Below are 72,089 nucleotides of genomic sequence, written 5' to 3' on the forward strand. Positions count from 1 at the left end.
TTGAGAAACTCCTGAAAAGAGAAGTTAATGAACATCGATCGACGCGCACAGACACACAAACACACACACCAGGCTGCACTGATCCAACAGCTGCTGAAGTTAAGTTTCAGGGATCAATTTTATAGCTTCGGTTTCTGGCGATGGCTGCAATCTCCTATTATATATATAGTTAATTATTCACCGTATATAGACGAACATTAAGTGAAGGCTTGAATGGACAAGAAACCCCTCAGTGATCACTCTGTGGCTTATAGATTTTATATTTCTGGTCTATATTTTTATACACAAACACGAAATATAGTTATTGTTTTTTTTTTTTAATGCAATTCTTTGTTAGAGTTCGTAAAAGAAAATTGTGCATTTTTCAAATTTGAAGAGGCCATGATCTCTCGCTGGCGTGTTGTTTAGATCCATTATGAACTGTGCATGTTCCGGCCCATGGATTATATCAGTCCAATATGTTGCTTGAGTGACTGTCCGTTGGCAGCAGATTGGCCTTTTCTTTGCTGTTTTCGCAGCAGCTGACACGTGTCTGCCCCGGATTCACATTAGACCCACGGTTAAACACAGACACTGGCAACAACCAACCGGCACCGTTGCCCGGTGGGTGCCCGGTGTCTGAGAGGTGAAGGCTGGAGCACCCACATCTAGAGAGAGGGTGGAGTAGTGTCTCTCCCCACACCCCGGGGGGGGCAATAACAATCACATCCATGAGAATTAAAGCAAACATCTGAATCTGGAGGAGAAGTGGGTTTTTTTACTAATTGACCCGAAATTGTGCGTAATTCTGGATTAGGCGACATTTTCTCCCTGACTGTTCATTTCACAGCGACCACCTGTTTCCTGCCCTCTCGTCTCTCCTCACCTCACGCACTACATGGGGAGAAATTAATTTGCTGCGGATCTTGGAGGCTTAAACAAGGCAGCGACGCCCTCATCCCACCCCCCACCCCCTCCTCCGCAAACCGACAAGTAAATCCCCACAATTAGCAGATCCATATTAGCATATTAACCTGTGCTTCCTGCCGAGGCGCATCCTTTATGTAGGTCAGACACCATTTTTTTGTTCTTAATTGCTTTTTTTTTTTTTTTTTTTTTTGTGTTGCTGCTCTGATGGAGGACAAACATCTTCATGGGCGGTTTGTTTTAGTTGCGCCTTCATTATGCCAGTCGTTATTTTTGGCTGGAAAAAGGTGCATGGGCCTACACACACACACACACACTAACAGAGACAGACAGACACACACACACACTGTGGCTAGAGGACCAAGCTAACGGACGCTCATGGCCATATGAGGTCAGTGTCTGACCGGAGCAGACTCACAAACAAGACCAACACATGCGCACACACACACACCAGCAGACACTATTGTGGATTTTTATTCGTGTTTTTCTTTTTCTTTAACTGCCAAGACTGCATATGATTTATCCCTGACTTATACTATTACGACGTGCACATATAATCTATAGCTAACCCTGTTTTTTGCAAAGTTTGCAAAACGTGCACAGGAAACAAACAGCAGCCTGTCTGTTGCCTCATAGGCCCATTAAAACCCAGCATGGGTCCCTGCAGCCACTAAACGCATCATCACTTGCTCTGAGTGTCTGACACAATGTACTCATAGCATCTTTAAAGCCTATAAGGGGATTATACTGCTAACACTGGTAGCAATAGGCTAAATGTCTGCAGGCTATGTAGTGATCCAATATAAATAAGTTGTGGCCCACTTAATAAACCATTTAGACCAATCAGGTTTGATAGTAAATACAAGGGGGAGTAAATAGAAGGGGGTGGAGGTCCCATCCCTTCTGGTAACACATTATTTTTGTATAGTGACACTGATGTTTTTTGGACACAATACTGGTATATTTATTAAAGAGCATTTACATCTAAACATTGGTCTGCAGTAAAATCTCTCCATTTAGTGTTTTTGCACCAACGAAATTAACCCAAAAGTGATGATCAGGCCATTTTTTACCTCTAAAAATCATCACTTTCTAGGACTAAATGTTGTTTGGACACTATTTGGTCAACAGATTAGTTGAGAAGTATTGCTAAATATAACTTTAGGGGGAATTTAAGTCCTAAATGCTCCCTGTTGTGTTTATTTAGACATTTACTGCAGGATTTTTCTTTCATGTTCTCATCTTCTGAGTCATATAAGTCTATGTTCTCAAATCCTCATCCTCCCTTCCTCCATATAGATCACAACATGGGCCCCCGTGCTCTCTGCAGGAGCAGCGGTCCATCCAGGCACCTCGAGGCTGATCTAAATTCTCGCCTCTGGGCTGAGCTGTGCGGGGTTTCGGGCCTTTCCCTGCCTCGTCAGGCGGCAGATGGACTGGCTCCTGTCCGGAGATCAGTGCGCATCTGGTGCGGCGCTCCCAGCCCTCTCGGTAAAAAAAAAAAAAAAAACTGGGGCCACTCGTCGGCATTAAGCCCCATTATGACAGTCTACCGTGCAACTGGTGCCTCGGGTTAGCAGCGATCTGCAACACAGATCCATTTATGTCTCAGGCAACATGTATTCACCTGCAAATCCCATTTTACGCATGCGCTTTGGACACTGCTGATTGGAGCGTGTAGACTTTAACGGGTTTCCACCGCTTCTGGTTGCAGGAAACTCATCTCGCATGACTTTAAAGGGCTTTAAAAATAAATTAGGAAGCCAGCTCTCACATCTTCATGCTCGACCTCCAGGTGAGAGTGTGGCTATAAGCTCTCCAACCCTCAGAACTATATTCCCAGGTAGAGTTCAGTCGTTTGATCTGGATGATGATGTGAGAGGAAACAAGTTAAGCTGCTCCTGCACTGAAGGCCCGTGTGTCAGCACGATTCCCTGCACACAGGTTGATCAAGCTCACCCCCACAACACCTGACCTGCACCCCCACCCTCCTGATGGGATCCACGTTAAAGTGTTTTAATGTTGTCTGTGAAACATTAAGACAAAAATGAGCTAAATCCTAATGCATGTAGATATTTTGAATATTTTTTTTATTGACACCAGATCTCTCTCTTGCTCTCCTCCTCTCTCTCCATCCCTCCCCCCCTTCCTTCCTCACCCTCTTTATCTCTCTCTTTCTTTCTTTTTCCAATACCTGGCGTGCGACAACCGGCCTTCAATGGTTTCGTCGTGCAGAGGTTGCACGTCGAGCCTCGGGGCAAAATAAGAAAAAAACAATGGGTAGCAGTTAATTAAAATACAAAGAGGCCTTGAGAACTTTTTAAAGGAGACTGTTCGGCACCGCCTGGACCGTTTGTGCTGCTTATAAGGACTTTTATTCTCCCCAGATATGACTGGAAAACTAAAATAGTGTTGATCAAGTAGAAAGGGAAGATTTATGCTTGTTTTTTTTTCAGTTGTGTGACATATGATGTGTGGAAAGTGTATAAATCCAGTTAGAGAGGCAACATGAAGAAAAATCAATAAAACAAGGAGTTAAACAGCAAAACGTTACACACACACACACACACACATATATATATATATATATATATATATATATATTAAAACATACATTATTATTATCAATATTATTATTGTTATTATGATTATTGTTGTTGTAACCGATGAGTAGCCTGCACACAGAGAAAGAGAGAGAGAGAGAGACAGACAGAGAGACAGAGACGCATGCAGGAACAGATGGGAGGGGAAATAGTGTCTTAATTAAAGTGCAGAGTCAATCCCAGCGTCCCGGCGTCAGCACGGTCACAGTCTGCACTTTAATAATATCATGGAGTCGCTTTGGTTTTACAGTTACAGCTGAGCAGGAGGAAAAAAAACATCCCAAACAAGAGTGATTAGGGCTCATCTCTGTTTGAGCTGCAGTCTCTCTCCCCTCTCCCTCTCTCCCTCTCTCTGTTGGCTGGTTTGTTTTGAATGGCAGGAAATCTGACAGAACAACTCTCCTCTCCTCCTCCAGCTTCCTCTCCTCCCCTCTTTCTTTCTCTTTTCAGGCTGTGACCACCAGCTTCTCTTTTTTATTAGTATTACTATTTCTGTTGCTTCTTTGTTGGCCTAAGGGCAAGGCAGCATTTATATATATACATACATATGTATGTGTATATATATGTATGTATATATATCTTATCAAATAAAGGCCTTGTATATTTTACTCAAGCAGCACCTGTTACTGTTTGAACACTTGGTTATTAATAAACGTGTTAAATACCAGGACAGAGACTGAACCTGACCGTGTGATGGAGGACATTTCTCCTGCTTGTATTGTTTATTTTCAGGCTACAAACAAACAATCAAACAAACAAAAAAACCTCCTCTTCCATCTTCCTGCCAGGACCACCCCGAGGGCGCGTGCATGCTCAGGTGAGTTACAGCACGAGGAGAAAGGCAGAAAGAGAGAGAGAGAGACAGGGATGAAGAGAGAAAGGGGGGGGGGGGGGGGGGTTGTCAAAAGGATGACCGACTGACCGAAAAATAAAAAGTCTCAGCTCCATAATAAGCCAATGATAATAATTATAATAATAACAGCCTGATCAAATCAATGATAGGCCTAAAATAATAATAATAGTAATAATAATAGCAACAAATAATACAGCATCAATTCTTCCATGCACACACATACACACGATGCTGATTCAAAAATAGAAAAGCTCTCGTGCTTCTGTGGTTTTTTCTTCCACAAAGACAACACTCATAATAAACCCCCTCCTCCCTGCAACCCCCTCCCCCATCAAAAGAAAGAGAAATATGAAATAACATTCATCAAACGCTGTTTTCCATGCACCACATGAAAACAACAAGAAAACGAACAAAAATGAAAATACACGAGCAAAATTGTCCATTAAATTCTGCACATTTGTGCATTTAAAAAAATCCAAAGCCATGATAGTTAGAATTATAGAGAAAAATATTCTAAATAAAAAGGTTTTAATTCTAGAGGGTCGAATTCCATCGACCCCGTTTTGACTGCATCGAATGAATGTGTGGTGAAAATGAACAAAATATGCGTTTACCAGAAAAAAACTGCGATTTAAAAAACAGCCCCTGCTAAAAATAAAAAAATAAAAACAATCAAAATGAAAAATTCATCTGCATCGAAATCACCTCGTTTCCGCGTGAAAATCCTCGTCGCGGCTGAACGAAACGATCACAAGCGTCTTCATATGGAAACAAAGGAAAAATCAATGTGTTATTCCGTTGATAATAATCGAAATTAGCTGCAGAGAATCACAAAGCAAACTCGCGTTTCCGTTGAAAATCCGTTTATTTCGAGTCAAAGAAAACCAACTGAGCCGGCGTGGATAAAGGGAACAAAACTCATAATAATAAGAGATATAAGACGCGAGCAGAGAAGGAGAATGTGGCCAAAATACAAACGGGTCGAAAAAGTCCAGAAAAAGCGCAGAAAATGTTGAAAGAAGCACTTGGTTCCTTATTAAGGCGAAGATACAATATTTATTCCTTGTCTCCTGGGATGCTCCGCTCCGTCTATTGTCCTCCCATTCCTCAGTGCTGATGCTTAATTTTCAAAACTTCTATATTACCAAGGGACCTACGACATCAGCCGAGAAATACCCTGCAAGTACAAAATCCGTGCGCCAGCCCCGTCCGTGCAGAGGGGAGACGCTCGCGTTCCGCCAGCTTTCTGCCGTCGTACCCACACCGAGCGAGGGGGGACTTTTCCATTTCTCTCGCCCTTTTTTACTGGGATTTTAACGCATTTTCATTATTATTGCTGCTGTTATTCGATCGAGCGCACGAGAGGAGAGAGGGGAAAAAAACACTTTTGGAGAAAGCACAATGTCAGCGACCTTCCCCGGACTTGTCCACGACGCAGAGGTAGGCTCATTTATTTATCCTTTAATTCACGGGATTATTTTATGTGCAGGAGAAATATTATTTACTTTTTGGGGTATTTGGACACTTGCGCCTTTTATAAAGGCTCTGCTCGCATTGATTTTAATAATATTAATAATAATACAGATGATGATAATAATGTGCATGGAGGGAGACATGAAAATGGGATTTTCCTCTTTTTTTTTTATTATGGGTAACAGTGTGATTAGACCACGTCAGGGCGGAACACTCCGCTGCGTCTTACCTCCACATCCAGTGTGTGCGCACAGAGCTGGGACAGAGACTCCTCCAGCAGCTCGGTAATAATAATAATACAGAACAGCCTTTTTTTAAAGACGAGCAGAGTGACAGACGCGCCAAAGGGAGGGAGGAGGATAAAAAATACCGATGGCTCCTGTTGCCGTGCGCTCGTTCCCCTCCCGGGCGCGTGGAAGTGACATCTCCTTCAGGTGGTTTAAAGTGGGAGAAAAGCGCTTTGAGTGTGTGAGCTGTGTTTTCTCAGTGTGTTTGGGAGGCAGACACCGGCTCCTGCTAAATGACACCGTGCGCACATCTCACCGGCTCCTTTATTATCCTGCAGATACGTCACGACGGATCAAACAGCTACCGGCTCATGCAGCTCGGGTGCCTGGAGTCCGTGGCCAACTCCTCGGTCGCCTACTCCTCCTCCTCCCCGCTCACCTACCCGGCGCCGGCGGGGACGGAGTTCGCCTCGCCCTACTTCTCCGCCAACCACCAGTACACGCCCCTGCACCACCAGTCCTTCCACTACGAGTTCCAGCACTCGCACCCGGCCGTGGCCCCGGAGGCCTACGGGCTGAACTCGCTGCACTCGGGCCAGTACTACCAGCAGCTCCACCACGGGGAGCCCGCGGACTTCATCAACTTGCACAGCGCGCGCTCGGCCCTCAAGTCCTCGTGCCTGGACGAGCAGCAGCGGCGCGAGCTGGGCTGCCTCGACGCCTACCGCCGCCATGACCTATCGCTGATGACGTCACACGGCTCCCAGGCCTACGGCATGCACCACCCGGACCAGAGGCTTCTGCCTGCCGCCGGCCTGGGGCTGCCTCCGGCCGCGGGAGACGACCTGCAGGTACCGGCGGCCTCCTCCTTCTCCTCCTCCTCCCCCCCTCCATCTATCCATCCTCCATCCCTCTCTCACCTCCTCTCCTCGCCTGCACTGGGCCACTTCCTCCCTGCTCCTGGTCTATTAAACACCCACATAAAGTATGACAGCCACCGGGCCCAGTGTAGCCCCCTGCCCCACTTGGCTCCAACTGAACCCCCCTCTCCCCTTCTTTCAGTACAGCAGCTATTCCAAAACACTGAGGAGAAACCCGGCACCAGATGTCTGCGTGTCTGTTACATCTCCAGCACACGACCCTCCCTCATACTTGGGAGTAAAATAATATTGGCTTTATTCTTTTTATTTGGGAGGATTTCTTTCAGCAGCCAGAGCAGCCGTGTCTGTGGAGCAGGCTGAGTAAATGTCAGCTGTGAAAGGCAGCTCTGCTTCTAAAGGTTAATTGACTGGCAGTCCATACAATCCCATTGTGAAACCCGCCCTTTATTTCTCCATCAACACACGTGACCCACATTTTACATAATTCCATTCGATGTAAAGAAATGGTCCGAGATGAAAACGGATTCGCACGGTGCTCCAGTGTGTGTGTGTGTGTGTGTGTGTGTGTGTGTGTGTGTGTCTGAGTGTGTGTGAGAGTGTGTGTGTGTGCTGAGGCAAAGAAAAGCCGCTGGTTGCTCTATTCTCCGGTAAAGGGCGGATTAACGGATCGGGGTTCAGGGCACAATGCCCGGCTCGGGCGCCATAAAGCACCGTAGTTTATCCAATTACCGACTTAACGTCAATCAACTTTGTTACTTATGCAGCGACATCTGAGCTGGTTAAACCTCGTCTCTGGTTAAAACACAGTTCAACACCGCCACGTTAACTGCATTTACCAACTCAAGACAGTTTTTTATTTCATTACACTGCATTTCAAAGGATTTTCAAAAAGTAAACTTTGTCTAATTTTGACATTTGGTTTTAAAAATGATGACGAATCCAATTTATAATCAGGCGTTTTAAAATTATTCTATAGTGATAATTAGTTTTATTGTGATTAATTTATTTGACTTAATTTAAAGGGTGTGGCAATAAGGATGATGATATATATTAAAATAAAAAATATAGATATTAAATGTATACTCATTAAATATATGGCGTACTTATTATGAATTATACTACGTACCTTTTTTTATTATTGTTATTGATCTGTATGGCCACACGTAAAATATTCTATATTATGTTATTTGACACTGAATAATTTGGTTAATTGAATTCAGTGATAACAACAATGCACAAATATTCTACCTATGTAAAATTAAAAGCTTTCATAGGTTTGTTTGGTACAATTGTACTTCATATAATTCAATTGTACTTCATTTAATTCAATTGTACTTCATTAAATTCATTTTAACTTCATTTAATTCAATTAAACTTCATTTAATTCAATTTAACTTCATTGAATTCAATTTAAAATCATATAATTCAATTATACTTAAGGTTATTCAATTTGACTTCATTTAATTCAATTTAACATATTATTCAATTATACTTCATGTTATTCAATTTAACTTAATCTCATTCAAGTTTACTTTATAATATTCAATGTTGCTTCACATTATTAAATTTTTCAGTATTTATTTTATATTGTTTGTATATATGAGATTATTTTTTCTTTGATTCTCCTTCATTTAAATGTATTCTCTGTGAGTTCCTGTGAGTTTCTTTGAGTGTCTAGTTTATCTAACTCTAGTTTGCTGTAGTGTATTCCACCCCTCCGGGCTGTGGGCCGGTGCTTGTTGTGTCACACAGGTCTTGTGTATGTTTCTAAGCTGTCGGCAGCTCTGACCCTTTTCATTGAGGGAAGAAGAAAGAAACGGCTCGTGAACCTGAGCTCGCACGAGGCGGACGCATGAGCGGAACAGATGCGGCCACATGGTCTCGTGGAGCCTCGGTCGCATCTTTGAGCGCGTTAAAGAGATTTTCATGCGGAACAAAAGCAGCTGCCACACCTTTCCCCCGTCACTAAGCTAATTCATGCAGGACCTCTGCGTTTTGTATATTGATTTTATAATCACTTTAGCTCCGCAGCAGAAAGAAAAGGAACAGAGCAGGAGCTGGTTAAGAAAGAGCTACAACACGCTCCTTTTTTACTCTTAGTTTTAATCTGGGGCTTCTGCACGGTGCAGGCCTCCAGGCTCGCACGAGGGATTAAGTGTTTTCTGAATAAAAAGCGTGTTCTCCTTTCTAGATGACATCGTTGATAGCACGAGAGGCTGATGTGGACCAAAATGGCGGCTGTAACAGGTTCCCATATATACAGATATATATTCTGCACCCCTACATGTTGCAGTGTGCTTGTTGTGCTGAGCAGATACCCCAACAGGTTGGTGGAGTCCTGGACGCTGGTGCTCATTTCTGAGTCTGGCTGCTGCCGGGTCGTGCTGTCCTCGCCTTATCGCCCCGAGCCTTTCAAATTAAGCTCGTTTCTGGCTGAGCCGTGAGCTGCATCCTTGATTCTGCTGCGCCCTCAGCTCCACTCAGACTCTGCTAAGTGATGAACACTTTCTAACAAAAAGGCTTCCACCACTAGGAAACTGTGCGGATGGCGGTGTGCCACAGGGCAGCCAGGGACGCACCGGTTTCTATATTGATATTTGGGTGTCATGGATGCGCGTCTTTACGCTTTTAGTGCGTAATTTCCAGGAGTTGATTCTCTTGTGCAGAGACCCCAACCCTTACCCCTCCATATCATAATCATCATCATTGTCTATTCGTCTCACTTGAATGTTTCTGACGCGTAAAGAGACCTGATATGAATACTCCATCTCTGCAGGTTTGTTTACACTCCCACCACCAAACTGACACAGTGCTGCACTGAAACCTGAAGGATCCATGTGGCAATGGTTTCCAACCTATTAGGGGTCAAGACCCTCCACAAGATAAATCTAAGTGGTCATGCAATGATTGGTGGGAGAAGTTGTACAACAAAAGCATATAGAGATTTATCCCCTATGGTTTCTAAAGTAAAACACTAATATTATTCTAAATAGGTAATACATTTGGATATAGCTATATGCATTCAATCATATTTTATCTGTAAATCCCATATTTACAAATTACAAGCAAGGAGCAACATCCTCTGTCCTAAACCTTACAAAAAATGTCAAAGAAAAATTTGAACAGGGGAAAAAATAGATGACACATTTGGCCTTGAGGCCTAATGGAAAATGTAGACAGGTCTCTATGTTTCAGATCAATAACTTGTGTTTACCCCTAAATGTCATTATGAATGCACAGTTTACTTTAACCTCTTCAGTGTGGGTTTGAGTGTCATTATAGCTGAGACTTGTACCACGGTGGGTTTAACTGCAGGTGCACCAACACCTCCACTCACTGATCACAAACAGTGACAGCTCCCACATAAAGACGAAGGGGGGGGGGAGAAAAAACGCGATTATTATCTGCTGCATGTGAAAACCTGACAGCTGCGTAAACTGTGCGTCTCCAGCGGTGCAAAAACATCTGGGTGAAGCGGTTTCACCTCCCGGCTCGTGCTAATGAGTGCGTGTCTCCGCAGGGCTCCGTGGAGGCGCAGTGTGGGCTCGTGCTGAACGGCCAAGGGGGCGTCATCCGGAGAGGTAAGGCCCCGTTACTGCTATTATTTTTTATTCTTACCGGAGGCTCGACACGACGAGACAGCGGCGGCAGACAGACAAACAGGCGGGAGCATCCCTCTCTTGTCTCCTGTCAACCGCTTCCCCGCCTGTTTAAACACTAACACACTGTGGTACACGCGCACAGACGCACTGACTGTCACTCAACACACACCAGCTTGTTTTCATCAGTCACTCGAAGTGGCTTTGAATCTTATCGAGAAAATTAAACCTATAATTTGACATGTATGAAATATAAACGCACTATATACAGAGAAATGTGTATTTGACTTATACACACACACACACACACCACATTGTCACACACTATTGTTAAAGCGTTGCCTCCAGGTTTGTGTGTTGTAATGCAGACTGACTGACAGCTTCCCTTTGTTTCCATAAAACAAACTACTTTAATGTAATATTAATCAGATCATACAATTATTATTAAGATAAGATCAAACTTAGCCGGAGAAATTCAGTTGTTACTAAACTCAAACATTGTTGAAGATCTTGTTTTTATTCTGTAATTGATTCAAATAGGAAAAACACGGGAACTATTACGTATTAATATTTTGCCTAATGAGACTATTTATGCTATAATCTTATACTTCTATAGTAACCAAACAAATGTCATATATAATGATGAAAAAGGAGAGTTATAGTCTATCTTATCTTTATTCTGTAATGAAATTAAATAGGAAAAAACAGCCATTATTAATGTATAGCCCAATTAGCCTATTTATATGATCTTATATTTTTAGTAACCTATAGAGAAAAAAAAAGAAAAACAAATACCAGACTGATAAGTAATTTATAATTGTGGAAAAAAAGACTATGCCATAATTAAATTATAGGTCTATAAGGTTTATTGTCAAAATAAATGTAATTCTATAAATAAAATATAAATAAACATTAACACGGTGGCCTATGGTTAATATAGATGAGGACTGCCTGAAACCAAAACTGCAATTTTAATCCAGCTGTCCTCTGAATTTATCAGGTATTTGATTCCTCCTGCAAAATGCATTTCATTTTTCCTTGTTTCATGTGAGGCCTTGTGTTTTTATCTGTGGTCTGTGGTGCAAGTGACATCACGGGGCTGATGATCAGGGCCTGTGTTGTTGTGCCGGTGGACGTGTGGCAGCAGTGTGAGGTGTGAGCATGAAGCTGTGGACGTGTGACTCTCTGCAACCTGCGCATTACGCACCTGCCAATTTCCCCTCGCGTGGCTGTGGATGTGTGGATTCCTGCTCCATCAAAGCCAGCGCCTGTTCCTCTGTCTCTGTTCAGCCGACGCTCTGTGTGTGCAGCTCTCCACGCAGAGAGCAGGGGCTGAGTCTCGGGTTTAATTTTTCATCAGCTCTGCCTAGGTGTTGGGGCTTTTCTCTCGGATTGACGCGGGAATCCCTGCGCTATCACTTTCGGTTAATGGTGCGCCATATTTGGCCCTGAGCTCAGCCGCTGCAACCATCACAACCAATAATCTTTGCTTTACCTCCCGCTCCCGTATCGATAGCTTCTCTCGCCTCGGGCGCACGCTTTGATATGTTAATGCGGAGCGGGGCCCCGGATTCAGCCGAGATCATATTAATGTTGTTCTTTCTGACTGCGGCTTTGGCGGCATGAATATTCACATAACCTTTTTCAAAAGAAAATCACTCCGCTACTTAGGAGGAGTCGTCTGTGTTTTTAATCACCCCCCCATCTCTCTCTCTCTCTCCCTCCATCCACTGCAGCAGCACATCCAGCTGATCTGTGGGATGCGCGCCCCCGCCACTACACAGCGTGCACGCGCCTCCCTCTTTTCTGCCAAGACACTTCCTCCTCCTCCTCCTCTTCTTCTTCTTCTTCTTCATCTTCTTTTCGCAGCTGTAAACAATGTTGTTAAAAATTGGAGGAAAATGACATTTGGCCCGCGTCTCCTTTTTCTTTAATTTTCGCGGGAAACTCGCGTAAAAAAAAGGCGCTTGATTCCGCGTGTGATCCCGCCCGCCGCTCGCGCCGCAGCCCGAGGCTACTCTCCGCTGCTTAAATACCGTTATCGCCTCTGGGCCCGCGCGCTCCACCGACTGCACTACCGGCAATAGCTCTTTTCGATCGCCCTTGGCAACGTGAAATACAAACTACTTTGAATCAAAACATTTTTAGGCGAATTAATATGATGTGAACCCGCGGCTTTCACAGGCGCGCGCCCCTGTCAGAGCGCGTGAGGCTGACAGACAGGCCGGGCCCCGGTTTGTGTCACACGCAGACAGAGACGGACTTCACGCACACGCACACGCACACACTATGCAAAAACAGAGAGAAACACCCTGTTCTTCATTTAGCGGTGATCGTTCTACTCTGCGTCCGTTTCTATGAACACGTGGAGGAAATCTGAAGTGGAGGCTACAGTTCCTTTAATTATAATGTGAGTGATATTGTAGTATGACTATTACTCAGGCTTTATACATTTCACATTGTTTCCATGACAATTAGTCCAGAAAGGATGGATTAACTTTATCACTAACCCTAACCTCAACCTAAAACTGTCACACTGAGTCTTCACCCTGAGGAAAAAGTGAGGATCGGCCAAAATGGCCTCACTAGGGTCTATCCTTAAAACAGTACAGGAACACACACACATACATGGGCTTTAAGGATAGTATCAGCAGATTCTCTCCCCTTGAAACTGTCCAGTTTTGACAGCCACGACTACAACTCCCATACTGCCTTGCACAAAGTGTTGCCCTCTGGCCTACCAGCAGCCTTTTGTTTTTTCCGCACGGTTATGATGTCACAGGTGCTGGCCGCTGTCCACGGTGCTGAACCCTGGACGTTTTAGACACTTCCTGCTTCCACAAAAATCTATCTACCAGATTATTCTGATTTCAACACCAGATTATCAGCCGGGATACGATACAGATTACACGAGGACACACATGAGGTTTAGCTGTTGGCCAAATTGTCCACAATGCCCCGGGAAGATAAACCAATCCTCGCCTGCAGCGGTGTTCCACTCGGCCTAAATGGCGTCCTTTTCTTCATTCCACCGTATCAGCGCGGCCTAACAACAAAGCGACACACCCTGCTGTTAGATTTGATAATGAGGCAGATGAATAATAGAATATAGCCTACAGTACATCAGACAGAGAACCTTGCGTTTCAGCTGCTTGAGACGTTGGTTCAAGTGAAAGTTTAATAATAATAGGCCTACTCAGAGCAGTCGATATATTCCACGAGGATCCAGCGAGACTGATTCAGATGCAATTAATAATGTGAAAGAGCCTTCACTATCACAGCCACGATCATTTATTCACACATCCAGGAGCCTCAAGTACACAATGAACTCAACGTGGTGGTGGTTGGAAGGTGATTAGAGGGAGGTTTTGTTTTTGCCTCCTGGGATTCGAACAGACAGTTCGTACATACAGACAAATGTTGAGCTGAAACAGAATTACCAATATATGTACATAGTAAAAAAAGAGAAGTAATATTTAAGTAGTGAAAAGGAGGCTGATGAAGTGCTGAGAGGGGAAACATCGATCATGCCAGTGAGGATTAAGGATCGGCTGCTTGGTCATATGTATTTTTATGGGCTGGGTGCAGCACTACACAATAATAACTGTCTTGACTTGAAATTAAAATAATATTTAAACATATATTTTGTTTACAGCTCTACACTGAGGTGAGGATGGATTTTTAAAAAATGATTTTAAAAAAAGCTGTGAACCAGAAAGAGATCACCGCTCAATAAAAAATTATTAATTTACATTGTATTTTGAGTGTAAACTGAATTTTGGATTAAAATACTGTGTGTAATATTAAAGAGGTAAATTGCACATGTGGAAATACTGAAATCAACTCTTCATCTACTAATAGATAAAACTGCACTCTCTTCAAAAGTTGCTCAGGCTGCAACTTTTGAACTTTTCCACGTGAGAACAAATGTTTCAGTCTTTTTTTTTTGGGTGAAGTCAAAACTCCACATTTGAGGTTGGGAAGGAAATGGTTTTATTTTGTGTGTCCTCTGTGACTCAAGGCTTTTCAAGGTCGGCATGGATTTTTATTAACATTCACTTCAGACTTTAAAGTCGACCACCTACACTAACAGGGAAGTGCTGTTGTGATAAAACACAGCAGCATCTCATCACATGTGGAATTCATTGCGACACAAGGTATCCCACAAAAGAAATGGAATTTTGTTTTCACACGGACTTCTTTTACGAGTTTGACTTTTTTACACAGCAAGTCTGTTTCTTGATAGAGTAAAATGTATTATAAGACGCAGTAGTAGTAGTAGTAGTATGTAATATTAGTATGTTGAGAGATACTGCACCTGGTATCTTTACAGAACTTGAGATAATCCTTGTTGGGTTGATGAAACATACGACTTCCTTCAGAAAGTTTCGTGGAAATCTGTCCAGTAGTTTTTGCGTAATCCTGCTAACTAACAAATGCACATGAAAACTTGTACTACAAATCTATATATGATAATATTTAATATACATGTGAAGGCGAGAGTCATTTCAAAGCAGAGGGTTTGTGTTAATGTCCTCAATGTGTTTTATGTTTAAACGTGAACGGTGGAATCAAAACCAGGATCTTTTTTTAAATATATATATAAATACTTTTAAATCTATGTTACTAAATTAGTAAATATTTTCTTGGTTTTCCTGAATTCGCCCAAAGTTTGCTCAAAAGTCTTTGCAAGACAAATATCAACACAGTAAAATGCACCGAGGGCCAACGGGTCAGCGTTCCTATGAAATGACATCTTGACCCATCATTAAGCCCTGCAGCTTTACACAGAGAGAGAAACCTGATATACGTAAATCATTTCCCCATTAATTCACAAAAAGTAACACGAGTTTGAAAACTGTCCACGGTTCTTTTGTTTAAAATGTTGCAGCAGTGATAATTTAGTTTCTTTGTCATGAGCCATCAAATCAGCTTCATGTTGGTTTATCCCACTGAAAAACATCTGGAGTAGTTATTTAAATTCCTCTAAGACACTTGTAGACTTCACTGACACTTCGATTATTCAGCTCAAGCCATTTGCACTTATGCTTTTTAAGTTAAAAGATCCATTTGTGTCACGATTTGCCACTAAATCCTGTAAACTACATTTCTATCGATCCTGCTGTTCCGGAGCTGTGTGTAACAGGTGTGGCTGTTGTTGTTTGTGTGCAGGGGGGACGTGTGTGGTGAATCCCACCGATCTGTTCTGCTCGGTACCGGGTCGACTGTCACTGCTCAGCTCCACCTCCAAGTACAAAGTCACCATCGCTGAGGTGAAAAGAAGACTGTCCCCGCCAGAGTGCCTCAACGCCTCCTTACTGGGCGGCATATTGCGCAGGTCAGTACAAAGACACACACATAGAGGAGAGATCTGACTACAACCAGCTTCCTTAATGGATCTAAACTACAAAGACTCAAGAAACTTAACTTATTTCTTCGAGACAAGTGAAACTGAGAGCATGGTTTTTAAAGCTCTTTCATTTCTACTGGCTTTTCCTTTTCTTAATTTCCACTTATCGAAGCCTAATAGCTCCACATTAAAACCATTTGATCTTTTCCTATTTCTGAAATCTTTGCAGTCTTTAAAGAATAATTCTACCGAGCCTACAAATACAAAAGTGAACTTTCCCCTATACTGTGAACAACTGACCACCGCACCGTGATTATTGAGGGAAAAATGGTTGAATCAAGGATGTCACTCGATATCAGCAGAAAGAAAGAGGAGTCCGTTGAGTAGCAGCAGCATTATATATATATATATATATATGTATATAGTAGGAATAGAAGAGTGGAGTAGTGATAGTAAAGGGGTCAATTTGCCAGAGAAGCTGGTGGTGTATAATAATTCAAAATACAAACACAAGCTATTAGCACCAACTTGCAGAAAAAGTCACAACAAAAAAATGATATTAAACTTTAAAATACTGGGTAGTGGTGAGAAGTCATTACACGAGCATATCAAACTGTAAAAAAATATATTTTGTCCACCTCATCAAAATAGAACTACATGATAAGAATGTGACAGATGGTTATTTTTAAGCCTGAATCTGGCCGGTGGGTTTTTGTAGCCCAGAGATGAAACAGGGGATTGAACAGTATCGCGCCTACAAAGACTATTGTAGGCGAACGAGGGGCCCCGGGTCTGCACGTGCCGCCGTGGCCCAGGGAGCCAGAGGGAGGCGAGACCAGGCCAGAGCACGTCAGGATCAGAGGAACCAGAGGAAAGCAAGAGTTGCCAGCGCTGTATTATTGATGAGGTGTGAGAGAAAGGGAAGGGGGGAAGAAGAGATAGATAGAAAGAGGGAGAGAGAGGGCATAAAGGGAATGGGGAGGGGAGAGAGAGAGAGAGAGAAAGAGAGAGAGAGGATGGCTGGTCCTACAAGATGAGAAATAAACAAAGAATAAAACAACGCGTTGATCCTCGTCTGGAGCTAAATAAATCACATGTCGCAGAAATGCTCGAGAAGTCACAGTTGAGTTTTTTATATTTTATTTTGCCATATATATATAAATATATATATAATGTCTGTTGTTATCCTGCAGCCTTGTAGTGTTTTAATCATTTTACGTGTGTGTGTGCTTTTATTGTTGTAGAATAGATTTGGGTACACACACTATTTTTGAGTTCGACAACTTTTGTTTTTAGGAACATGTCACATAAAGATATGATTGATTACGACTATTGGATTCTTGAAAACCCACACAGCACCTGAACAGTTCTGTTTAAAGTTTTGACTCAAAGTTGGCACGTATGTTTTCAGGGAAAAAAGAAACTGCAGGGACCATTGTTCCTCCGTTTTCCAAAATAGATCTCCTCACTGAGGGTATAGAAAAATGCTCAAACTTTAAACGAAGACACTCGTGGGAACTAGTGACCATATATGTATAAAGGAAGCTTATTTCAAACGTAATGAGTTGACATGTTCTGATTTTATGCTCTTTGATTTCCTGGTTAATTTCACAGCTTTGTCAAAGCAAAGAAAAATCTACATTCTTCCCTCGTTACTTGCAAGACTTTAATTAAACACACGTTTCTTTGTAGAATAAGGAGGCCACAGGATTTGATGATGTGGGATATGTGATGTAAAGTTCTTTCCTCTCCCACAGAGCAAAGTCTAAGAACGGAGGCAGGTGTCTTCGCGAGAAATTAGACCGTCTAGGCCTCAACCTGCCGGCAGGACGGAGGAAAGCTGCCAACGTCACACTGCTAACCTCCCTGGTGGAAGGTGAGGTACAAACACATCCCCCCCCCAAAAATCTGGAGAACTTCTAGTCCCTCTCGCCACTTTTCTTTTATATTTAATCCATTTCAGCATTTGCCTCATCAGTCTTTTTATTTTTATTAATGTGTTCAGGTGAGGCGCTCCACCTGGCGAGGGACTTTGGCTACACCTGCGAGACAGAGTTTCCCAGCAAGGCGGTCGGGGAGCATTTGGCGAGGCAGCACAGTGAGCCGAAAGAAACCAGCGCGCGCAAGAAAATGGTTCTGGCTACGAAGTAAGAACACGCACACGCTCAAACACGCATTGACATTCACGCACAGACGCACCATACACATGAATTAAAAATCGAGTCATCCTGAAACTGTCTGTTGTTTAAACTGTTATCAGCAAGATACAGTTTATTTTATTCCTCAACTGTCCTGTTGTCAGCGTTTTCCTAACACGGAGATGATGGATGCTTCAGTTTAACCTCTCGAAGCTAATTGTCCTCGGATTTTGCTTGTAACTAACTAACGGATTTGGCCCGGACACTCGTTTTATAGCTGCAAATGATTCATCTTATCGCTAACCAGTGATCTTGAGGGAATTCTTGGATGGAAAGAGTTTGGACAAATATGTTTTAAAAGGAAATCAGTGGTTGTATTGCTTCTGCAAGAGTTGAGCAAATGAGAAACTGTAATGAAGGTCAAGAAGCATTCAATGGAAATTTAACTAAATCATATTTTTGTGAATAAGAACGTCTTTTCCCTTGTCATGCATTAAACATGTTAATTTTGGGATATTCTGCGAGGCCTACTCTCATTAGCATGACTGCACATTGAGTCCTGAACATGCTGAGGGGAAACAGCTCCCACTCTTTTCTAACTGGGCTGAACAGCAACGATTTCAAAAGTCAGAGAACCAACGTTGAAATATTGTTTGTGTGGGTTGATCCAAATCAACGAGGATGGGTACAAGGAAAAAAAAAAAGAGAAATTGCGACAGTTGTGCCGGAGACAGATGGTAAACCCTCCATCCCTCCCTCCGTCTGTCTGACAGGCAAATCTGTAAGGAGTTCCAGGACTTATTGAGCCAAGACCGCTCTCCTCTGGGCTCGTCCAGACCGACCCCCATCTTGGACCTGGACATCCAGAGACACCTCACACACTTCAGGTAACAATTTATCTAATAATGCACCACAATAATAATCTGGACTCACTCTCTGCATTTTAAACTGACCGGAGACCGTTTCCGTGCAGAGGCTGCTCTCTCCGTTCTGGCTCTGACCTCTTTGCCATTTTCGAAAAGATGCAGCTGTGCAGTTTTGTTGTTTGGCACCGGCAACAGAGGAGGAGGAGGCAGCAGCGGCTTGTTAGCAGAAATGTCACATCTATGGCGTCAGCCTTTGCAGAATGTACAGAGTCTCATCGAATGTCCAAAGGGAAAATATCCAGTTTCTAGATATGAGCTCAGTTGTATAAACACAGATATGACAGAGTGGACCTCAGCATCCTCGCAGCCGTTTAAACATCTGGTTTTACCAGTGCATGCTTTTATTTGACTGGTGCTATTTATTCAACTTTTCTACAATACATATGTTAGTGTACAGCATCTTTTAAAACCATTCAAATTTAGTTTTTGGAATGTCAGATAAAAATATTTTTAATCATGACTATTGATTTTGAAAACTCATACAGCTGCTGTGCGTATGTTAGACTTTTGTATCCGGATTAGGGCTGCAACTAAACATTATTTTCATTAATCATATTTCTGGACTAATTTAGTGTAGAAGAGATTTACTTAGATGAGCGATCTTAATGTCATCAAATGTCTTATTTCTTCTGACAATCATCCAAAGCTGAAAATATTCAGTTTACTTAAAAAGATCCTAAGTACATGGAGATATTTGGCATGTTTACTTTATATTTCTAACAATCAACTTAATCAACTACGTGAATAATAGTTTTTAGCACTAATCTGTGTATTATTTCGTCACTAGAACAGTGAGTCATTATGGAAGCAGGGTGGAAAACAGCACTTAGACCATCAGAGGACATTAAAACTCTTCTCTGAGAGGGGTTAGTCCAACCAAAGACTCTTTTAGGAGGATTACAAGCTGCACAATGCAGGGAGGGGAAGGTTTCACAGCAGCGTACAGAGAAGTAAAAGAAACCTGCATCACCCTCAACGTACCACTGAGGCACTGACTTTTATTTGCACCCAAATGGAACAGAGGTCTTAGTTTGTCCTCACCATGAATCTCTCATCCTCTCTCCTGACAGTCTGATCACTCACGGGTTCGGCACGCCGGCGGTCTGTGCAGCTCTCAGCACCTTCCAGACGGTCCTGAGCGAGATGCTCAACTACCTGGACAAGAACTCGAGTGGGAAGACGAGCGGACCCAACGACCAACAGATCAACAGCAGCTCAGAAAAGACGCAGCTCCGGAAAACAGCCGAGCCCCAGAGCAAAGACGGAAAAACAGAAAAGACTGAGTAGCCCCCCATCCACCTGGTCCCTGTGCCTTGGAGCGCTGCATTTAGGAGTGTGTGTTTGTACGAGTGTGTGTGTGTGTGTGTGTGTGTGTGTGTGTGTGTTAGTGTGTGTGCACTCAGAAAGGATTTGTTAATTCCCAGGCATTACTGTGTCTTCATTGGGACAATTCATATTTATTGTTATTTATTTACCGTGTGTTGAAATGTAACACGAACCGGAAGTGTCCCAAATAAGACATCCTCTGTAAGTGTGTGTGTGTGTGTGTGTGTGTACGTGTGTGTGTTCGTGTGTTATGACAAGGGGGAGCCTCGCCATGGAGACGGCTGTGACTCATCCAAGACATTTATTTGTTTATTTATTATTTTGAAAACAGGAAGTAAACATGGACATACTGACGTCAGTGTTTTCCAGGACAGGGGTTGTAACACACACACACACACACACACACACACACACACACACACACACACACACACACACACACACACACACACACTCTCTAAAGGGTTTTGGGGGCAATTTGATCTCGGCTGATTCAGGTGTAAATTTTCTGCAGACAAACCGAAACACTTTTTTATCCTCTGGTTCATTTTTATCTGTTCTGTATTAAATTATCTAAGAAATATCTGACAACCACAAAAGTCCCAGTTTTGCTTCAATTCTCAGTTGATTCAATCGAAACTATTTCACATTCCAAACAAAAAACGGACCCTGACCCGAACCCAGACACTCACACACACTCTCACACACACAACCTGTCATTCAAACCCCTCCTGTACCTTAAAACACACATTTTTCTTTCTTATTTCTACGCTCTCTACAATCAGTGCCATAGCAACCAGTGTGTTTACCATGTGGACGGCAGAGAAAAAGAGAGAGTGTTTCAGGATGTGAGACTGATGCCACTGCCTGTGTGTGTGTGTGTGTGTATGTGTGTGTGTGTGTGTGACAGAGTGAGTGAAAGTGAGACAGGAGAGAGAGAAGGGTCCAACTCAGCCATTTTGTAAAAGGTGACTCTGCGGTTGCCGTTGTTTCTCTTCCCTGTGCATGTCTATCTTTGTACACTCCCCAGACCGCAAGTTCAGCCGCCACGAGCTCCGACCGACTCGCTCATGAACATTTGTAAAGATATATATAAATATTTAAATTACTTTTCTTGTAGGTTTTAACTATATACATGTTAAAATCCCTACCTTCTCAAATGCTGGTGTTCAATAAAGACAGTTGCTACGTGTTCTAATATTTACTCTGGCTCTCCGAGATGTGCTGCACACACACACACACACACACACACACACACACACCACAGGCTATATAAACATGCATATACAGAGTAGGTAACAGAGCAAGTGAAGACTAAAGAGAAGCAGCAGCGATCAAAGCCGTTGAGTGTGACTTATCCATACGAGTTCACAGCGTTCAAATTATAAAAAAGTCAGAGTTCCTCTCTAATGTTGTGCGAGAAGCCTCATACCTACAGAAAAGTTCAAAAGCCTCCTTTGTGTGCACGAGCATGTGTGTGTTTTTCTTCTAGTTTGAGCGACTTCTATCAGATTTTCTGCTTATTTATATTTCAAAATAACTCAAGACGATAAACCTGAGAGAGGAGCAGCTGCCTGCTGGCGTCTCCATCCCGGCTCTGTGGTTTCTGTTCTCTGCCTTTAATATTCCACTCATTTACAAGGAGGTCACGTCCACTGCATAACACACACTCTCACAAAAACACATAATCAGACAGGATGCATTTCCAGTGATGCCTGCGCCGGTTTGTCACACTCAATCAATGCGAGTGAAGCCTCAGGTGGAGGAGACGTGGAGCGATGTAAAGGAAGGAAGTGACACAGGGGCTGAATCCCAGTATATTCCCAGTCTTACTCTCGTTGTTTGACAGACGCTGATTCCTGACACATATAAACACATGATGCCGGGACAAAGACCGAACACCGTCGATGTTAAAATGTCCTCAAATGCATTGTGTCACATGGTAACGCAGGGTTTTCCCTCAGGTATTTATATTTTATTTTTGACAGCAATTTAAAGCAAAACAATCTAAAGCCATTTATTGTGGGTCCTCTGGCTTTTTGAGCATCTGTAGATAAACTTGAATACTGACAAGTTTCAACCAATACAATTAAAGAAATGAAGACGCAAAGCAAACAACAGAGAAAAACACGAGTTAACACACGTCCTGTGCACTGGAACCAAACCACAATAACTTGTTAAAGTGACTAAAGTTGAATTGTTTAAATCATTTATCAAACAACGTTCTCAGCTCAGAAGTGAGGATTTCCCTCTGTCCTGGGAAATTACACATTTTCACTATTGTCAGAAATTTTATTGACGAGATAATTATTATTATTATTATTATTAAATTATAAAAGAAAAGCCCTGTTTTGCTTGTTACAGTCATTTTGACTGAATAATATACAGAATAGTTTAGTTGCTGTTCCAGGTTCTGTCAAAAGAAGCAGAGGAACAAACGTTTTATTGTCAGGGATTCACTCACTGGAACATTCTGATCCAAAAACAAAGTTCAGAGCGAGATTACAGTTTTACTTATTAATAAAAACAACCATGATTGATGACGTCGGAGAAGATGGAGCCTGACGGTGTTTACATTCATGCTTTTTACCTGCAGGAGGTTGATTTAAATGTCGTCTACTCAGTTTGAGAAGATCCAATGACATGAACGCAGGATTTGATTGATTCGGATGGTTCACGCTAGAATATAATAAAAATAATAATAACTTTACACAGTTCTTATGGTAGTTGCCAAGCAACAAAAATGTATGGATGGAGCTCTATCTAATCTTTTGCTTTTATTTTGAAGCGAACCCTAACCCTAGATGCTTTAATTACTTTTTTCGCTGTCATCTGTCGAGGGGAACTTTCCTTCATGTGAGTGGCTGATGTGGAAGAATCATCCTGATGTATAATCAAACTGCTGCATCTCCACCAGCGTGTGTGAAGATGTACAACACAGTGATGTGTATGAAGCCGAGCAGCTTTCTAAATTGGCTCTTTGATGGTTGCTGCATCTCACTGGAGGGTATGAGCAGCAACAAATGAGCACAAACACACACAGACACACACACAGACACACACACACACACTCAGAGAAAATAACTTAATCACACAGTTTTTTACCAGCTGCATGATAAACACGTAAAGATGCTGCTGCTGCTGCTGCTGCTGCTGACCCCGCATTAGAATAATAAGCAGCTTGATCAAAATGAGCTGGAAAATTAAATCGATACGTTGCCTCTGCCGGAGTTTCTGTAAATTGACAAACGTACGAGAATGAATCACAAGTTTGACATCAGCATGTGCATAATGTGACGGGGCGGCCGATGCATTATTCACACGCAGCTATTGATCGTATTACAATGCAACGCCCCTGTTATCACCACATTAGGCATCGGGGCAGAGTTTTATCCTCCACTATTCAATGTTTAATATTGTTTATTTGGGGATTTCATCCAAGGATATTTATGAATCGCGTCAACGCAGAGCAGATATGTGCATGTGGAAGTGAGCGTTTGCAGAACAGAGTAAAAACCCTCCAACGACGAGTGCTGCCATTTATACAGAAGTGAATTAAACAGTGTGGTGTCTCAGTGGGACTATAACTCCTGCCGACTGAGCCCCACAGTCACGAATACCAAACTCTGCCAACTTCTAAGCCCCATCTCTGCAGTCTCTCTGCTCTGAAGCTACATAACCCTCCTCCTCCATCCTCCTCCATCCTCTTCCTCCTCTGCTAAAACCTCTTCCTCCTCTGTCCTGATCCCGCTCTGTCCCAGGAACATTCAGAGCCTCTTTCTCCTCAAGCCTCCACAGTGACTGTCCCCGTCAGTCTCTGTCAACCCAACACACACACACACACACACACAAAGAGAGAGAGACACCCTGTTCTTCATTTAGAGACGATCCTTCTACTCTGCTTCCTTTTCTATGAACACACGCTGATGTGGAAGCTACAGTTTGTCCAATAATGTGACATTAAAGTACGACTGTAAGGTTTTATAGATGTCACATTATTTTCAGAACAATTATTCCGGAGAGGATGGATGTGGCGTCATTATTAAAATGTTATTTGTTCCATTTAACTACTGGAAGCAGGTGATTCTGCCACACCGGAGACACTGATAAATGTAAAACTGTCTGTTCCTACCTCTTCATGGTTTTTTGTTTCTGTGGAACTAAAGAAAGTCTTGAGCTTGCAGATGTTTGCAGAGACATTCTGATGTGTTGTAAAAAGAACAGGCGTTAATATTATTGGCTCTATTCTATTCTAGAAAGATACCGGATCATTCATTCTGAAATTGTTGTTTATGTTTGTAAAATGCCCATTTTAAATTAAAAACTTACAAATATATATTAATCTCTAAAGATTTGGGTCTTTAATATTGTTTGTATGATAATATTTGTTGACATTTTCCTTAATGGAGCCATTACTCATATTTAGAGGTTGAAGACACAGTTGTGATGCTGATTGTTAAAAGGCTGATCTCAGGTCTCCATGTTTGTGCCTCCTCACTCCTCCTTTCTGTGGTGCTCTAGCGTAACCTAGTGGTCTACAGCTGAACTGCAGCCTGATGATGATTATGTGGCTGCTTTTACACTGGATTAGGTTTGAAAATGATAAATATAGAGAAATAATACATGAAAAGAAAGAAAAATACTTGAGTTGTTGTTATACTTGTAAAATGAAGACATTATTGAAATGAATGCGTCATGCATTAAAGCCCAGGCCACATGAGTCAATCCAGAATGATGCTGATCGATTTTTGAATTCATAAAAAGGTTTAGAAATTCTAATAAATTCCACAATAAGACTTTCAACAAGCAAACGTAAACTTTACACAAATTTACATATTTATGTTCATTGATTATTGATGATTGAGATTCCATATATTCATGTTCTACACAGGGACACTGAGTTTGTCTTCATCCAGAGAATATTTCTTTGGTTGAGCTATATTGAGCTAGCCACATTAGAAAATATAAAAGGGCTTAGGAGTATTTACAGATTTGTAAGGTGCAGAGCGACCATGAAGGGTCAGATGGAGTCGAATGAAAACCGTCCCCGGCCGCCTCTCGACTGAAATATTAGGATTTAGCAAAAAATGAAGACAAACAATTTGTATGTGGCTGAAAACAAAAGACGGGGAGCAGATAGAGGGGCGTTACTGTGACATGTGTGTAATGTATGCTGATACATCGTATGTCAAAAGCCCTGCAGGACAACAACCACAACCATGCCTCCAGACTTCCAGACTGTCAGGACATCTGTCATCGCTGACAGTCATATGCCCTGCCATGTGTGTGTGTCCGTGTGTGTGTGTGTGTGTGAGAGAGAGAGAGAGAGGGATGGGTGCATCTTTGGCAGTGGGTCATTCCAGAGAACTTGAGAACAGCCGTCCCTCTTAAACATTCATGTCTGGTATTCTCAGTAGCAGCTTCTTTCTTTTTTCGTTTTTTGGCATCAAGCATCCAAATGAGCTTCACCATGTCGGAGGAAAAACATACGCAAAGGCACAACAGCGTATAAGTGGACGATATAAGAGGATATGGAACTTTACAAGAACTGACTCTGGACCTACAGAACATCGTTCCACATCAGAACTCTGTGGACTCTAATCAGGACGCTGTTCAACAACAACACCAGTCATTTAACTAAACGTGGGTTTCTAATGGTATTTCATCTTGATATATACATTTAGAGGTGAAAATGTCAAGTTCCAACTCAAGCCTTTATAAATAAATGTGTATTTCCTCCTTAAGTCATATTATAGGCAGCGACTAATGTGAGAATTCAAAAGCAGCATCAAGTAAATATGTCTAAAAAGCCATTTTCTCCATTTAAAAAAAACAACATTCTCATTAAAAAAGGAAACTACACATGATGACACTGTATTTGTAGTGGGGTTAGGATGCATGTGTGATGTTGTGACGCTAGGGGGAGCAGTTCACACACACTTGGACAAATCCTCACAGAAGAAGCAGTGAAGGGTTTGGTTGTGAAGAAATGTGGCCATCAACAAATACTGAATATACCTATTTCTTATGGATTTAGATCAAGGAGCTGTTGTTTAGAAGAGACATAAGAAAGGGAACGAGTCGTTAAAGCACAAGGTAAAAACATCTGGTCTGACTGGATGAGACAAAGTATAACAGACGATTGGTTTAATTCCTTTAACACAGACGTGCAGAAGTGTATAAATGTAAAACGTATTGGAGTCTGTCTTCGCTCTGCAGATCTGCTGCACGCAAGTAGTTTATTTTGAAGGGAAATCAAACTATTGTCCAGTTGTTGTTGCTGTTGTCGTCATGCATTTCTTGTGATGCACATAAAGCAGTGTCCTGCACTATTCTGTGTCTGGAAGTTACATGAATATCACTCATTACGAACCTTTAATGCAAAGATATCTGTGACTTTTGATAAATAAAATAAAGAACATTATTGCTGGGAACACGTGTTTAACTTAACCAGATGTCCAATATGTTAATAAAAGTTATCACATTAATATCGAGATAATACTGAAATACTAGTTCTCAGAACATTTGATGTTGTGTTGTTTGATGCAGCAGTGTTTACTTGCACATCACACATATGAAGCCCACTTATGACAACATGACACTGAAGTTCTATCAGAATTATACTTTCTATGTGTGTGTATTGCAGTACTTGTATATTTTTGGCTTGTGTCTGTGTGAGAGAATTAGCGTTGTGTATATGAATATATGAACCATTTGAAGTCAGGTCAGCGTGTGGGTAGAATGTAAAACAACAATGCTGCACTACTCTGTTAATTACAGGATGAAGCTATGAAGTTTTGTTTATATCGTTAATCCCAGCTTCATTCATCCTGCAAACACAAGTATCTTCATCAAGTATCTCGTCTACGTGTAGTAAATGCAAGCAAATGTACACGATGACAAGAAAAACCCTGAACAGAAAAGTATAAAAACTCAGATATGACCACATAGGAGCAACACAGGGTTCACTGAATTCTTTAAATGAGTTTTTAAATGATTCAAACTATGGAGATGCAACTGTAACGACACCAGATCTCAACTCAGATAAACACTATCTGGTCCAGAGTGAGACATGAGCTCTCCACCCCATCATCAAAACACAGACTGAGGGAACATCCTCCAGAATGTTTGTGTTCGTCCCTCCTGTAAACCTCAAGGACTTCTCTGGAGACTGATCAATGTTTTACCAGGACGCTTTCCATTGGTTGAATTCAATATATTTACAATATACAACAGGTTAAATCAGACTGTCGTGGATAAAACAATTAAGTCACGGAGTCTCCATTGGTGTCCCGTACACATTCCACCATCCAGAAAGAGACGGGTTAAACTATAACGTCTCAATTTCATATTGACTGTTGCTTTAATTTGTCACCCAAGTGTTTCACACACGTTCCCAATAGTTTCATTACTATAACTTTGTTCATCTTTCACAATTTGACACTTTATCAGCCACAAATTCAATCAGCTGCCACGTGGATTCTTCACAGTCACCATTTACCGAAGCTGCTTCATCTATGGACAGTGTTAAGTCTGACAGTTGGCTGAATTGTGCTTTTATTTTGGGAACCGCAGAGACTCCTGAGAAATAAAACATGTATTTCCTGCAATATTTTATTCTCTCTCTCTCTCTCTTTCTCTTTCTCTCTCTGTATTCCTGCTGCTGCTGTCAACCCGCCCCATCTTTATACAGTATGGTGCTGCAGCAGGCTCTAACAGGGGTTCCCCATTCACAAAGAGAGGGAGGGAGGGGGAGGGAAGGAGAGAGAGAAGGAGGGAGGGAGGGAGAGAGAGTGAGCGAGAGAGAGAGTTGAGTCGTCCCTTCCTCACTTGGCTGCATTCGGTTTACCGACACCGGAGAAGCGACCATGCTGTGGAAACTAGTTGAGAATGTCAAGTATGAAGATATTTATGAGGTAACGTGACCGTCCAGCTGCTTGTGTTCTTACACATTTATCACACACATGTTTGTTTTATCATGAATAATGGAGATTTGAGTGGAGTGAGGCTGCAGGCCTGTTAATTCTGACAGATGGAGGCTGTGGATAAGAACTTGAAGACATTGCATTACGTGAAAATTCGTACAGACATTTTTGATGTTGTTGCTGTTTTCATCTTATTCCTCAATGAGCTTCTGTTTTGTGTTTGTGGCTATGGAGTTTTCAGTGTTTGGATCATATGGTTAAATAATATGTATTTATTTTTGCATAAAGATCGTTTTGTATTTAATATTTTCTTGATATTTAATCTATTTAAAATATAACTTGTGTATTTTTTTTACTACATATTTGCTTGTAAAGAAACTTAACGTAGAATTCTAAAATATGTCTAAAAAAAATTAATTTTAAAAAATCCTCAAAAATAGAAAAAGAAATGCTGCAAAACATGCATTTTAATTTTATTGCATCTATTAATTGTTAAATTGTGTAAAATCATAATTAAAGCCCGGATCAGAGCAGGGTGATGTGTGACAAATATCTACATCGTTTGGCTTCCATCCCATAATAATATATCTTTTTATTTAAACGCGCGAGGGAATGGGGAGAAACACCGGGCCGCTCGCGCTGAGTGGTTCTCCATCACAAAGCAGTGGAAGAAAAGGTCTCTCCTCGCGAGGCCCCTCGTCTCGTGCGGCACATGGCTTTTCTCCCACGGCGCGAGCGAGGGAGGGGAGGCTGTGATGGTGTTAAACAAGTCATCCACGAGGGCACCGAGGGGCCGCGCGCGTGGTGCACAATATAAAGTTTAATCGCTTCTTTTGACTCGTGACACCGTTCACACGAGCCCCTCGCGCGTCCTGTGGTGCCTCACGTGGGTTTTTTTTTTTTTTGCGGTAACAAAAAAAGCAGCTGCAACACAAGAGACGCACTTTATTCTCGAGGAGCGAGTCACAGACTGAGAAATGTGTGTGTGAGTGAGTGGAGGAAGATAAATACGCATCTGTGCCTGTGCGTAAAAGTGGAGTTTTACTTTGGAAGATCAGAGGTTGAGTTTGAACCAAAACTTTGACCCTGGCCGTGTTTCCTCCACCCATTACGCTTCACAGCAGCCCAGCTGTTTCTATTGCCACCGACTTATATTGTTTTTTTATGATGTCAAAGCCGTTTGCTCAGAAATGGTTTGTGCCAAACTGTCTCCAAAGGCGAGTGTGTGCTTTTCTTGCGTCAGATTTCGCCCACAAAAGTCCCCAAAGCGGTAATTTTGGTGATGGGGGGGATTCCTCACGGCTCCTGACACCCTGTTCGCTCTCTCCTGCTTCACACACTCTTTCTATCTCCTGCTGTTCGCGCGTCGTCTCGGCTCTCCACGGAATTTAAACGTCACTCACGGTTGCGCGAGAAGCTTCACGCTCCATGTGTCGCCAGTCCCCTGCCTCGCGCACATTAATATTCCTGTAAGTCCCAGTCATGAATAACAATTACACCATATACCGGGGGTAGAGGCGGGAGCTCGGTGCTCACAGTCAGAGCGGCGGCAGCTCCGGGCGGAGGAAGGTTCAGTGAGGAGCTGTGGAGCATCAGGCCGAGCCTGCACACACACACACGCTGCTTTCCCCGGGAATGAGTTTGTCTGTCTCGGCCCAACACCGACTTCAGCCCGCTGCAGTTCTACCGTGAGCCCGCTTCACCACCAGAGGTTTTACAGATGTTAGTCCACTCCTACTCCACCGCGGTGAGTCCTCTGCCCCTCGCCGACCTTCTTTGGTGCAGACGGTGAATTCGTACATTTTGCTGTGAGGTTCTCGTTGTGAGGTTTTGAGTTTAGTTTTAACATTTTACCTGCAGGCTCGTGCTGTTGGTCCAGTGTCATCCGTGCAGCTCTGGCTCCAGCACCAGGGGCACCACTCCTAATAAATGCACGATGGTCCTGGGCCTCCATGTGCTCTTTCATTTCGTTAAAATCTCTTTTTTCTCTTCTGCTCTTCACCCTCTTCAAGGACCGGCATGACGGTGTCTCGAGCCACAGCTCGCGCCTGTCCCAGCTGGGCTCGGTGTCGCATGCGGGACCCTACTCCAGCGCGCCGCCGCTGTCTCATGCGCCCACGTCGGACTTCCAGCCTCCGTACTTCCCGCCGCCGTATCAGCCGCTCGCTCACTACCAGAGCCAGGACCCGTACTCCCACGTGAGCGACCCGTACTCCCTGAACTCCCTGCACCAGAGCCAGCAGGGCGCATGGGGCGCGAGGCAGCGGCAGGACGCCGCCGGGGACCGGATGGACAGCTCGGGTCTGCTGGCGCAGCCGCGGGCCTCGCTGCCTCAGCTGTCCGGGCTGGACCCACGGCGGGACTACGGGGGCGTGAGGCGACCGGACGTGCTGCTGCACTCTGCGCACCCGGGACTGGATTCCGGTATGGGGGACGGACTGCTGCACGGGCTGCACGGCATGGAGGATGTTCAGGTGAGTCAAAGGTCAACGGGGTTCAACGTACCATTTTTATTTTATTTTGATTATTTCACTTAAGTATTTATTTATTTTTTTGTGATTTTAAGGATATTGGAATTATACAATTCCAAGTCCACGTCCGATAACTGATTAAAAAGCCGCATTTCTATTACCATTAAAATAAATATAATTAAACTAAATATTATATCAGCAAATATCACGAGTTTGACCATTCCCATTGAAAGTTATGGAATTTTAAATGCATATAGGAAACTTCAGATTCTAAATCCAACATCCAAGCGTCTTTTCTCAGTCTGGATGCAGAACAGACTAGAAGAGAAATTAAAAAATACTAAGGTGATAAAGTGGACAGAGGTGCAGTGGACGGAGGACTCTGGTAATTGTTGACAGCTGTCTCCCTCATTGTCTCCGCATGTTTCCTGAGCCTCCAGAGCTGAGGTCAGTGAACTCGGAGCAGCTCCCTCAGGCCTGGACTCCCTCTGCAGCTGGAGCCTGAAACGCAAACGGCCCAAAGCCAAACCCATCGCAGACATGTTCGATGAGAAGATGCTGAGATGTGAAATGAGCTGCTGCTCAAATTCACCTGCATAGAAAAATATACATTTTATAGATTGAAGGAGAAAATACGCAGCGATATTACCAACTTTAGATTATTCCACTATTAGTATTATTATTATTATATTTCTGGTCAAACTATTATTGAATCTGAAGGCTGTCATTTTTTGTTGTATAGGTTTTTGTTGTGTTGCTGCAGATGTGGTGTCAGATGAGACTTTGTGAAATAGACTTGAGCTGTGTGGGATTTCATCTTCCCCTCGTCTCCCCCCTCAGGGCACAACCATCACGAATCGTCTGCCATTTAACCTCCAACGATACTTTCTCATCTCCCGCTCTCCGTGTTTGTGTCGTGCATTTATTAACCTCCTATAAATGTGTTTCAACAAATTAATCCTTGTCGGGGTTATTTCTTTTTTTGCTTTTCATATACACGAGTGTGGAGGAATGATGCGTCTGTTTAAAGAGGGAATTTATTTCGCAGGATGATGAATGAGGCTCTAGCACGATGAGCAGAGGATTATTACCGAGATTTGATTTCTGTGTGGATACAAACTTCATTCTGTCTGGTTTTGAAACGTGTATAAAATGTTATAAAATCCACTTTAAATATTAGCTTCACATGCTAGTTGCAATATTACACTGTGGATGACGTGGTGTGGAGCACTGTGCGTAATGATGCGGATTTATCTTGGTTCTGACAGACTATTGAAGACACCAATGGAACGAACATCCTGGATCAATCAGTAATTAAAAAAGGTAGCTACACACACACACACACACACACACACACACACACACACACACACACACACACACACACACACACACCACTCTGTGCACTGAGCAATGTCACCAACAGTTAAAACCAATTCAATAATAACATGGCAATAAAATGTTTTAGGAAAATTCTACATTATTTTAAAACTACAAACATTTTGGAAACATTTCTTGCTATAGATTTATATTTGGCTAACACGTGCTATAACATGATTTATCATAAGTATAATTCAGTTTATAGACATGGGAATCAAACCCTGACTTGGACTCAAACTGGACGTTTCTCTATGTTTTACTTTTTGACGGGTGGTGGGGGGGGGGGGGCCGACGCTGGGCTAACGATCCCGGTATATTGACTCGCAGGCAGTGAGTCGCTGACAGGCTGCAGCCCTGATGATGTGCGGTGATTTAGTTAGCGGGATGTGGAGTGACTGAGCTCCCCGCGGGGCATTTAAGCCGCTGATGTAATAAATGGCACCGCTCACGGAGATCTCGTGAGCTCGTTTAGAGCTAATCTGCGGTATTATCCCCCGTGGAGCCATCAGAACCCCCCTCCAACTGGCCCCTACGCACGCACGTACGCATGCATGCGTGCACGACTCTGGTCTCCTCTTCTTCTTCTTCCATTTTTTTTGTTTTATTTTGACGCCATTAGCACGAGCATTAATGCGCACGGGATGTTGGCGCATCCAGTGCCGCTGGTGGGAGTTAAACCGGCCGTGGAGAGAAGACGGGGAGGTGGTTAATGCGATTTGGGAGCGCGAGCCAATCAACAATCGATAATATTATAATGAGAATGTCGCGCGACATTAAATAACAGCAAATGCCCGGCACGTGGGCGCACCATTTGGCCGGGGACGCCCTCTGAGCGCGCGCACGCAGAGAAGAAATGATTAAATATTAAAATCCTTGTTCACCTTTGAGTAAATGTCTCATACACACTCATCATGTCTCCATCTGTCCTCCTCTAGTCCCCATGCCACTGAAAAACATGGGCTCCCTGATGCTGGGTAAGGACGGCCTGATCGGTGGAGTGACCGTCAACATTAACGAGGTGTTCTGCTCGGTACCGGGCCGCCTGTCGCTGCTCAGCTCCACCTCCAAGTACAAAGTGACCGTAGGGGAGGTGCAGAGGAGACTGTCCCCGCCCGAGTGCCTCAACGCCTCCCTGTTGGGGGGCGTGCTGAGAAGGTACGAGCCAAGGAAACTTTGTGTGAACCCTGAGACTCATTTACCTCCTTGTTCCTATTTCACACTTAAATCCTCTGGAGTCAAACTGGAGGCATGATTCAACTACTTCTTCAGAAAGCATCAAATTAAATGAAATGTTGGCTTTAATGTCTGTGATCTGATATCTGCACAATTGTCCATGATTTCGTTTCCTTTTGTCGCTGCAGAGCAAAGTCCAAAAACGGTGGGAAATGTCTGAGGGAAAAGCTTGAGAAGATTGGACTGAATTTACCTGCTGGAAGACGCAAAGCTGCCAACGTCACATTACTAACATCTCTTGTAGAAGGTGATTGGTTTTCAAATCAGAATCTGCAGAAATATTATTGTCATTATTTATGTCAACAAATTTAAATGAATGGCAAAAAAAACCACACGCACACACACACCTTCTTCCTCTAAACTACCTCAACCCTTGTGTGTCTGACCTCAAACAATTAAAACATTCAACACAAACCAGAGAAATAATATCTATATACAAATATAATGTATGAGAAACCTGGACTTTGACGTTTAGAATCAGAAACGTAATTCCAACGTTATCAAAAATTACGCAGATCCAGAATCAGGCCGTGCGTAATTTCACAAAGGTCATGACCTCACAGACTCCTCAGTGTCCCTGCGTTTGTAAAGAAAATGGCTGCAGGGCTGCGGTGCCAGAAATAAAAAAATAAATATTCAGTGTTGAGGAAGTGGAGAGATACGATCAAGTTTGATTAATTAACTTAAATAATTAATCGATGTGAAAAGTGGCAGTTAGACTCCTCCCCCCCCCCCCCCCCCCCCCCCCCCCCCCCCCTCCTTGTTGTTTTCACTGCTTTAATCTATTTTGCACATGGGGCTTATTTTTTTATGTAATTTCCAATTTGAATATTACATGAAACATATTTTCTTTACGTTTACATTTCTTTTTTAATTAAACCTCAGGATTTGTTCAGAAAAGTCTTATCGTGGTTTGTTTACAGGCTGATTCTTTACATGCCAACATTGGAAGGATGCGAGTTCCTTCTCTATTTAAATAATCACAAGAACCAAGAAAGCACCTCATGCAGTTAATTCTCAAAAAAAATAAAGCTGAACTTTTTTCGATTGTTTTTGCGTAAAAAGACAAAGTTCAAGGTAATAATATCCTGGAAATATGCGATTATCACTATAAAGTATTTCCAAGCAGAAACACTGTGATACCTGTGCTGTTTGTCTGCGTTATATTTACACTGACTGTGTGTGACCCCTCCAGGTGAGGCGGTGCACCTGGCCCGGGATTTCGGTTACATCTGCGAGACGGAGTTTCCCACCAAAGCCGTGAGCGAGTACCTCAACCGGCAGCACGCGGACCCCAACGAGCTGCACACGCGGAAAAACATGCTGCTGGCGACAAAGTGAGTTTGATGGACCGTTTGATTAGATCCTGTTCCCTCACGGTGTTTATGGGCTGTGTTCTGTCATGGTATATAATATAATAATATATACACTCACTCACTCACACACACACAGACACACACTCACACACATCCTCTGGGAGGTTCACTGGGAGATCAAAAGAATTAAATGGATTATATTGTAAAAAAAAATGTAAACAAACTATTTAGATATTTGGATTCCTTCAAACAGAGCGAAGAATACTGAGAAAATAAAGAGCACAGAGGTCGAGGCCTTCGATCGGAACATACACACACAGCAACAACACAAATTAAGTAAAATGTCCTTAAAGAAAAGTCCAAGAAGTTTATAAATATTTCCAATATTGCATATTTGCTTTATGCAGCAGATGTTCCCATATTTTACTGTCCCAAAATAGACATTAATCCAGTTTCCCAGCATTTGGAAATATTTTTGTGTGAGGGCGTCCATCTGCTCTGAATGGGAATATTTCTGCTGAGTGAAATTAAAGTCTCTCTACGGCTCCTCTTTGAGACCCCTGAGGGTGTGAGCCTCCTGCTTTCACTCGGTGCTTCATGCTGAGCATCACACACAGCAAACAAGGTGGTGACACTCTGTTGATGAGAGATGGATAACAGATCTAACCTGTGATGAAACGGCTGATTGAGAAAAAAAAACACCTTGAAAAAATTTGGGGGCGGTTAAATTCCTGCGATTAGGAGATGAGCGGAAATCCACATTAAAGTTCAGAATCGTATAAAACAAAAAGTGATATGAACTCATCAGGGTGCGAGGACACTGCACTTTTCATGCAGCTACTAAAAGTAATTCCTTACACAGGATAACCTTTGCTTTATTCGGAGCTGGACACTTTAACGTGGCCTGTGCGGCTCAGACGTTATAAAATACAAGCTCAGAGGTTAGAAGTGTATGTTTGAACTCTGCTTCTGGTCTAAGGATCGATCCATTTAACCCGTTCTCCTCGTGAAGTTACTTATATATATATTAATCTATTTTTTATGGGCGTTAAACTCTGGACATGGAATGTTTCTTTAAAGAAACCAGGGCAGCGGTGGTGAGGTGCAACAATCCTAAGATTTGTCAATTTTTGCAATCTGGTGATTATTGAGTCGTCCTAATCTTCGTCCATTTGTCGCCCTGAGTGAGTTTTAGGTGGTTTAGAGCTCGACTCACCTCTAACAAAGATCCCTCTAGGACGCTTGTATTTTTAGCTTGCATAAATAGTGCTGTCTGCTGGCCTGCACTGCATAAACCATCTGCCTGTCTGTGTGTGTGTGTGTGTGTGTGTGTGTGTGGTTCAGTATGTAGGGTGTGTTCGGTGGTGGTGATGTTTGATGCTCAGATTCAAACCTGTTCCAATACTGGGTGTCGGTGCTGCCTGTTAGAAATTCATTATTTAGCAGTGAAGTGTTTCAAGTCGCCAGAAAACAACAGCGAGAGCCCGGAGTGTCGCCCGGGGTGGAGGCTTCTCCTCTCTACTCCCCTAACCCCAGCTGGGCTCGGCCTGCACAGCCTGTCACTCATTTTCTAGAGCTTTGCCCTTAGGCCTAGCAATGCCTGTGTGTGTGTGTGAGGGAGAGAGAGAGAGAGAGAGAGATGGGTCTGTTGAATATAAAACGTGGGCCTAAAATCAGATGATGAGATTTAACAAGGAGAAAAAGGTGAAGAGGTGATTTTCTTTTACTGATGCACTCACATGTAGTGAAGAATGACAATGCGTTTGATGACCTGTTCTCCAAAATGAAAGGTTAACAATTAAAGCTTCACGCTTTATGTGGAGGCCTCAAACTGTCCAGCTTTTTTTTAACCTTGGCATTAGTGTTTTGTGCAATGGTGAAAATCTGCCCTGAGCATTTTGGTATTCAAAGGAGCATTTCTTCTTTATTTCTGGAGAATATTTCTGATGCATAAACAACGTAATCTCATGTGGAAGCATTTAGGGTTACGGAGAAACTGCAGCCACAGAGAGACATGCTTCAGACTGAAGAGTCCATAACTCCGAGGCCCAACAGTCCCTTTATGAAACCACATTTAAATTCAAAAGATTTTTATGTGGATCTGCATCAAATTGCACCGCTCGTAGATTTAATTCCCCTAAACATCACGATCCGTTAATTATTCTGAGAAATCAAGAAAAATGTTGAAAGAAAAAAAAACGCATTTGGCATTGTTAAGTTAAAAAGATTCAGATCTGCCATGGCTTCTTTCTGGGGTCATGCCCCACCCCTCCAGAAAATTACATGGAAATCGGTTGAGTAGTTTTTGTGTAATCGTGCTAACAAACAAACAAACAAACAAACAAAAACACAACCTCCTGAACGCCAGAGGTTAAAGTGCAGCAGCTTTAACGTTCAATAAAGAAGCATCACACGCTGCATGGACACTTGTCTCAGTTTCTCATAATCCAGTTTCAGCTGGAGAATGAAATCCTGGACTCTCATGGGGCTCTGTCCACGTATCTCTGTGCACTACAGCAGCTGGTTGCATCAGATTCTGTGATTATTATAGAGAGATGGAGGCTGAGGGAACAAAAACAAACTGCTGCACAACATCACAAAGAAGACGATGTGGGAAAAGTCACCTAAAGGGACGTAAGGGAAAGTATCAGGGGGGATTTTTATTTTATTTCATGCAAGTCCACCTGGGGAAATAAGATTTTTGTTTGCGTTTAGATTTTACGTATGTGACATAAGCCTTTCGAATAAGAAAGCTAAATAAGTGCAGGGGGATGGGATGAAATATAGATTGGCCCTTTTAGACACATATAGCATGTACACAGAAATCTTAGCTATTTCTTTTCATTTAGTATTTATAAATGTAGTTGAATAAAGATCCCTTCACTAAAAATAATCTGTATTTTTATTCAGATCTGCAGCAAATGCCCCAGCTTTATGGTTATATTCTATATTATTCCACATTCTCCTTTATTTGCATTATTTAGTGAGAAATTTACAAAAATGTCGAAAAATCTCACAATCTTTCTTTAAAAAAGTAATTTTTATTAATATACTGAATTAATCAAATCTGCCACCCTTCCACCAAAATTCAACAGGATCAGTTCAGCAGTTTCTGTGTATTAACACAGAACTGATTCAATAAACTTCGGCTGAAAGTTCTCAGTGAATATGTGGGTGGGGTCATTCTGCCTTTTCTTCTTTTCTCTGATTTGACTCCGTGGTATCCACGTTACTGCTGCATTATCATGTCTACATGTGCTGAGCTGCATTCAGGAAGTGTGATGTTATTTGGGAGGCAATTGGTGTGTTACACCATATTATTCTTTATCATAAAATATTGCTCTGTGTCATCACTGACACTGCAATTGTTTTTGAATCTGCTCGGCTAATTTGTTTTTCTGGGGAAAATAAGAAAAAAATAAGATCAAACTAAAATGCATCTTGTGCTTCCACAATGTGAGATTATAACCTGAAGTTTCAGGATAACACAGTCCAACGCTAAAAACAACAACTTTCAAATTGTGTGTGTCCTTAGATTATCAACTAATAAATCAGATATTTAGATTAAATCTCCTGCAGTGCTGCAATAGTAAATCCCTCGGCTGGATTAACCGTGTTAACCTGAAATGTGTTATTTGATATAATCCTGCAAATTCCTACAAAAAACATGAAACTCAAATTAATAAACTGAAGTCAGATTGTGTGCAGGTAACGTTTGGGGCCGTTCTAGTAGAATCCTTGCTTTTGGGTGAGATTTTAATATGATGTTGTCTACATCTGGTTCCCAGTAATAACACTCACACGCAGGATAAAGCTCATTATAATTAAAGGCCACTGACTGAATGGTGGCAGTTATCAGCAGCAGTATCTTCTCAAAGCCATTCTGAGGGAAATCCTTGGGTCTGACATCCTGTTGTGTCTTCTCCCCCTGCAGACAGCTGTGTAAGGAGTTCACAGACCTGCTGGCCCAGGACAGGACTCCCCTGGGCAACTCCAGGCCCACACCCATCCTGGAGCCCGGCATCCAGAGCTGCCTCTCCCACTTCTCCTTCATCACGCACGGCTTTGGCTCGCCCGCCATCTGTGCCGCGCTCACCACCCTCCAGAACTACCTCAGCGAGGCTCTCAAAGGACTCGACAAGATGTTTCTCAACAACCCTTCCAACAACCGGCACGGGGACGGCGGCAACAAGGCCGGCGACAAAGAGGAGAAGCAGCGGAAATGAAGCAGGGGAAGAAGGGGAGCAATGATGGAGAGCCGAGCGGGAGGCGGCCACACACACTGTGGCGTTTCACCGTTACTTCTAGCTTTACACCACTGCGACTGACCTGCCACACACAGGGACTGAGGAGGAGGAGGAGGAGGAAGAGGAAGGCTAGGTAGAGAGAAAAAGGCAGAGGAAGACACCCGTGGGCCAGTGTCAGAGAGCACAGAGGAATTTTTCATCTGTGTTACGTTCTTTTCATTCCCCTGAGGACATGGTGGTTACTGTGTTACATCCATTTTGCTCCCCCTGCCTGCATCCTGTGAGACTGAGATGCTGTGAGCAGCCAACAAACAACATTGTGCACGTGTGCCTGAATGTGTGTGCGTTTGTGAGTGTGTGCGTGCGTGTTTGTGTTTGTCCTCACACACAAAAAGCATTGTGGGAGAATCGGGTGATGAGCATCCTATCTGTGAAACAGATTTGTCTGGTTATTTAACACGAGCACGCGGAGGGAGGGTGTTAATTTATGTGTGTAAATATTTATTTATATTAATTTAAAATGAACGGTTGTGTAAATAGGTTCACCAGCTATTTTGGAGTAGGCCTATTTATCTGTGATTCGACCTTTGTGAGCCGGCGGCAGGGCAGGGCTCATCCAGTGTTTTTCTGTTCTTATAGAGCTGTTGTCATGGTGCTGATGATGGGTAGACATGCTTCTAATTGTCCAGTGATTTCATTTCTATCACACTGATAATAAACCATGTGTTTTATTACGTGAGGTGTGCGGCCTGCGCCTTTTCTCCAGGGAACTTCTCCACTAGAGTCTGGCTTCACGTTTGGGGGTCAACTCACATTCAGGTTCATATCTGCAAAATGTTAAATTATAATTCTTATTTCAGAAAATATTAATGAATATCTGTAAGTGAAAAAGTTTCTGAATGATTTACACTGACACCACTATTCCAATTATTGTGTTTACAAAGAGTTACTAAGAGAATATTCCATATTCCCGTTTACATGAGTTTATAGTATTATATATAAGTATTACTCATTTAATATCCAATGCTATAGTTTTTACTATTTAGTTTCCTTTCTAATGTCCAAAAGTGTTATAGTGTGATTAGGTTATTTCTATGAGACTAAATGTGGAATATTCTTCTACGTAATTCAATTATTGCAAGTATGACCTCATTCAGGTAAAGATAATCAGAATTTGCAGTTTACATACGTGTCTTCTTCAGACCATTAACTTAATCTGGATATTATTGGTGTCCATGTAAACGAAGCCAGCGACATTTATGGGCCAACGACAACATTGAAATAAACTACAATGCTCTAATTTTAACTAATGTTAATTATTCACTGAAGCTGACGGTGAATTTCTGATCATTGAGGACATGAAACAAAACAATATTTCTGTCACTCAGCTCAACAACTGTTTTTGCTTCGGAGACAAAATAGGGACAAATATTCCCACAGGGAAGATAAAACATATGTTTATGTGTAAGCTGTTAAAAATGGTGACATTCAGAGGCTCAATCTTTGCTTTGAATGTGGAAAAAAAAAAAGAAGGTCAAACTAGGCACCAGAAATTAAAGACCAGGTTTAGAGTCACAGAGAAAAACATAAAAAACCTAATTATTCCAACTTTCATTCCCACCAGGCCTTTATTTTGAATAATGATCATTACCTATCGTCTATTTCATTAAACGATCCATGTTACAGGTGGACATTTTCAATTATAACTGTAGTTATGTGGACAGAAAGTGCAGATTGGACCTTTAAATCGACAAATATTGGCGGCATATAGATGCTTGGAAAGTGTTAAATGTGAATATCACGGATAATACAATCCCAAATCATCATTATCGTTACTATTACTATACAATGTAGGGAATAGCCCTGCTAAGGTTTAAAGTGCCAATATAGTCTGTATGGCCCATATAGTGCAAGAGACCCTGAAATGAACACGCACGCACACACGCACGCACACACACACACACACACACACACACACTATGATGGATACCGTTTTATTCCACAGAGATAATTGGCTGCATTTTTTGCAGCTAGCGAGGACCCTCGCTTTCAGTCTTCTCTTTCTCTCTCTCTCTCTCACACACACACACACACACACACACACACACACACACACAGGGAGAGAACACACTCTCTCTCCCTCTCGCACGCGCGCAGGGGGAATAGAATCGTGCCTCGCGGGCGCGCTTCTGCGGTGGGGATCTACCGCCGGTGCGTTAATGACGGGAGAGCGCAGGACGCACAGAGGAAAAAGTGGAGAGAGAGAGAGAGAGAGAGAGAGAGAGAGAAAGCTAATGAGAGAGAGAGATAGACGGAGAGAGAGAAAACAACCAGGCCACAGAGGGAGAGAGAGAGAGAGACCGAGAGAGAGGGAGGGAGGGAGAGAGAGAGTCCCGCGGGCTCCGTTGACCCGTGGAGCGGAACAACGCGTGACGCAGGTGCAGAGTTCAGCAGCCGCATGTCCGCGAGCGATGCTCCCGCAACAAAAGAGAGAGAATCTGCGGAGCATCAGTGGAAACAACCAGGACAGGTTGAAACAAACAGGGCGAAGAAAACAACCTGGAACACCAGCACGACCCTGATCCAGTCATGACACCAGTCCACATTATAACCTCATCTCAAACAGGGAACTATGATGAAATCTAATTTAATGTCATGTTGTGTATTCATCACACTGACTGTGTCGACAGCGGATTTCTGCTTTATGGGGGGGGGACTAAATATTTACCAAAGATATATTTCTTTATGAGTTGCAAACAAAATGTAGGTCAATTGAGATGCAGTGAAAATTAAGAATCTATTAAACAAACCTTTGCAGGAACTCGTGTGCTGGATGATAACGGACTTTGTTTCAATCAAGGGTTTTTTTTTTTACAGCTAATTAAGTAATTTGCAGCATCACATCATGTGAGCTGCAGGTATTTCTTTTCTTACGCTGAGAATCCAGAGGAGGAACATCAGTGGTTGGTGCAGCTTCTTATCATTGCCAACAAAGGTTGTTTTTTTCCTCTCGTTCTCCCTCAGTTCTCTGTATCAAGCCTCAGGCCTCTTGAAAATGCTTCAGTCGAGGTTGTGTCTGCACAAAAAAAACTACCTGCTGTCTTCCAAGTTCATTCAAATCTCGTTTTGGGAGAATTTCACTTCAGCATCTTGGATATTGCAAACATTACAGATTTAATATTCTATAAGGAGGCTAGGATATTTAGCATAAAGCGTAGTTGTTGTGTTCTTTCCATTATTAATAAAAGAAAAGAGAGAGCTCAAATCCACCAAGGCCCAACCGTGCTTTGAAATTCAATCAAGCTGCAGCAAATTTCACACATTTATAAATACCAGTCGCGTTAATAACCATGATTTTTATAAAATCAAGATCCATGAATTATTCCCAGAGAAACTGATGGAAATGTTCCAAAAAAGAATTTGCTCACAATATTAAAGAAAGTGGGAAAAAACCTGGATCCGCCCTTTGATTTTCTTAGAAATCTGTTTGGTAATTTTTTGATCAAAATCATAATCTCCTTTGCTAAAGTCACGATGAGGAAACTTTCACCCTGGGGCACGGACACAAACAAATCAATGCAAGCGACAGGAGCATCCATCTACCTCCACTGAAACCCTGCAAACTCTCAAATGAACTAATAGAACTACAGAGTTAAAATGAAAATATAAGATTCAAGGCCGCAGGAGTCACAGCAATTATCCAGCTCCCCCTCTGTGTATTCTGCTGACAACACATCATCCAAAGTCCTGTGAAGTTTCTGACGTGGAGATATTTTCCAACATCTCCGGCTATGACCGATGACAAAATATCAGAATCAATGCTGTGACATGTTCCAGAGGAGAATCCAGCAGAGAGAATCCAGAAGTCTGGGGCAGGGCGAGTGGAAAAGGTCTGAGTGGGTCAGGCACACTGAGCCATGGAGGAATTTCAACCTCAGGATTAACACAGGTGGGAATTGCACCGTGACATTATGCAACATCCACTCTTTTTGGTTAATTCTGCATGGCTTTGAAATCACCTATTAAAGTTTATTTTGAAGGTCTGATGAGGCTTAAAACATCACTTCCTGTGCACGAAGGGAAAAATCCATCAGCTGCAAAGTGTTTAAAACATCAAATAAGCGTTCGGCAGCTGGATATGATATGAATCACTGGTCTTTGATGAATTGTTCTTTATGGGAAGCAAATTTTACTTTTATGAAAATGTCACAGGTTGTTACTTTATGAGAGGGCCGGTGGGGAGGTAATCCGGTTACCAGCGTGGACTGAGCTTATGGGAGAGATGAGAGCGTTTGATAGATGCAAAGTACGAGAGCAGGATCCCGACGGTCTCTTCTGTGCGCCGTCTGTCCGTCACTCTGGCAGGAAGTGAGGGAGCAGACCCCCATCAGCAAAGCCCCTCAGCATTCTGTCACGCAATGGGCTGTAAAAATGCTTATCCAACACACACACACACACACACACAGGTTATGCAGAACGCAGACAGCCGATTGCTGGTCGGGAGTAATTCCTGCTCGGGGCACTGTGCTCCAGGCAAGGCAGGCGCGTGCTGGATATTTCATTATTCATTAATTTACTGTTTAACAAATCCTGTCATTACTGAGCCCGAGCCAAGTTCACACACACACACACACACTCAGACACACACACACACACACAAAAGACACACACTCGAAGCAGTGGGTGTCAGAGTGGGTGTCAGGCATGGCAAATCGGCCTGTTTGATCCCGGCCTTCTCAACAAACGGGGAGAGAGCCATGAATAATAAGAAACGCGGAGCCTCGCCGGAACGAGGGAGCGTGACACTGTCTCACAAAAAGCCCTTTAGCATGGAGCAAAGCTCCGCCGGGGCCTCACCGAGGGCCCAGGGTTCATTATATGAAAAGACAAAACAAACAGTTGGCACAACCGTGATCGATATGAAAAGGCAAAGCTCTCGTGCACACAAAAGGCGAAAGTAAATCAGTCATGTTCGACAAAAGGCAGCGTAGAGTTTCCTTTCTGCACATGGAGGAGTGTAGTGTGGCTGCTGTCTAACATTTCCACTAGTCCACTAATGGGATTAAAGCTGCAAATATGTTTTTGGCTCATGCACTCCTGGTTTTTAGCTCAAATCCCCACAAAAACAAAGGGGTATTTACTTGAGTTTCCCATGAAACAGTTGCATATATCCACAGTGATGAACTCAGACACGACAATAATGACTTTTACTTTCCCTTTTCAGTCTAGTTCACTTAATTAATTAACGGAGGATGCCTCAGGGCTACAAATATTCATTATTTCTCAAAGAAAACATGTATCATAAATATTATAATCATATATTTGTGTTGTACAAGTAAAAAAATTAATTCTAAATCAGCTCTGTCAGCAAAACCACCATGTGCAGTCTGCAGCTGGAGAGAGGTGCGTTGCTCACGTGCAGTGAAACGAAGGGTTAGAGCCTCTGAGTTGCCACAGCGAGAGGGTAAGTCTGTCGTTCCAAGGAGAAACGACTTTATTTCTCGATCGGCTGCCCTCAAGATCAACGCGGTCCGTGGGTGGCCGCAGACTTGATGTCATTAACATGTGACATATGTAGAGCTGACTGGGAGTGGCTGCAGGCCAGTGTTTGTCTCCGCCACTGTTCCCGTGTCTGCAGGGCCAGGCAGGATGAGTCTGGGCTTTGTCAGCAGTCAAGAAGCCAGTCGGCCCGACCACTGTCTGCTGCTATTGATAGTGAACACGTTTATCAGTATGCATGACGGACAGTGTGTGTGTTGGCTGGTAGCTCCGGGCAGGAGGATTGGGGTGGGGGCTTCTGGCTGGTTGCTCTATCAGGGGGGTCCTTGTTGGCTGTGTGGCAGGGACACGGGCAGTCCGGGTCCCCTAAGGTTGGACTGAAGATGCTGAGTTGAAGTGACACAGCTGCTGCTGCTGCTGCTGCTGAGGCAAGACTGCCTCTCCAGACGGGTCAAGGTTACGCAGAGGAGAAGGCGTTTGTGCCACGCAGCTTCTTGCGTGCACTTCCACACATCAACACACAGAAACACAAAGCAACGCTCTCTCTCGGCCAACGAGTTCACCAACATTGTTCCGCTTGCATCTTTATGTGTTCTTGAATCTCTTTAAACAGACTCTGCATGTAAACATTCAGAATGTGTAAGCGAGGGATAAGATTTGGGGCCAGAAGCCGACTGGTTTCTGTTTTCCAGAGCCTCTCGTCAAAAAATGCAACAACATCTGCCTCCGTCTGAGATGGGAATGGTTACAATTGGATTTAACTCCCAGGTCAAATGATCCAGGTTTTTAATTGGCTCTGACTTGAAGGAAACAAGACACCCGGAAGAGTGCACTACTTTGGGAGTGCCCAGTTGTAGGTGCACTCATAAAACCTCTACAGGCAAATGGAAAGGAGTCAATCGCCTTTTTTAGCAGGTCTACCAGCGTTGAAACAACCTGCATATATTTGCTAATTTGGACGTAAAAGAGGTTTAGTTTGAACAGTCAAGATTGACCAGGACCAAAGATGCCCCAAACTATTGACTGTTGCCCCCAGAGGCCAATTCCTCATCAGACAACAGCTGATGGGCTCCAAGAAGGTGGGTTATAAACTATATTTTAGCATCTTAACCCACCATCACTGTCGTGTCACCCATTGGTTTGTCAACTGCCATTTTAAAACGTCGAGTTCAGCACGTTGGTCAGGTTCCTCCCGTCCAATATGAGCATGTGATGATCACTGAAATCAGCGGCTGTGATGATGAGCAACGGAGAAAACCTGCAGGATCTCATGCGCAAGATCGTCACTGTTTATACAGAAACACCATCGGGGGAGATTATTGTTGAGATGCTGTGTGGGGGGTGTTTGAGGATTATTGTTTGAACAACACCTCTATTGGACTCCAGCTTGTGAGTGTGTGTGCATTATTAACTCTCCATTTACTGACCTCCCACCCCCACCCCCAACACACACACACACACATGCAGTCCCCTGACAGACAATTGTTATTAGCTCTGTTTATTGTTGGAGGCATGCTTGGGTCATACCACTTACAGAGACATAAACACTGAGGCAGGACCTGAGACAGGGAGGAGCGACGTCACAGGAGGAGGTCGGACATGAGCGAAGAGCATCAGTTGCAGACATAAAGACGGTTCGACTCAGTGAGAGAAGAATAGTTTGGCCGACACATTGGCAGAACCCATGTTTTATTTTTCACATCTTCCAGAGAATAATATATGAATCTGATGAAAACATCAGTCTGATTGAGAGAACTGGTATCTGAGGTTGTGCATTCGGTGCAGCTTGGTTGAATTGATGGGGACTGTTGGGCCTTAGTGAAGGTATGTGAGTGTCATTCTAGTTTAGTGATGAAGTCACTGCTGCAGCTGGTAGTGTCTCTAACAACCTTGTGCTAAATTCTGATATTGATCTGGAAATGACATCAGGTACATTTCATACAAATGATTCCATACAACGTAAATGCGCTCACACAAAAGGTGTAATCGAAGATTTGGACGAGCAGAGACTCTAGATTTAAAAAAAAATGAGGGAGGCTGACGATGAGAAGAAGAGCAGACAAATGGTATTGTCTGTCGGTTGTTACAGATAAAAACGAAATTCTGCTCCGGCTCACAGACTGAGACAGTCAGAGAGAGAGATGGCCTCAGGGCGATGGAGGTCTCTGTTCAGTGTCTGAACAAAATGCCTAGTCTGATCGAGTGAGCAAGGCCATGAACCAACCATCCACCCCTGTAACATCCAGCCCACCCTCATCACACTTCTAACACTGGTGTGTGTGGGAGAGAGTGTGTGTGTGTGTGCATCTGCTGTGTGTTTACTTCAGTGTGTGTGTGTGCGTTCAGGCTAGACCGATGGATACAGCCATCAGTCCTTTGACAGTTCATCTCAACTGTGACACACAATGTAGTTTGTTAATATTAAGCATTCAATATGCATTCTAACACCCACTGACAGCTCCAGCTGTAGATAATTTCTGTTTTCAAAGGAAAAAATACAATTGGAATTTACAGCCAACTTGAGAATAACTCTTGCAACTCAGAAAAACTATAGTTCAAGTCACCTACTTGAAATCTATTCAGTCCCTTTAGCAGCTTTACAGCTATGGACATTATTTTATTCTACGCAGAATATCAGGTTGAAACTGTTTAATAAAAAAGAGAATTACACCATTCAGTACTAATAAGTAGATTAGTGAGGTTTTAAGCTTTAATGACAGTGTTGGAAAATATGTGTCTTCGGTTTCTTGCCATGAGTCAGATTAAGAGATCGTCACCACTCTTGTTTCTGTACTGAACTACAGCCGCGTTAGCTTTGCATTAAAGGTTCAGTGTGTAAGATTCAGGTGAAAGGGATTTTTGGCCACCGTGGAGGCAGCCATGTTTTTTTACTGTTGTCCAAACTGGACAAACTGAAACCTTTTGAGTTGCAACAACACCTTAAAACACCGTTGGTATTCATGGGAACATAAATCCCAGGTAAAATTTCATTGAAGCTTTTCATCTCTTTTGTTAAAATGAGATAACGTCTCAGCACAAGCACTCAGCCGCTTCAATCCCCCAAAATACAACATTGGCATTTCAATATTCATATAGCTGGACTAAGTGTTTGGGTGTGCATGAGACGGGGACAAGGAGACAAAGGGGACACTGGTGTGGCCGATGGGCTGCTCGGGTTAGTTTGGACGGCAGCGGCAGGGCATTTCTTGATGCTGAACCAAGAGGACAGGAGGAGGCCCGGTCATGACGCTCATCACATCTGAAGCCCCCATCTGTACTGGTGTCTCCCCACCAGTCAACTAACACACATACACACACACCAACCCCAACACACACAGCTCTAATCTCTTCTGACAGTGCTCACATTCAGTTAGGCCCCACAGTGCTTGTGCATGTCACTGACCATAAACAAAACATACACTCCTCTAGAGGAGACACACCACAGGACACGGGGCGTGGACACCCGAGAAATACCACAAGACAGGGGTGTGGGAAGTGTGGGTTGCAAAAAGTGTGTGTGTGATGCCTAGTATGGGTTCCTGTGTGTGTGGATTTGAAGCTTCTGGGGAAGGAGAACAGATGCCTGCAGGTCATTTCATATCTTTGACATTAGGGCAAAGTCAACGGCGGCCGAGTCAATGGAAACAAAGAGACGTCAAGCAAGCAGTCGGAGCTGGGTGCTGCATGAGGCTGAATTATCTCTTTATCCTGTATTTCTGGTTCTCCTTTCTATATTTGGAGGTTTGTTTTTCCTGTACAAATAACTTCATGGAAATGTTGCAAATATTTTTGAACTCCCACTGAATCTCCCAGGGTGGTAACGTCACCCTGAGGCTCAAACAGGGGACAATGCAAATATGAAGTACAGTAAATACTCATTTCACTGAATTAAAATATGATCTAGCCCTGAGTTAATTTAATTACTTGATTATTCCTGTTGACTTTCTGTGTTAAAACAAGCATTAATTATTGGCGTTCAATCGTTGACATACGCATGTTTTTTAATAAATACATACATTTAATCATCTTTGACATTCTAATCATCGACAGTCGAAATGCCATAGAAAAACAGACAAACGGAGGCAGACAGACAGATTCCTTTTAGTCTGGAACACGAAAAATCCACCGACGCTGAAGAAGAAAGTAAAAAAATACATTAAGAAGCTCCGCAGGTGAGATAGATGCAAAACAAGTAGATAGTTAGTTGAAAGAAAATGTCCAAGGTACTAGTTACACAGAGTTTCCTACGTGTAAACATTTTGATCGTATATAAAGATGGATGACAAAAAGTGAAGCCAAAACCTCATAAGCCCCGCCCCCCTCTATGTTGCAAATGGGACACGGATCAAACTAGAACATGCACGTTGACTAGATTTTCATTCTTCCAATGCTAGTCTACGGTATCTAATTCTGTTCTTGCACAGCACTTTGTTTAACTGCAGTCGTGTTTGAATGTGCTAAATAAACTGCACTCACTTCAGTGTTCGCACAATTATTCATTTATGTTTTTAGATATTTGTTATATTCACAATTGTAAGCTAGACACTGCAGTACTTGATAAAACAAAAAAAGTCATTCCGAAGGGGTGTGTGTGTGTGTGTGTGTGTGTGTGTGTGTGTGTGTGTGTGTGTGTGTGTGTTCTTGATCTTGAGTTATGAAAAATGACATTTTAAATCTAAAGGAAAGGGAAATTATTTTCTTCCTCTTCAGAAAAAATATTGACACACACACACACTCCCGTGGGGATGTTTCTCATATTTTTAGCTTCTGTCACAAATTATTACTTTAGATTTTGGTGTTGTGTTTTGGGAAGATGAGCTTCCGGTGAGGGTCCCTGGAGAAGAAGTTTGAATCCCACAGCGGCACCTCTTTGGCTGCTGGCTGCTTAGTGGATGGAAACAGTTGTTCCCAGCAGAGGAACTATTGTTTACAGACTGTTTTTAAGTGACTCTAGTTTTACTCAGCGACAGGCAGTGAAGTGTGACGGGAAATTGGGAAAAACAGAAGCTGGTATAAACAAAAAGACACAAGGTGGATGTGAACCAACAGCATCATGTAGATGGCATGTACCCTTGGATCCGTTCAGCAAGTGATATGTTCTGATCTTCTGCCCCTGTGGCTAAGTTCTGCTGCAGTTAAGGTGCCAAAATTACTCAGTTAATGTTTCAGAGAGACAACGTGCTCCAGCAAACTCCAGGCTCCGTCATAAAACTCAAAAACAAAGCAGCAGTTCAGACTGAAAATAGCACTTAAAGAGAAAAAACAACTCTCTGGTTTGGGTATTTTCCTACAGATACTAATGAGAAGAAGAAATCTGGGCAGATGATGTCCAGTATGAGGAAGTAAGACCCAAGCAAAGACCGATTTTTCCTCCATCTTTGCTTGGGGACACAGCTACGTCATGCTTAAAGTTCGATGATCAACAAAGCTGCGTTAATTCAGGTCAACTCAGCCCCTACAGACAGTCACATTCAGGCGCTGCAGACGTATTATTAAAAAAAAAAAGGATCTAATGAATTTTCTTGTTATGCAAGTTCTACAATAAAGAATATAAGCAACAGAGAGTTTATTAAATCCTGCTGATATGGACCAAATGTTCCAAACCCCCGTGCAACAACCGGTAGCTGGTGGTTACTTCCTGCTCTCTCCTGTTCTGAACCATTGATTTCATCACTCGCGAACTCACAAGCGAAAAAACTGCTTTACACATGAATCATGACTGGATTTGTAAAATGTCTGATTCAAGCCCATTTTTCCCCTCTGTTTTTAAAATTGTCTCTGTCGTCCACACGATCTTCATTTTACTAAATATCTCCCTCCAGACGAGAATACACAAACGACTACGATCACTCAAACAAACACGTCTGGCCTGTAGGGGGCGATAAAGTCTACATCAGCGATCCGTCAAATACCAGCGAAGATCTGAAGATCCATCTCTGCTCTGTGTTCTACTTTAATTTAGAACAAATGACATTTTGTGCAAAGTGTAGGCCCACAACTCCAATTTAATATCAAGTGTAAAACCCAACCTCATTTTCCACCATTCAAGAAAAATGCCTCGTCTGTTCCTCAGATAACTTTTGGACTTTTCGCTCAAACTGCTCAAACTCTGAAGAAGTGAAGAAAATCCTTCTGCTCTAACGCACAGAGGAGAAACTCTTCTCGTGACTATACTGCAAGAGCTGGTTTTAGATTACTTTTATACACCAGTGCACACACACACACACACACACACACACACACACACACACACACACACACACACACACACACACACACACACACACACAGCTAACAGACTGAGCATGATTGACAGCTCTGACCTGAATGTGCACATGGTTCCTTCCCTCGAGCTACAAGCGAGCGAGCACACAGACACACTGCTGTACACAATGATACATATTCTTGCACTTACGTATTCATATGCCCAATGACAAAACCATTAACTCTTCCATCTGTGTGTGCATATATGTATGTATATACTATGCATGTATCAATGCTGGATTCATGTTTATGTATATCTAATCATTTATCTCAGCTAATTATTGGGCCTGTAGCTAAAATATGAACATTACTTCCATTAATTTTGATTTGTGAGGATAAATCATTTGTTCATTTCCTCTTTTCTGTTGTTGTATAATAATATTATGCTTAAACAGTAACAGTTTGACCATGACTGCTGCACAACTGGTTAATTCTTATGTTTTTTTTTATTGAAAGGATCATAATGCAGTTTTCCTAAAATGTGTTTAATTAAAGTTGAAAACTTATTTGGATCCATTCATAAATATCAGTCCCCGTAATATGCAAGATGTGAAAATTAAAAAAACCCTACTCAAAATATCAGTTCAAGAGTTTTTGCATAATACTGCCGACAAACAAACGTACAGGGGTGAAAACACAACCTCCTTGGCGTTGCACATATTCACCATAATGAATGAAATGAAGGAGTGAAACAGTGCAGTTCATTGGTGTGTCTAACAGTTTCTAAAAATGGAATAAGCTTTATCAGGCTTCTGTAGTCGGATTCTTTCATTTGTTGGTTTTGGCATTTTAATTGGACTTGTTGACAAGAAAAGCTAAAGAGCGTAATTAGCTCTGTTCCTTGCACACGCTCTGTTTATGGCTAAGTCAGAGAGGCAGGTTGTTGTGCAGTCGGGAGCGTTGTTTCTCTCAGATCTCCCCTAAAACGAGCCACAGGCGAGTCAAAGTGAGTGTTAACAAGAGGAATACCAGCCGCTTCCAGCACTGAGCCTCAACTTGCCCAGTGGAGCCAGCAGTGGGCGAATATTCATCGCCGCTCACGTAATCATTCTGACTTCAGTGTGGTAGATCCGAGGGGTTGTTCTAGTGACCCGCGGGGCTGCGGAGCGACTGCAGCGTCTTGTTTGAATCATATGAGCTGGAATGGTGAGGGAGTTTTTTCTGTTATTCTCCAATGGAGGGAACGTACAGCGTTACCTTCCTGCTGTGTCCTTGACAACTTTACTCGTCAGTTTCAGTTGTTTTTCCACATTAGCATTAAATAAGTTAAGCAGATTCGTAGGGGAGCAGATCTTCATCTTCACTCTTAGGTACGACATTTATTTCAAGGCGAAAACTGAGAGAATCCCAGCTTCATTATCCTGAAATCACTTTAACTTGAAGGAATTGACTGAGGCGCAGAAACGCAGCATTAGATACCATGTTGCTACTGTGTCGTGCAAAGCAGTGACAAAGTGATAAAGCAGACATGCCCCATTTCTAACTTTTGAAAACAGTGCAGTGTAGCGTTGCAGGCGCACACACACACACAGACACACACACACACACACACACACACACACACAGATAGTAAAGGCGGGGCCGAGAGAAGCAAAGCAGAAAGCAAGAGGAGGGCTCACCATCTTCTCCGTTAAGCCTGGCTGACTAATTCTTGCTGCTAATTTGCGTTTGGTTAATTAACTAATTACTGAGGATGTCTGAGGGCGAGGCTGTCTGTCAGCCTGTATCAGTAATTATTTTCATCGTTTTAATTAGACTCACGCTCTCCGAGACTCAATTTCTGCCTTCCCACCGAACACACACACGCACACAGAGTGAGAAACACACACGTTCAAGCATCCTGTACTTGGTAAACAGCCTCCCAACTGTGTGGTCGCCCCATAACTTCTATACATGGTGATTGATGTTTTAAGATAAAGGTTCGAGATAGTCTTCATTTAAAATTCAGTGTCGTAGTTATGAAGTTATCTTAGAGGAAAACACTGCGGGGACTTCCCATCGGACAGGAAAGTTAGGAAAGTGCACACGACTGGAACATTAACAAGTAACCAAAGTGATTCTCGTTGTTATAATAGTTGGGTTTCTTCATGATTTTTAATTAAATATCTCCCTAATATCCGCTTAACTTTGTTTTTATTACCATGTATTTAATAAAGCACCTTGTAAACCTCTTTAGATAAGTGATATTCAAATAATAAATAATAAAAAAAATATCTTCTGTCCCCTGGATAATCATAATAATCCAGATTCCCACCAAAATTGAATGGGTTCCTCCCTGACCCATAATGCATCATTCTATAAAGTTAAATCCATTCAGTTGAGTTTGTGTAATCTTTCTTACAAACAGAATCACCTCCTTGTTGGAGCTGATCGTGTCTCGAACAGCCACGCGTCCTCCCCGGCTTTAATCCCGACAATTCGGCCACAATATCAACGTCACACAATTTCAACCTTTGCTACGCAATATCCACAAACTGTCGCTTGACGAGGGGGCTGGGGACAGTGTGTTTCCAGCCTGATAAGAATCTCAGCATGGGGGGAAAAAGTTTCCCCATATCGTTTGAAAATCTGTGAAATAGAAAAGCAAAACAGGGCTCGGAGTCGAAGCTGCGCAGTAATTTACCATATCTGTAAAAATTACATAATTCAGAAGTATAATGAATAAAAATCTTTTCTTCTAAATTGTCTCTTTGCTCTGCTGTTGGAGTTGTGATATATTTTTCAAAGTGCGGTTGTTGTTTAGGCGTTTCCTGCCCAGAATCAGATGCCTCATCAGCGTTCTGTCGGGTCAGAGCCTGGCAGAGCGGGGGAGAGTAGTAAATAGTGAGCAGATCTCTGGCAGAGCGGCCGTACAGCAGATTTCATCCCGAGAAGCCAACTTTAGTAAACAGGCAGAACTAATGAGGACACTGAACACACACACACACACACACACGGGCAGACATCCACACACACACACAACTCAGTGTCTGAGCATTTGGAGGCCTCGGGGCCCCGAGGCCAGAGCAGCCCAGATACCTGATGGGAGCAGGGACATCAAAGCTGCAGGATTAGAGAGAGGAGAGAGGAGAGAGCGCCGCAGGGAGGAAATGCTAACTTATTATCCGCTTCCCAGCTAATCCTGTTATCTACAGAATATAGCTGTGTTTAACCCCCCTACACACCTCCCTGTAACAACACACACACTCACACACACAGAATTCAGCGTTCGGGGGGTTCAACAGCCTCCCAGAGCGCCCCCTGGATCCACCCCAAAAATCTAGTTGCACATCTTAGTTAAAAATAATGTCGATGTAGCTCAACCTTCACCAACTCCTGGTCGTCCTCCTCCTACATCCCTCTCAGACACCCTGGGTAGGCTAATAACCTGCTCCCTAACCCGTCCCGAAGTCCGCGTTGGTTTTCGTAGGCTCTCAGGTGATGTAACACACCCTCGGGCAGACATATTGGAGATCCACAGATCAGAGCTGCCCCGGGCTCAATGAGGCACCAGAGCTGAATATGATTTAGCCCCCCCCCCAAAATCCATTTCATTTGTTCACCTACATTCACAAACCAGATTCAAAGCAGGAAAAAAATGACAAAACACAGCAGCAGACTGAGTTCAAACGAAGACGTTCTCTAAAAATCTGGGATCTGCCTCCTGATCCAGATCGACATCAAAATTATTTGTTCTTCCCTGACCCATGACAAATGCCTCCACAAAGTTTTGTGATAATCCGTCCAGTAGTTTCTGTGTAATTCTGCTAACAAACAAACCAAGAAACCAACGAAGGGGGGGGAAACACAACCTCTTTGGTGGAGGCAATTATAGTTTTTCAAAGTAATACATTTGTAAGATTCATTCAAATACATATAATATTTTCAATTTTAAAGATTTCAGCCGACTGCAGATGTTAACTCCAAGTGGAATGTTCTTTAAATGTTTTATATTTTCATCTAGATGGCATTTTTTATATTAATTACACTGAGCGCACTTGCTTTGAGTGATTGAAGCAGTTTGCTCGAACCCTCAAGTGCTTCTCTTAAATTCCTCTAAGAGTTCTAAGATGTAATTGTGACTTGTTGCATATTCAGCCGCCTCGGTTCAATTTCGAGATAAAAACTCTGCCGATATAAAACACGTGTCACGTGAAATAGTAAGACAAACATACGATATCTGCTTTTGTCTTATGTTTAATGCTTTTAGTAATTTAGGAGACATGTGCTTGCAGCATGTGCTCTGCAGAGTGTGTTTACACTCTTGTCAATGTTGTATATGAAAGTTGTATAATGGGCCACACATTCATTACAGCTCTGACAGCATGTAGGAAGCACATGAACCACTAATTCCTTCTGATCAGGCTGCAAAATAATGTGGTCTGACAGACGATTAACTGTAAACAAACTCTGCGTCGCTTATTGGCCTCTGTGTAAACTATGTCGACACAACAACAGCTTACAACCACGACATGGCGGCATGAAGGGATAACGATGAGTGGACGTTACTTTGCTGCAGGTAGAAAAGTTAAACTTCTAAGCAATTAGCCCATTGTCCTGTCTGACCGTAACACCTGTAAAATAAAGAGGTGGAGACAAAAAAGAGAAGGGGGAGAAGTTGAAAGAGAGAATTCCTCACAGATAATGTGCACAGAAGTAGTGACAGAACACTGGTGTGCTAATACATGCAGATGAAGTGAAATTGTCATTAGGCTAAACAGTACTAAACTAATTGGGAGTCATGGACCCTCCTATCTGCTAATTCTAACCCTAAACCCCGGCCCCGTATCTGCGAGCAAATGGAGGGAGGGAGGGAGAGAGAGAGAGAGAGAGAGAGAGGAGGAAAAGTGGAGGGAAAGAGCTGAAAATGAGAGTGAGGTAAAGAGAGGAAGAGAGAGATGAAGCCTAATTAAGAGTGCTGGGATTTATGCAAATGAGACAGTGCTGATATGGTAATCAGAGCCTGCAGGGCCGTAACAGGCTGTGTGCTGTACGCGCTGTGTGTGTGTGTGTGTGTGTGTGTGTGTGTGTGTGTATCTAAGAGGCTGACAGCTGGCTGTGAGGAAGGTCAGAGCCAATCAGGCTTTTATTCTAATGCACACTGCCCTCTGGCCACTCCACCATCCCTCTTGCTCTCCCTTTCTCATGCACTCGCTCTCCCCGTCTCGGTGTCTCTCTTCCCCTCGCCGTTATCCTAACCCACTCCACTCTCTCTCTCTCTCTCTCCGTCTCCCTCTCTTTACATTTCGCTGGTTGTCTGTCATGATGCACCCTGACACTGCACACAAACCTGCGCACAACTGTTTTCACACATTTGCTGGCACTTGGACTTCCTGTTGGTTCAGATTATTTCCCGTCTTTAATACAACACACTCACAAGCCAAGTTACTGCTGTAATTATTCCTCCTGAATATTCTGGCTGTGAAGTGTGTCCTCCCTAACGTGACAATTCTGAGGGGGACTCGCTTTCACCGAAAGAAGTGAATTAAAGCAAGTTAACAATTAAAGGTTTCACGACTGTAAATGTATTTTTCATTTCACTGTCTTTAAATGTACTGCTCCTATAGCAACTGTTAACAAGCTGCAGCTGACACTACAAAATAAAAGCACTTTTTATACAATGCCAGGCTCAGACCCGTCGACCTGACACACACGCGTGACTTTGATCGGTCGTGTCACCGCTCGATTGAATGAGCGACCTCTTAAGATCTGTGACGTTAGAGCATCGCTGTAGATTTCTGGACCTCACAAGTGGAATGAAACACAAGAGCTGCTTGATAAGTGTTAAACGCAGGCAAATCAGCATGTGCACACAAACACAGTCTCTATCTCTCTCTGAAACACACACACACACACACACACACACAACCCAGGGCCATGTGGCCATATCAACACATCTGAGTGTAATCCAGTTAACAGAGTATCCCAAATGACTAAATTAATCAGAGAAATATTATCTGGCTCATCTCTCTGTAGTGCTTTGATGTGTGCACACAAACACACACTCCAGGATACACACACAGACACACACATTAGGGTGGAACATTGGTCTAACTGAGAAATTACTTTACCTGCTCTGATAATAAGGCCTCAAACCCATGAAGGTGCCTGTGAGATACCATCATTATACCGACACCCCGAGGGCCGTGGAAACACACACACACATACACAGACACACACACAGCTCTGTTGTGTACATGGTAGTGAGGAAGATCAAAAAGATGCATTGATTCACAACTCCAGATAGAGAGTACAAAAGCAGGAGATAGAACAATTCTAACTTGATGTTGCACCTACATACAAATCTTCACCGGCGACATTGTGATGTTTTTAGATAAAGGTGATGTTGGACTGTTCACTGAGGTCTCGTGTATTTATTGTCTTTCCTGCAAAGGTTACAGCTGCAAAGCAAATGACAAACAAAAGAACCTTGTGTGTGTGTTGATCCTCAGCGACATAGTTCAAAGTCAGCTGGAATTTTCTGGAATGCATTAATCTATAATCATAAATAAAGAAGACATTTTGACACTAGCTAAGCCTAAAGAAGGAAGTCCCTGCGAGACACCACCTTAAGTCTTTTTATTTACTTATAATAAAATATAAATTCAGTGCTTGTGTTGGAACAGACAGCCGCTGCTTCCCTTAGCTCGGGGCCATAACGCCTTATGTACACAGCATACAGTCCAAGTTATTCACCACCTGGTGAATAGATCTCAACACACTATAGATATCTCTCTGTGTTTTAACATTCATGAATATGCAACGAGCTGAGAACGAATTTTATGTAAACAAAGTTCTTGTTTGACACATTACATTTACTCAAGATCTTTTTTGTGAACCCTCAACTGTCACTACGCTTCCTTCACTCACATGTCAACGAGAATCCTCCGACTCCTGACACGACAAAGAGAAGAAACATTTTATTATTACCTACTGTTAGAACCTCTAATTCATTTGTACGTCTGCCTCTTGCGCAATGACAATAAAGGTTTTCTATTCAATTCAAAATTCAGTTTAACTGAAAATCTCATTAAATAATGATCCTAATTTTACAACCCTGCTTCAGTCCTCATGTGAATCCACACAAATGACAGAGCTGCTTTGGGAAACTTGGTGTCACAGCTTATGCATGAACAGAATAACAATGAATCAGCAAAACATCAAAATCCCTCCATCCATTCGTTTACTGCAGCTCAGGGTTTGTGTTGCTGTGGCAGCAGGTTAAGCGAGGTAGCCCAGACGTCCCTCTACCAGGCAACGCTTTCCAACTCCTCCTGCCAGGTCCTGAGGCGTTCCCAGGCCAGATGAGATATATAATCTCTCCAACGTGTTCTGGGTCTTTCCCCAGGGGGTCTCCTACCAGTTGGATGTGCCCCGAAGACCTCGAATGGAAGGCGCCCAGGAGACGACCCAATCAGATGCCAGAACCACCTCAACTGGCTCCTTTCAATGCCAAGAAGAAGAAGAAGAAGAAGAAGAAGAAGAAGAAGAAGAAGAAGAAGAAGAAGCTCTACGCTCAGAGCTCAGATCAAAATAACTCAATTAAAAAAGTGAGGAAAAAAGAAAATGCATTTCTTGGTCTCAGTGAACGTTTCCACAGCTTTTCTTTAAGTGCTGAATAGATGGATGGGACTTAAATCAAACTTGTAATTACATGAGAGTTTCAGTGTCGCAGTCTTAATGGTGTGTGACAGAACTTAATTACCATCAGTTTGGAATAAGAATCTCGCTCGTGTTGCTTCAGAGGTGCTTCCCATGCTGCCGGTAAACATTTCCACCGACGCTGCAGACGAACTACAGTGCGACTGTGTGGCAACATTAGCGTGGAGCCGTGATCCGGCATCTCTGGACCATTTTTGGATTCTCAGTGTTAATTAAAAAGGAGCATGTTAGCAGAACCAGGTGGCTCTGAGCCAGCGCGGTGCTCACCAACAGAAACCTCCATTTAAATAATGAAAGCAATAAAAGCAACAACAACAACAACAATAAAACCTTTGGAAAACATTTCATAAACCATCAGCAGCCAATTAGAGGAGCCTGCACAGGCAGTGCTGTGCTTTGTGTGTGTGTGTGTGTGTGTTGGGTATTAGAGCGTTACAGCGCCCAGCCAGGCTGTGCCCCGCAGGCTCGACCTTCTAATCATTATCTGTCTGTCTTATTACGCTCCAAACCGGGCCACTCTTAAATAAAATATGCAAAGGTTTCTTAAATGATGACCCGAGGCTGCGCGCGCCGCCGCTGCTCTACATGCTGTTAATCTGAGAAATGCAAATTCCCTTCATCTCGCACTCGCCTTTATTAACTTTTTTGAATTTAAAATTCCACGAACAATGAGTTCTGTCAGCTTCTGAAATGATATTTTCTCTCCTCTTTTTATGTGCGCACGGAAGCGAGTTTAGAGCATGAAATTACCAGGGGAAATATGAGCGGTTTCATCTCTCCCGCACAATTTAATTGGCTGCTTTGCAATTATTAGTTTTTGCTGCTAAAGTTTTTTTTTTTTTTTTTTTTTACTTTACTGTTACTGTTTCTTTAAAGTGGCAGCTCACAACAATGTTTTATTTTTCCATTTGTGTGTGTGTGTGTGTGTGTGTGTGTGTGTGTGTGTGCGATGACTGCAATTCCACCGGCAGCCGCTCTGATTGGTCGACTCGAGTCCATGTGATCTGCTGTTATTTGATGTTCGGATTTCAAATTCAGTGATGTTGAAAGAGGAACAGGAAACTCAGTGGATGAAACATATTTGACGGATGAACAGATACAGGAGGCTCCTCCTTCTGGCACCTCCTCCTTCTGACCTCCAGATTTTCTCAGACTTTTTAACTTCTCCAGGCCGTCACAGTAACGTCTTGATGTGGGTGTCGCTGCATTTGCTCATTTTTAATTTGTTCGTTTGCATGCAGGACATCCAGGTTAGAATAGAAAGACTGTCCCCAGACAAACAACAGCAACAGGCTGACCTGTGTTTCCAAATATTTGTTGTGCTCTCCAGGAGCAAAAGTCCAAGTAAGGCGAGGTTATGACTGCATCATGATGGACAGAGGCAAAAATCCTCAATGATAATTTATATTTCATATATTTCTTTAAGTCACTGGTGGTAGTCAACATTGATTCTCTCACCTAAAAACATTAAACTACACTTTAAACTTGCAGAATTTCATTTGTGAAGTTATTTTAGGCCGGTGCAACAAAGAGTTATTGTTAATGCGTTAGTGGCACAACCTCCGGACCAAGAGACATGGGGAACAATACACTTCATTTGGAATTGTGTTTTCAGGATTAAGACAAATGTTATTCCAACGTTCACTCTCTGTTTTGGTCTCTACCAGTTTCTGGGGTAAATATATATTATTATTCGCCATTCACTAAAACTCTGCTGCAGTTTTTTGTTGAATACAAAAGGTTTTCAGAGCATCTCCCGGCTGTAAATCAGGAATATAAAAGTGTGACTTAAAATATTACTAAAGTTAAAGGACCAGGCTGCAAAACTGAAACTAGAAGGGAGCTCAGAGAGTGAACACCTTCTTATCTCACCACATTGAGGAAGGTGCAGATAAATTCAGATCAGCACCGAGTTCTTCTTTGGGTCATGTTCTGCCGCTCCACAAAATTTCATAGAAATCAGACGAGTAGTTAATGAGTGATCCTGCTAAGTGCATCAGGTATGAGGAAGCTTGCGTTTTATTTTGAAAGGGAACGACAGTGAGAAACATCTTTAGTAAAATAAACCGATCTACTCTATTTTCCACATTCCTCTTTTCACCCTTTTCCCTTCTCCCTCTCCTCGTCCCCTCCTGCTTGGCGGCAGAGTAATGGGCGAGATTATGAGTGTGTGGAGGCTTCAATTACTTCAGAGGAATAATGACTCTGAACTAATGTTGATTAGAAAGAAGGGACGCCAGCATAACAGGGGGCTCCCGCTTCATTCCCCTTAATCACCCTCCTTATTTACCTCTGTGCCAGGAAGCTCCCTCTGCGCCCGGCTGCACGGAGGACCCAGGAAGTGGTCGGAAACAATAACCGAGGTCAGGATATGAAGTCAAAAGGTCCAGTGGCTGAAATTATGAACCGTCAACTCCTACGTCCTATAACAAAGAAAAGGGTGGCAACAAGTTTTGGATAAAACTTGAGATCTTCGCTCGCTTTTCTGAATCGTCGTTTATTCGTATTTGAGTTTTTCTTAAGTTTGTATTTTTTTGTGTTTTCACACGGTCAGTATTTATTCTTGTCTTTTATGTGTTTCGATGAATTGCACTTTTATTTGCTCTCCTTCTTGCCTCGAATTGCCCCTGGGGAGACGATTAAACTTATTTGAATTTAACTGTATTTCTGAGAAATAACTTTGTAGTAATGTAGATTTACCTCATTATGATTTTGAAATGAGATTCCGCTGCTCTCGTCTCATGTCACTCCCGGCAACGATGGGATGTTTGATTGCCCAGAAAACAAGTAAATCGCCTCTTAAAGTAAAAACCTTCAGGGTCAAAGGTTTAAGATTCGGTCTCATTTTGATTCTCACTCTCAACTTTCTGAGTTAAAGTTAAAACAGGAGTGATGTCATCACCCAAACCGAACGAGTGAAGAAGAAGAAACGGTTGAAAACAAACTCAAAGCTCAGCAGCGTTCGATCTCTTTGCATGTTCCCAAACCACATTTACATGAAGCCCACTCCTCCTCTCTGCTCAACTTGTAATTTCACTCCTGCGAACGTTGTTTCATTCTCACCGTAACACCCCGCACCCCCACAATTACAGCATCTCTCCGCTCTCAACAAACGTCCTATTGTCCTTGACGCACCGTACTTCAAAGTACATTCACCCCCCCTGCGCTTCCTCCTCCTCCTCCTCCTCCTCCTCCTCCCGACAATTCATTTTGTTTTGCTGTCGGTGTTCAGTCAAAGAACTTTCAGGCTGGAAGATGCTGACGCCAAATCTTTGCCGCAGCACAAAGCAACGCTCATCGCTTTGTTTTCAAACGCAGATGAACAGCGAGCACATGAACACGATTTCAGATTGTTCGTTTTTATTTAGTGTTCAAAGCATCTGTAATCAACAGAGTCAATTGTCGTTATGAAAAAAACAAATGATTGCTTCGTATGTGATGGATTGTTGCGAAAGAGCAATTGATTAGGCCGACCGGATCATTGCCAGGAGCCCAGAGCATTGTGGGTAATGGCGAGGCGGCGCCGGGGTGCACAGTGACACATGCACACACACGTGCAAACAAACATTTACACACAAACACACAGATTTATCTATCCTGCGATATTGTTGGTATTGAATAATTCAATGATTTTATCAGGCTCCACCACAACAAATGACTTAATTATGCTAATCTGAGCCAGAAACTCAAAGAGGTGTGTGTGTGTTAGAAAGATTGACAGGGGCCTACGGGCTTCAGCTCCGAAACGCTGATCTGGAATTTCACATCCTTATCCAGAAAGCCTTAGGACACACACACACACACACACACACACACACACACACACACACACACACACACACACACACACACACACACACACACACACACACACACACACACACACACACAGGAGCCACTGGGCGATTAGCACTACCCTACCTAGAGTCTTTTGATTTGCATACCAAGTCAGATGGAATTCATATCAGTGTGCAGCAAGTGTGACACACACACACACACACACACACACACACACACACACACACACACACACACACACACACACACACACACACACACACACACACACACACACAAACTCAGAAGATGCACAGGCACAAACACACACACACACACACTCTTATATAAAAAGGTGGTGTGAGAAGTGAACACACGACAGTTGTGAGCGTGTCACCGGCTCCTCATTGGTTATAATTCAGCGTGATGGACTGTCTGTGTCTGCACTGCATCACCGTGGGGCAACACACACACACACAGACACACACAGACACACACACAAACCTGTGGTGTCAACACATTAACATAAAGACAAACACCAGCCGCTTCACGCTGATTGAAGAAAAGAAACTGCACATGTTTTCATGTGGTTTTAATAAATTTACTTCACAGCGCTGACGTCAGGACGGTGTCTCGCCTCTTTATTACACAGCTGAGAAAACCTGTACCTGATTTTCACATTTGCAAAGCAAGTTTTTGTGTCCTCCATTTATTTACCTCAGAAAAAACATTTTTTCAATTATATAATCCATAATTACCACGTCTAGTATTAGATTTATTCATTCGATTTATTTTGAGCCCCATTTTATTTTCATTTAAATGAGTTTTATTTAAATATTGAATAAGTTTCTCTTCTCTATTTTTCTTGCTTCATACCTTATTAAAAATGTATTTATAACATTTCCTTTACTGCTGAGCCAACCTGTCCTTCATCCAACACTTCTCAGTGTCCCGTTGACCTTCTGTCTCCAACGAGTGAGATCTGATGCAGATCATTGAATAAAGAATCTCAACGCAGCAAAGAAACAAAATGTGGGGAAATAAACCATTTTTGATTAATCAGCATTTCAGTAAATAAAAGATCTTATATTTCTATATTTATTTATTCTGTTTATACATTTTATACTTTTAGTCACTCAAGTCACATTCACACACATTCACACACTGCACTTCTTCTATCTCACAGCCATCGGTGGCAAGTCAGGGGTTCAGTGTCTTGCCCACGTGAAGTTTTTGTTTCATTTCTCTCTGTGGATAAGTTGCATTTTAACAATAAAAAACTATGTTGCTCTGTCTGTTTATATTGTTCGACTGTCAAACATCTGCGGGGCCTGCTTCCACATACAAGCTATAACACCAATAAGTCCAGCAGCTCAGCCTGGACAGAAACACTATTTAATAGAGGCCATGAGCACTTTTATGGAAAACAGCTGTATTGAATCTGTTCCAGCTTTCTCTCCGTTTTTTTCTCTCTCCGCTTCATGAATGAAATTTCCCATGCTGCACTGCTCCGGGCTCTTGCACATCTGAGGTAGAGTGTTCTCTTCGTTCTCTTTGTCTCCGTCTTTAATGCCTTCACACACCTTATTGCCGTTTGTCAATTACTGACACATTTTGGCAACAAACACGGCATTAATTGAAACATTTAATTAGCATTAAAACCTGCAGTAATTAACACCTTTTCTCCAGTGCGCTCTGAGCCCAGCTCAAATTCTATTAAGGCTTTAAGCGGCTCACTATTTCCCTGCTCTGCACTGACTTTTTGTAGCATCCACAGATTTGTGTGTATGTGTGTGTGTGCGCACACTCAGGGCCCCAGGTAAGGAGCCTCCGTGAGGAGTCGAGCACCAAGGCCAGGCCTGCTGGGTGCCCAGGGGAGGACAAGAAGAAAGGCGGGCGAGGAGGGAAGAGAGAACACATGAGGCGGGGGGGGGTCAAGATGGAAAGTGAGGGGAGTGCTTGAAAGAGGGACGAGGGAGAAATAAGGTGGGAGGCAAAGACATGAATGAGGGAGGAAGAAGAGAGGGAGCGACAGAGGGATTAAAGGAGGAGGAGGACTGGTGAGCGAGTGAAGAAGAGGAGGATGAGGATGAGGAGGAGGAGGGTGCGTGTGTGTGTGTGTGTGAAAAGAGACAAGAAAGAAAAGTGAAGCAGAGCAACTGAACATTCACGCAGAGGATTAGGCAACACTCTCACGTGTGTGTGTGTGTGTGTGTGTGTGGCAGTGTGTTTTACATACACGACGTGTTTGCACATACTTTGGTGTGTGTGCTCATGTGTGTGTGAGGCCTACTTGGAGCCGAAGCAGGGGCCTGGATTAGTTGCATTTGCCAGGGCTGGGGGGCAGGATTAGCAGGCCAGGCTGCTGTCTGAAGACGCTCTGCCACCACTAATGGCATTATTAATAGGCAGCTAAAAAATTCATTAAAAAATCCATTAAAAATAAATGTGTTTTACATAAGACTTTGCCCCAGGTAGAGGGGGGGGGGGGGGCATGGGAGTCAGGGGGTGAGACGGCTGCAGGAGGGAGAGAAAATGGGAAAGATGAAATGGGCAATTGTGAGCTTTGAGGTCAGCTGAATATCACAGTTCAGATATTAGAGAGAAAAGTAAATACACAAACACACACGTGACTGGAAACATGTTGGATAATGAGGCTAAACCAACACGACCGACGTCTCAGAGAAAATGTCCACACAGCTGACGGCTGCACGCTGTCAGTCTCCCCCGTCCGATACTGACACGACAGATTTCACAATGAACAAAAAGGTCTTCAGTCCTCTGGCAAAGTAAAGGAAGCCGACAGACGGGGAGTCTGGGCGGCGCACACACCGATATCACTCAAGATGATAATCCACAGCATCATCGTTTATATAAAATGTCTTATGATTGGTTGCTGAGGTGCAAAGAAACTGAAGAATCATGCATATTTAACAATACACCATAAAGTCAAAATAAAAGGATTTGATATGAGACAACACTTCAATTAAACTGCAGGTTTCACACACTCTAGATATCGGTTATCCAAATGTGACAGATTTCTTTATATCAAGATCAATATATTATTGTTCCCTGGGAAACTGTCAATAACACACTGGTGAAGACAGTGAGAAAAAAACAATCCTTCCATCCTTTCACCAAGTTTGTGCAAATACTTTTAGTAGTTTTTTTTACGTAATCCCGACAAACACCCGACAGAGCCAATTATTCAAAATGTTTCTGTTTGATAAATGGTAGAAAAGTTTTATAAACTGCATGTTTTATAACAAGGTTTATAGAGAGGTTGTTGTCAGAAATGCATTTTAAAGAAATAAACCCATTTTAATTCCATTGTAGCACTCAGTTTATAATGCTTCAAATGGTAAATAGTATTTCTTATGTAAGATAAGAGGTTTACCTTGATTTATCCTCCGTTCAGGAAATTCACAAATTACACAGCGGCACCGCAAGAGGAAAACATTGTAAAAGAAAAAAAGAAAAAGAAATAATGCTATATATGTACATAAGGCTGATGCTTTTTTTAAATGTATAATATAGAGGTGAAAGTCATTGTGCAATTTGTCCATTCTTTGTAATATATGAGCACAAAATGTGCAGCATTTCTTTCCTGAAATATAGTTTTCGGTATTTGACTGTAGGTGATGTGGTGTTTTGTCGAATGGCTGATGGCAAACATGAAATAATAATAATTTATACAATATTGACTGCATTGAGATATCATTGTTTTCAACACTGGCCTGAAATCCAGTGGCTGCGTGAAAGAAAAAAAGGAGAAATACTGGCACACTGATCGTACTCTTACACATTGTGTTGCTCCAAAAACAATCTGCAGCAAATTATTTAAACTGATTAGCCTCTTCAAATGAGTGAGATGGTCGGGGATTATTATCTCTGAGAGAGAGAGAGAGGGAGAGACAATGAGGGGGAGGTGAAAGGTGAGGAGGTTCTGCTTTGTGTGTGCCTGGGGGACATTTAACCAAATCAGCTTAACAACAATAGCTGCGTCTGCGGAGACACACACACACACACACACACACACACACACACACACACATGAAAGAGTCGGTGTAGGGGCCTCAGAACGAGCCCGGGGGCCCTTGCTGTAGCCTGAGGGAGTCATGTATATGTAGGAAGAGTCAGTGGGGACTCTGGTAATTGTTCGCATACAAACTCAGTAACGTCCATCAGCGCACACACACACACACAAACATGCAAACACACACAAGCATCCCCAGCAATAATGGAATTTGAATAAGGCAGGTTTCAAGCAATCACAGATTCATTTCCAGCAGGACGCTCTGCCCCTCAGCAAACACACGACGCAGGACGCCCCACTTCTCCATCACATGTGCTCACTGTCAACACGTGAAACTGTCTTCACTCAATGTTGGGACTTTCAGTTATAATATTCACTGTTACCACAAGAACAAATGAGGATGATAACGTAGACACTCTGTTTTTGAAGCTTCCTTGTGTTCAACTTGTTGTTTCTACATATTTTATCAAATTTCCGACGCTTGAGTGACAGACGCCGCCTGAAATTACAGATTTACCGCATATGTTGCTTTTAGATAATGAGGCCCTTTTCATTTTAGTCACAATGTTTATACATGATCAAACTAAACAATGAAATCTGCTTCTATTTGTGCAAATGACAACAGAATATAAGCAAATGAATTTTGTCCAAACCACAGAAACAAGCAAAGTGTTTCTGAAGATGGAATCCTCGTACCAGACAAAACATTCACATGAAACTCAAACAGGGACATTTTAGGGGCGAGGGTTCAAAAACTTGTGAGTTTGAGTTCTTTACAAGAATTAATAAACAGCAAACAACGTCAAGAGTGAGATACAGCAGCAGATTCATCAGGCTTTCATTTCATTTTCATTCAGGGAACAAAAGCTCTTTGGTCAAGGTCGAGAAATTAGAAACAACTAATGACACTGAGGCGTGAGGTTAGACAGTTCAACTAACTACAATGATGTAGATTAACATTTGACTGATGTACGCATATGTTTGTTCAGTGTATGTGACACGAACACAAGAACCAACCACATCCTCATTGCATTCATCGAAAACATAACACGATCGCTATTACATTTCCTGTAAAATCATGTTTGTGGAATAGATGGATTTTATGTAAATGCAATTTCAGACCCAACAAAAGTGAACATGCATTCATTGCACATGTCGGCGAGGACGGGTCGAGCCCAGCATAAATAAAATCATAGAAAAGAGTAAGTGAACCAACTCAGCTTCCATGTCAAGCACAAACATCACTGATAGGACGAAGCATCAGGCGCCTCTGATTGGTTAGAGCGAAGTAAACGAACCAATAATAAACAGATGAGCAACCTCAGATGAAAACGAATCAATCTGATCGTTAGTTTAATCAGCACCATCGTGTGAAATCACAACTCAAGTATCTCTGAAGCTTCACTGATCACCAGAAAGTTTTCTCTCTAAGTTTTGGTGAAACTGCACTTGGTCTCCCACAACAACATCATCATCATCATCATCATCATCATCATCATCATCATCATCCATCAGATGCTTGTTGGGTAGGCATCATGAGGTGATTAAGAATATGTCAGCAAAAGGGATCTGGATCAGAGCCGGAAAAAAAGTATAACGCAACTTACCGAATATGGGTGAGGAAGGGCAGAAAGTAAAAGGCAGGAAAGAGCACCTCCCGCTGTGCAAAGAAAAAGACAGCATAAAGTCAGCAACATTCACACTCAAAGCAAACATCAAACATCATCAAACACACAGAATGAGACACTTTGATCTCCCTGGCTCCACAGGAAGCCAGCATCTTTTAGAAAATCCTCCAAATGTAAATTAATTTACTACAGAAAGAGTTCCCGAGGCGCTGGTGTGCAACCGAACACCAGACATCAGAGGGTTAAACCCAAACTCTGCAGCTCAGCCCACAGAGACGGTTCAGTCGTGGTGAGTAAATCTTAACTCTGAGCCACGCATGCAGGTCCCCCACCAACAGCCAAACTAACACGCATGACGGGGTTTTGCATTACTCCCGAGTCGATTACCCGACACACGGGGAATCTGTTTGTGTTGGCGCCTCCTCAGCTCATCATTACCGACATCGCAGAAAACCATTTTTCCTCAGCAGGCCTTTCTCCAGCGCTGCGTGTTGGAGGAGAGTTTAGGATGTGTTGGCAAACGGAGCACTTTGTCTGCAGGCTTTTAGCTGACACTTCAGTTGCACACGGACACGGAGAGATTCGCCTCTAACGTGTTGCATTTCATGTTCAGTGTGTATTAATATTTGTGCTTGTGCAACACATGAGGATTTGTCGGTGTGGAGCCAAAATGAAAGGTGCATTGACTTTATGTGAGGTTTAGATTCTGGATTAATTAACTTGCATTAATGTCATTGCTTACAAAATGCAAAACCTGCGCTCATATGAAGTTTCCAGACCTGAAAGAGTTTGTCTTTTACATATGAAGAACACATCAGACATGTTCACAACATCAGGGAAATGTCCAGAATAATCAGAAGCAGAACATGACGTTTAAATCCCTCAATAAAAAATTCCATTGTCTTTATAACTTTGACATCTTTGTTGAGTTATTTGAATTGTGTGACACCTCTTTTCCAGTTTGGCCTCATTTGTGACACTTTCCTGTGGCGAACACGTCTGAAATAATTTCCTGAGGCCGTCTTCATATGTGAAACACAAACTCCAGAAAATTACAACACCCAGATGTCTGTGTGGACATTTCCCAGAGTTCTTGTCTTCATGTTAGTCTTGTGCTGTTGCTCAAAAGTAGCCAAGAAACTAACTTGAGCTAATTATTCAAAATATAAACAACTCTGAATGAGCTCCAGACCTTTGAGTGGCAGGACAAGTTCCAGAAAAACGTCCTGGAGCAACTAACTCGGACATTTACCGTCTCACATGCGGCGCCTTCTTAAAACTTCCGGAAAATGTCCAGAGTTGAGTGCTCCTGAGAGCAGCTAACGGTTAGCAACTGTTAGCAAACAGCACTAGCATTCATTTGGGGCCTTGTTTTTAAGCACTGGATTAGCTTCTGGCACTGATTCTACTTTTGGCTCCATTTTCTCCTCCACCAAGTCATGAGGGAACAGTTTGGCTCAAATAAAGACAGGACTCCTCATTAATAACTTGTTAATACACAATCATTCATCACTTCTAAACTTCATCCCCTTCTGTTCGAGTCTCTTTCTACAACAAACGTTTCAGATCTGGTAGACACCATGTTCTCACCTGTTTGCTGTTGCCCAGACAAAAGCAGAACAAGTGGATCCCATGTGCCATTTATACTTCCTGGTTCTACCACTTTTGAAAAACTGTGGGGGGAGTTTTCAGTGTGTTTCACTCATGTGTGTGTGTTTCTCTGAAGCTGGTGATTCCCCACGTGTCTGGATCTATATTCACTGGATGATTTGTGGTCAAACACTTATAAAGTTGCAAACATTTATTTTGCCAGTTTGTCTGTTTCTCTGTTTTGTTCAAAATGAGCTCCCCCACTGGTGGTTCAGTCCAATTAAACCAGGTAGCAGGGCTGAGTTCAGGTTCCAGGAGAACAAGACCTTTAATTAAATGTAAACTTTGCCGTTGCAACTATGGCAGTGGAGAACGTGATTATTGTTCTTGTAGTATAAATCTATAGAAAAGGTTTAAATATGTGTTTAATATTTTAAAATTTATGTTACAATTGCTGCTTCCATCATCTTCCGTTTATGTGAACACCAAGCAGCCACATTTGTAGATAACTTAAGAATCCATTACGTCACTGCTGGTTGTACCAAAAATCTGGGTAACACTTTATATTAGGGAACACACAAAGGGAAAAATCCAAGCACCTGATTGTAATTCATGTACAACAACTTCCTTAGTTACCATCAATAAGCAGAGATTGGGAGGTTATTAAGGGAAAACTGTTAATCAATAGAATAGTTGCAGAATAAGGTAATTAAGAATAAGGTCATTAATAAGTGCTTTATGATGATAATAAAGAGCCAATATGCTTCTAATATCCAGAGTAATAAGCAAATAGTTAATGGTTGATATGTGTTCCCTAATATAAAGTGTTACCAATCTGATATTTTTATTTTTTAACAAACACACTCGTTCAACACGTGTGAACTTTATACAGTGTGCAACATATGAGTGAGTATCAGTTATCGATATTATTTGACATTAAACAATTATTCTTATTTAAAAGGTTTTATTTGGAGAAATGTCTCAGTGTGACTCACCAGAGGAGCAATCACATAACTAATGCATGTATACATGCCTGTATAAACAAATCCCCATTAAAATAATCATTCTTAATAAGTGACATTAACATTGTTTAAACATGCTTATTTCGTCCTGCCCCAAAATTGATCACATAAATTCACCCAATAATACAATGATGCTCCTTATACCCAACACATTGATGTTGTAAATGAACTTTACCTCTAAAATTATAATCCTCCTCTCTGTCAAAGAACAGTTTTATATGTTGTTCTTTCTGCTTTGTACAGAACACGACGAGCAGCTGCACAATTCTGCTCATGTATGTGTGTTTTTTTAAAGCGCTGCCTCATCCCTGCAAACACAAAACAGGACCATCATGAGATAAAACCAGGTGAATCAGGTATAAAAGACAGTGCAACACACAACAACATCGTTCCACATCACATCACCTCCAGCGGAGCAATGCTGGGCATGCTGTCTAAACATCTGTCCTTCAGGTTACAGTCGGCCGTGAGCTTATCCTCTGCAGACTGACATGCTTGTCTTTTCCCCGTCAGTGTGAAATAGCTGGTAAATGTGAGAGTGGAAGTGCGTCTCTCTCTCTCTCCTATACCTCTCCTTCACACCGAGAGACACGCCGCGGCCCCGCTGCCCCTCTAACCTGCCTCAAGGTCCTATAATCTTTTTACAATGTGTTGAAACAGAGCAATAAATCTGTTAGCTTACAATCTAATTTCCCTGGCCTTTTCCAGAAATCCTCATAAACTTTTGGCGCCCCCATTAACGGCCCTATTGAATCAAAGCGCTTAATCTGCTTCCAGGTGAGGGGTCAGAAAATGAATGCTTTGAGATCCATCACGCTGACGGGAGCAGAGAAAACTGGGCGAGGGAGAGCGCTGGGGAAAAGGGCAGCGTCTCTTCCTCATAGGTCAATAGCAGCCAAGAGAGTCAGTCATTCACTTTTTCCCTCAGCGCCGCTCTCATTTTCCATTTAATATGGACATCCAATTAATGTGAGCACGTCTGGGGCGGCCCGGATCCCGGTGAATTATGGTCCATCATCCCCCCAGTTATGGCTCGAGGAGAGGAGAGGAGACAAAAACGGACAAGAGGAACAAGGAGAGGAGATGGAAACAAGGGTTTAAGAAACAACAGGGGGAAGGAAAGGAAAGGAAAGGAATACAGAAAGTTGAGAAGGAGGAGGGCAAAATAAATGATAGAATACAGGAAATGGAGAGGAGACTAGGATTGGAGAAACAAGGGAAGGGAATGAGGAAAGAAGAGGTTTGGGAGGAAGAGAGTGAGGAGGAAAATGAAATAAATGATAAAGAGGATTTTGAGAATAAAGTAAAGTAAACAAGGGTAGGAGAAGTATTGGAAAGGAAATAGGGAAGAGGAAGGAGGAGAGGACAGGAAAGAGAAATCTAAAGAAAGATGAGAAGGAATCAAGGAAAGGAGAGGGAAGAGAGAAAATGACATAGGAGAGGAGAGAGCCTCTCCAGAATTAGAGATAATTGATTGGTCGTTGGGGCAGCAAAAGCTCCCTCTGATTGGCTGCTATAGGACGATGAGCCAGATTAGATTCCAAAGAGGAGCGGCGACACCTGAGCTGTGTGTGTGTGTGTGTGTGTGTGTGTGTGTGTGTGTGTGTGTGTGTGTGTGTGTGTGTGTGTGTGTGTGTGTGTGTGTGTTAGTGTGTGTGTGTCCAAACAGCATTACACCAGGGCCTGCGATATTAAACCTGGACAGCAGCACCTTATTGTTGCAGCAACAGGGATTTGTCATTGTACCTCATTATCCAATTAACACCATGTGGGCCCGC

The 72,089-nt window shown here is 42.6% G+C and overlaps 2 protein-coding genes across 3 annotated transcripts; both read left to right on the top strand.

Moving 5' to 3' along the window:
* Positions 1–4,731: 4,731 nt before the first annotated feature.
* tfap2d (transcription factor AP-2 delta (activating enhancer binding protein 2 delta)) lies at positions 4,732–21,486 on the top strand. The gene is made up of 8 exons (XM_020097537.2): positions 4,732–5,802; positions 6,401–6,913; positions 10,464–10,524; positions 15,715–15,880; positions 17,650–17,768; positions 17,898–18,039; positions 18,804–18,917; positions 20,027–21,486. The coding sequence occupies exons 1-8, from the start codon at positions 5,764–5,766 to the stop codon at positions 20,241–20,243; spliced, it is 1,371 nt and encodes a 456-aa protein (XP_019953096.1). The 5' UTR covers positions 4,732–5,763; the 3' UTR covers positions 20,244–21,486.
* A 6,571-nt stretch (positions 21,487–28,057) lies between these two features.
* Positions 28,058–39,593, top strand: tfap2b (transcription factor AP-2 beta). 2 transcript variants are annotated; one of them, XM_020097437.2, is made up of 7 exons: positions 28,058–28,198; positions 30,220–30,681; positions 31,947–32,001; positions 32,994–33,213; positions 33,420–33,538; positions 34,487–34,628; positions 38,542–39,593. In XM_020097437.2, the coding sequence occupies exons 1-7, from the start codon at positions 28,151–28,153 to the stop codon at positions 38,831–38,833; spliced, it is 1,338 nt and encodes a 445-aa protein (XP_019952996.1). In that variant the 5' UTR covers positions 28,058–28,150; the 3' UTR covers positions 38,834–39,593. The 2 variants fall into 2 exon arrangements, with proteins under 2 accessions (XP_019952996.1, XP_019952997.1); XM_020097438.2 differs by lacking the exon at positions 28,058–28,198 and adding an exon at positions 29,238–29,954.
* Positions 39,594–72,089: the final 32,496 nt, after the last annotated feature.

The sequence above is a fragment of the Paralichthys olivaceus genome, chromosome 19, assembly GCF_024713975.1.
Source record: "Paralichthys olivaceus isolate ysfri-2021 chromosome 19, ASM2471397v2, whole genome shotgun sequence".
Classification (NCBI taxonomy): domain Eukaryota; kingdom Metazoa; phylum Chordata; class Actinopteri; order Pleuronectiformes; family Paralichthyidae; genus Paralichthys; species Paralichthys olivaceus.

Excerpts from the sequence above, each read along its gene's own strand:
- tfap2d (XM_020097537.2), top strand. The coding sequence starts at position 5,764 with ATGTCAGCGACCTTCCCCGGACTTGTCCACGACGCAGAG. Across the intron at positions 5,803-6,400 it reads GACTTGTCCACGACGCAGAG|ATACGTCACGACGGATCAAA; the intron begins GTAGGCTCATTT and ends ATTATCCTGCAG. Across the intron at positions 6,914-10,463 it reads CCGCGGGAGACGACCTGCAG|GGCTCCGTGGAGGCGCAGTG; the intron begins GTACCGGCGGCC and ends GTGTCTCCGCAG.
- tfap2b (XM_020097437.2), top strand. The coding sequence starts at position 28,151 with ATGCTGTGGAAACTAGTTGAGAATGTCAAGTATGAAGATATTTATGAG. Across the intron at positions 28,199-30,219 it reads AGTATGAAGATATTTATGAG|GACCGGCATGACGGTGTCTC; the intron begins GTAACGTGACCG and ends ACCCTCTTCAAG. Across the intron at positions 32,002-32,993 it reads TCAATCAGTAATTAAAAAAG|TCCCCATGCCACTGAAAAAC; the intron begins GTAGCTACACAC and ends GTCCTCCTCTAG.